Source organism: Bos javanicus, chromosome 28 (assembly GCF_032452875.1).
Source record: "Bos javanicus breed banteng chromosome 28, ARS-OSU_banteng_1.0, whole genome shotgun sequence".
Lineage (NCBI taxonomy): Eukaryota > Metazoa > Chordata > Mammalia > Artiodactyla > Bovidae > Bos > Bos javanicus.
This window is the reverse complement of record NC_083895.1, coordinates 25,663,964-25,731,662: the sequence shown is the minus strand read 5'-3', so window position 1 is coordinate 25,731,662 and position 67,699 is coordinate 25,663,964. Positions and strand designations below refer to the sequence as shown.

Genomic DNA, 67,699 nt, shown 5'->3' with positions numbered 1-67,699 from the left:
CTGTGATGCTATTTCTGTTGTGTAAAAAGTCCATTTGTATCATTTTCTTCTTGTGGTTTTCATTCTGTTGGCCCTCTGATGGATAAGGTTAAGAAGCTTATGGAAGCTTCCTGATGGGAGAGACTGACTGAGGGGGAAACTGGGTCTTGTTCTGATGGGCGGGGCCATGCTCAGTAAATCTTTAATCCAATTTTCTGTTGATGGGTGGGTCTGTGTTCCCTCCCTGTTGTTTGACCTGAGGCCAAACTATGGTGGAGGTAATGAAATAATGGCAATCTCCTTGAAAAGGTTCCATGTATACACTGCTGCACTGAGTGCCCCACCCTGCAGCAAGCCAGGACCCACACCTCTACCACAGACTCCTGGACACTCAGGGTCAAGTCCAGGTCAGCCTTTTTTGGGGTCACTGCTCCTTTCTCCTGGGTCCCAGTGACACAAAGTTTTGTTTGTGCCCTCCAAGAGTCTGCTTCCCCAGTCCTGTGTAAGTTCTGGCGGTTCTATGGTGGGGTTAATGGTGACCTCCTCCAAGAGGGCTCATGCCATACCCAGGTCTGCTGCACCCAGAGCCCTTGCCCCTGCAGCAGGCCACTGCTGACCCGTACCTCCACAGGAGACACTCAAACACAGTTCTGGCTCAGTCTCTGTGGGGTCGCTGGGTTCTGGTGTGCACAAGGTTTGTTTGGGCCCTCCGAGTGTCTCTGGTGGGTATGGGGTTTGATTCTAAATGTGCTTTTGCCCCTCCTACCATCTTTCTGGGGCTTCTCCTTTGCCCTTGGACGTGGGGTATCTTTTTTGTGGGATCCAACATTTTCCTGTCGATGGCTGTTCAGCAGTGAGCTGTAATTTTGGCGTTCTCTCAGGAGAAGATGAGCGCATGTCTTTCTACTCTGCCATCTTGCTCCGCCATACCTAGATATATTTGTTTTTATTTACTTGGCTGCACCAGGTCTCAGTGGCAGCATGCAGGATCTAGTTCCCAGATGAGGAATGGAACTAGGCCCCCAGCATTGGGAGTGTGGAGTCTTAGCCAGTGGACCACCAGGAAAGTCCCCACTGTACTTTTAACATACATGATTGTTTATCTGTGTTTACTTTCCTAAAATATGGGGATACCATTTACATTTTTTATATTTGTCTTTTTAAACTTAACCATATAGTTGTGCATTTCTTCCATCTGCACATGTGAATGTAATTGTTCTTAGGTGTGCAGTATTCTATTAATTGGCTAAGCCAGAATTTATTTAGCCAGTCTGCTGTTGAAGAACATTTGGGCCATTTCTAGTCTTCCTCTATGATGCCACCATGAAATTCTCTTTCTACAGCGATGCATCAGCCAGAGTCTGAATATATAGGATTAATTTTAAGAAGTAGAAGCACTGCCTAACAGAACATGTACCTTGTAGCATTGACAAGTCTTACCTAATTGCTCACTGAAGTGGCCTCCCGATTTCCTCCCAACCCATCTCAGGAGAGACCTCAGCTGCGTCCTGTCTCCTTCCCCCTCTAACCCCTCCCTCCATCCTTGCCTCTCACTGCCAGTCTTTTGCACATTATTATCACTGCTGCTGCCCTAGGAAACCAGATGCAGTGTGAAGTTATTTTCTCAGTTATGCTTCTTAAGAATGAAGGTGAGACAGAATTCATCCTTTTAATGTATACATATGAGTCAAGGGTTTTCTTTTCTACTATTAAAAAATGTGGGGGTTTGATGCTGAAGTGATCACCACAATCTATGTTAGAACACTGCAGTTGTCCCTAAAATTGAACAGGGCCCGTCAGTAGTCACTCCTTCTCCTCACCCAGCCTCCAGCTTCAGTTCAGTTCAGTCGCTCAGTTGTGTCCAACTCTTTGTGACCCCATGGACTGCAGCATGCCAGGCTTCCCTGTCCATCACTAACTCCCAGAGCTTGCTCAAACTCATGTCCATAGAGTCAGTGATGCCATCCAACCATCTCATCCTCTGTCACCCCCTTCTCCTCCTGCCCCCAATCCCTCCCAGCATCAGGGTTTTTCCAATGAGTCCGTTCTTTGCATCGGGTGGCCAAAGTATTGGAGCTTCTGCATCAGCATCACTCCTTCCAATGAATAATCAGGACTGATTTCCTTTAGGATGGACAGGTTGGATCTCCTTGCTGTCCAAAGGACTCTCAAGAGTCTTCTCCAACACCACAATTCCAAAGCCTCTTTCTTCAGTGCTCAGCTTTCTTTATACTCCAACTCTCACATCCATACATGACTACTTGAAAAACCATAGCTTTGACTAGATGGACCTTTGTTGGTAAAGTAATGTCTCTTCTTTTTAATATGCTGTCTAGATTGATCATAACTTTTCTTCCAAGGAGCAAGCGTCTTTTCTTTATTTGTACAGATTTGGCTGCTCTGGATATTCCATATAAATACAATCATTCAATATGTATTTTTTAGTGAATAGCTTCTTGTATTTAGCATAATGTTTTCAAGATAATATTTTATTGTATGGATGCACCACACTTTGTTGATCGCTTCACTAGTTGATGGACATTAGGGTTGTTTCCACATTTGGACAATTGGGAATAATGCTGGTATAAACATTCATGTACAGATTTATGTGTGAACCTATGTTTTTTAGTTCTGTTGCCCATATATGTTGGAGTGGAATTGCTGAACCTTGTGGTAGATCATGTTTCAATTACCTGATGAACGACTGCCAGGCTGTTTCCCACAGCAGCCTTACCATCATTACTTCCCATCGACACAGTATGAGTGTTCCAATGCCTGCATATCTTTGCCTCCACTTGTCTTCTTGTCACTATGGTCTGAGCCACCCTAGAAGGAATGAAGTGGTTTTGATTTGTGTTTCCCTAATGATTAATGATGTTGAACATTTTTTCAATGAACATCTTTTCATTGAACATCATTTATTTCCTTGTTGGTCTTTTTTTTTTTTTTTAATTCTTTATATCAAGTACTCATTATTTTCTGAGGTTTGGTTTTGTTTGGATAGTGGCCATTCTAACAGGTTTTTTTTTTTTTTTTTTAGAGCAAGAGAAATGCATTTATTGCTTTTTTTTTTATCCTGCAACTTTACTATAGTCATTTTTATGTCTTTGGAGAAATGTGTATTCAAACTGGTTGCCAGTGTTTTAGTTAGGTATTTGCCTACATACTATTTAGCCATAAGGGTTTACATATTCTAGATACAATTTTCTGAGTAGATACATGCTTTGCACTTTCTCCCATTCTGATCGGGGAGGGGTTGGGGGGAGGTGGCTTCAATTTTCTCAGTATTTACTTATTTTTAATTATATGTTTGGCTGCACTGGGTCTTAGTTGTGCCATGTGGGATCTAGTTCCCTGACCAGGGATCAAACCTTGGCCCCCACTGGAGCACGGAGTCTTAGCCACTGGACCGCCAGGGAAGTCCTGGGGGCTTCGATTTGAATGGAAAAACCAATTTACTTTCGTTTCTTATGCAAGTTTTGCATTAGAGTTGCCTTTCAAACTAACTTGATTTAGTATCCGTTTAAAGATAATCACTTTTTTTCAGTTTATCTACTGACTACAGACAATTAAGAGGTTTATTTTTATCCATAAAAATAGAGTGTAGCCATAACTCTGAAAAGAATGTTGTTGAAGCATTACTTACATGTAGACTTTTCTCATTAGTTGAATGGGAGACTTGCTTGTGATTCAAACTATTTTGTGAGGCAAATTGTTTTTCCTGACAATAAGCTCATCATCACAAGAAGAAATATTGCTTGTCAAAGCAAGCTCTTATTTTGTTAGATTACAAAGAATCGGGGCTGTGCAAAAAAAATAAAAGAAATTAAAAGATGCTTGCTCCTGTGAAGAAAAGCAATGACCAACCTAGACAGCATGTTAAAAAGCAGAGACATTATTTCACCAACAAAGGTCCATCTAGTCAAAGCTATGGTTTTTCCAGTAGTCATGTATGGATGTGACAGTTGGACTATAAAGAAAGCTGAGCACCAAAGAATTGATGCTTTTGAACTGTGGTGCTGGATAAGACTCTTGAGAGTCCCTTGGACAGCAAGGAGATCCAACCTGTCCATCCTAAAGGCAATCAGTCCTGAATATTCATTGGAAGGACTGATGCTGAAGCTGAAACGCCAATACTTTGGCCACCTGATGTGAAGAATGGACTCACTGGAAAAGACTCCGATGCTGGGAAAGATTAAAGGCGGGAGGAGAAGGGGACAACAGAAGATGAGATGGTTGGATGGCATCAGCGATGGGAAGGACATGAGTGAGTAGTCTCTGGGAGTGGGTGATGGACAGGGAAGCCTGGCATGCTGCAGTCCATGAGGTTGCAAAGAGTCGGACATGCCTGACCGACTGGTCTGAACTGAACTGACTAAACTGAAAAATAAAGTCTCTCACTGTTTCCATTGTTTCCCCATCTGCCATGGCAAATACCATGAAGTGATGGGACCGGATGCCACGATCTTAGTTTTCTGAATGTTGAGTTTTAAGCCAACTTTTTCACTTTCCTCTTTCACTTTCATCAAGAGGCTCTTTGCTGTAAGGGTGGTGTCATCTGCATATCTGAGGTTATTGATGTTTCTCCTGGCAATCTTGATTCCAGCTTGTGCTTTATCCAGCCTGACATTTTGCATGATATACTCTTCATGTAAGTTAAATAAGCAGGGTGACAGTATACAGCCTTGATGTACTCCTTTCCCAATTTGGAACCGGTCTGTTGTTCCATGTCCAGTTCTAACTGTTGCTTCTTGACCTGCATACAGATTTCTCAGGAGTCAGGTCAGGTAGTCTGGTATTCCCATCTCTTGAAGAATTTTCCACAGTTTTTGTGATCCACACAGTCAAAGGCTTTGGCATAGTCAATAAAGCTGAAGTAGATGTTTTTTCTGGAACTCTCTTGCTTTTTCAATGACAGAATATGGGCTTCTTTTTGAAGTGATGCAAATGTGCTAAAATTGACCTTGATGATGTTTGCACCTCTGTGCAACTGCATCGATACTTGTGAGTATAATAAAAAAATCCAACTGTACACTTTGAATGACTGAATTATATGGAATGTGAACTACATATCAATAAATCTATTTTAAAAATATGAAAAGATATTCAACTTCACTCATACGTAGAGAAATGAAAGTTAAAAACAACAGTAGCAACCATTTTTCATCCATCAGATTTGCAAATATTTTCAAGCCTATAATATTTAGGACTCGGTGAGGGTGTGGAGAAGCTGTGCTCTTGTACTGTGGTGGGAGTAGAAATTGAGGCAACCTTCTTGGAAGGAAATCTGGTAAGATCTTTCATGATTTAATATATATATAGATCTTTTGATTTAGTCATTCCAATCCCAGGAATCTATTCCTCTGTACAGTTATCAAGTATAAAAATGATTACTGAAACATCAATTACAATAATAAAATTAAGAAACAACCAAAAGTAAATTAATAAAGAACTGAGCAAAATAAATTATAGATCCATATAAATTATGAATACCATGAAGCATTAGAAGAATAAAAGTGTAGAACCTTATACATATATATTATGCTTCTGTTTTATACAAAAAAGGGAAGAAAATAAGAATAAAAAATACACATATGTGTGTTTGACATAAAGAAGGATACACAATAAACTAATATAAATGTTTACCTGGTTGACTGGGGACTAAGTACATGGTAGATAGAAGCGCATGTGATATTTTTCATTGACTACCTTTCTACATTGTTCTACTTTTGAGATTTTTGAATATGTAACTTAAAAGAAATTGAATTAAACATTAAGACTGTGACTGAAATAAAAGAATAAGGCTTATCTACAACAAGTAAATTACAACTTGTACAAGATATGTTAAGTGACAAAAAAGACGCAGAATAATATGTACAACACTCTTTTCATTTATTTATTTAATTAACAAATACTTTTGGGTCCCTAACTTATGTTCTAGATACTAGTGATATGGAAGTACATCAGGCAGCCAAAGTTCCTGTTATCATGGAGGTTACATTTTAGTAGTGCATAGACCCTCACAGATGGCTCAATTCTGAAGAATCCACCTGCCAATGCAGGAGACGGGTGTGACCCCTGGGTCTGGAAGATCCCCTGGAGAAGGAAATGGCAGTCCACTCCAGTATTCTTACCTGGGAAATCCTATGGACTGAGAAGCCTGGTGGGCTACAGTCCATGGGGTCACAAGAGTCTGACATGCCTGAGTAACTAAACAACAATACAGTAGGCAAACATTTAAATAAACAAGGTTAATTTCAAACAGTGATAGAAGCAGAAAGTAAAACTAATGTTGACAGAGAGTGACATGGGCTGGGGAATAGTTACTTGATGGGTATCACAAAGACTGAGAGTCATTTCCTAGGCAGGTTGATAAGGAGTCTAGGGGTCCCCAAGGAGAGAGGGGTCTGGAATTCTCAAGGAGGAAGAAAGGACAAACTTTTTTTCTTTCTCCACATTCCTTAGGATTATATAACAATAATGTATCCTGCTTAAGGACAGTCTTTGGATTCAACCTTCTGTTATCTTAAAATGTAAATTATGGGAGTAGACCTGGTCTTTACAAGGATGTATCCTGCCTGAAGACAGTGTGGTGGATTCATTTTGATATTTGGCAAAACTAATACAATTTGTAAAGTTTAAAAATAAAATTAAATTTAAAAAAATGTAAATTATGGGAGTAGGTCTGATGAGGTCTTTACAACCTCCAGACATTCTTTGGATTCATTGGAGAGTATATAACTTCATTGCTAACACTAGCAAGTGGGTACTCTTTCTGCCCCCTTCTGATGCCTATGTCAGAAGCTTTCTCTATCTCCTTTATACTTTAATAAAACTTTATTACACAAAAGCTCTGAGCGATCAAGCCTCGTCTCTGGCCCCGGATTGAATTCTTCTCCTCCGGGGGCCAAGAATCCCGGTGTCTTCGTGTGATTCAACAACAACCTTTCAAGACCTCTCTGAGGAAATGACATATGAAGTGAGTCCTGAGTGAGGATAACCTGGGAGAAGTAAGCGGTTCAAAATGATAATGTAGTGAGTGCAAAGGTCCTGGAGCAGATTGGCAAGTTTGAAGATCTAGAATATTGTCTGTACAGCAGGCAGAGCATGGTAGGGGGTGAAATCAAAGTGCTAGTCAGGGGACAAATCATGGGTTTAAATAAAAGAATAATACATATGTTTGTATACAAACTGAAAACATCTGGAAAGAGACACAAAATCTTATTAACATTATTAAGTGGCTATTTTGTGGGGATAATGGTTAGTAGGATTCTAATTTTCTATACCACAGCAGGATCTGGATTTTTTTAAGGGGGAGATGGTATTCTAGCTTTTTAATTTACCCCCTTTTACAGAGAACAAAGTAGAAGAGATAACACAGGAGAATCTGGATTTTTAAAAGTATTTTAAAGTGCAAAAAAAGAATATGTTTTAAGGGAAAAAATGTTAATAGAGTATTGAGTAAGAATCTAGGAAGGTGAAAATTGTACCCAGAAGCTTGATGATTCCTTTGGTTCTAGTCCCTCTAGTGGCAAGCATGGAGCAGTCCTGGTGACTGATACAAGCACAAACATTCCATTTCCAGCTAACGTATCTTTAACAGAACTCTGAAACACTCAGACGTTTGAATTCTTGAAAGCCTTGCCAAAGGATGAGTGGGAAAGATCCCAAAATCTCTACAGTGATTGTTACAGTCATCTACTGTATATCATAAAGCAATGGACAAGTAGTCTTTAGCGTTCAAAAGTAAACCATGAGGAAAACGCTCCAGTGCAGCAGTCTTACAATGGGTGTGGCTTAAATATTCAGGCCCTGATCACCATCTCTTCCGAGCCTCTGCTCAGGCCTATCTTGCTTTGTCTGTTCTCCATGTGAACAATCTATATCTTCCACCCATCTTGGTCAGCTCATCCTTCTACAAAGGTTCCCCGACAACTCACCTTGTGTGTGTGTTAGTTGCTTAGTCGTGTCTGAATTTGTGACCCCATGGACTATAGCCTGCCAAGCTTGTCTGTCCGTGGGATTTTCCAGGCAAGAGTAGTAAAGTGGGTTGCCATTTCCTTCTGTGCCCCATCCTTAACTCATCCCTTGGCATTTCCTAACATAAAAATAACTGATGTTTAGGGAGTTGTCACTGGGTACCAGATACCATGTTAATTAATGTTACCCTGTTCAACTCTCAAATCAACCCTGGGAGGTGGTGCTATGAGCGATTCCCTTGTACAGATGGAGAAGGTAGACCTGAGGCATTGGGCCATACGCCTACGTATGGCTGGTAAGTGGTAGCTTGGAACTGAATCCCTGTCTGACTCGAGACCACAAACATTTAGCTAGTACTTGAATATACCTGAATATAGTTATTTACTTGGATACCGAACATATAATCAGTGTAGATCATGAGGCATAAACTCAGATGTGTATAGGGACCAGGATGTGAAATACGGGGCCTTCTTGCTCTATTTTTTGTTGCTCTACATTTGAAAAATGGGGATCAAAAATATTTCACTTTCCTCTTAACTTTATGATAAAAATATGCGATAACGCCTGGCAACTGATTATTAACTTCAGTATCAGAAAGCAACAGAGAGTATGGAGACTGTGGCAAACTCAGCAGCATGGATCTCACATAAAGGAGGTATTTATTCCCAGCTCAGCTTCAGAAAAATGCTGCCATTGGGAGTGGCAAGTGAGGTGAAAGTCACTCAGTTGTGTCTGACTCTTTGTGACCCCATGGACTACATAGTCCATGGAATTCTCCAGCCTAGAGTGGGTAGCTTTTCCCTTCTCCAGGGAATCTTCTCAACCCAGAGATCAAACCCAGGTCTCCCGCATTGCAGGCAGATTCTTTACCATCTGAGCCATGAGGGAAGCCCAAGAATACTGGAGTGGGTAGCCTATCCCTTCTCCAGCAGATCTTCTGATCCAGGAATTGAACTGGGGTCTCCTGCTTTGCAGGTGGATTCTTAACTAGTTGAGCTACCAGGGACACAAGTGAATCCCAAGTCATCAGATCTTCTGATTTTTTAAGAGAAGATAGGACCCTGGAGTTTTATGCAAAATCTCCCAATTTTAAAATGTTGGCAATGAATTCACAACATTTTAAGAACATGGTTTGGCAGAACTGATTTGATCAGTGGGTGACAAGTTCATTCTTGTCTCTTTAATTGCAGTGCAAGTTCCTTGTGAGAAACTGCAAAAGCAGATTTCTTTTCTGTCTCTCACAGTGGTAGGCACCAGCCAAGTACTCAAAAGATTTTTGCTGAGCTTTGAAACTGTTCATGAGTATTATTCTATATTTAGATTTCAGTTCCTTTTGGCAAACATACACTGTACTGTGAATTTATCAGAGCCAATGGATTCTTTGAATTTACTAAAGAGGATGATGGGGCCTACGACACGAAGTATTCATTAGAAGTTTCTTGTTTTTATTCCATTTGTACTTGGAATAATCCTGGTATCAGATTGATATCCTTGGTCTAGGTCATACCTTGATGCACATTTTAATCTCTGGTGATAGCCTTAAAAAAAAATACCCATGCCTCAACCCCAGGAAGTCCATTTTAATTGCTCTAAAGAAGGGTCTTGGCACTGTTGTGTATGTAAATGTATATACACATATGTGTATAAATATGTGTGTGTGTGTATATATATATATATATATTCACCAAGTGATTATTTTTGGCCAGGTCACATGGCTTATGGGATTGAACCCGGGCCCCCTGCAGTGGAAGCCCAGAATCCTAACCACTGGATCACCAGGAACTTCCCCACCAAGTGATTTTAATGTGCAGCCAGACTAGAGAGGGTCACTGGTCTGGTATCTGGGAATCAGAACTCATAAGACCCGATAATCTTGATCTTACTGCCAGAAGTTATCTCATGAGTTATTTGTCCCAGTTTCATGCCCTTAAGTCACTATTTTCCTAAAATTGCCGTTATATCTTATTTGACTACTATACTGCTAATATGGCTTCCCTTGTGGCTCAGACAGTAAAGAATCTGCCTGCAATGCAGGAGACCTTGGTTCCATCCCTGGGTCAGGAAGATCCTCTGGAGAAGGGAATGGTTACCCACTCCAGTATTCTTACCTGGAGAATTCCATGTACATAGAGACTGGCAGGCTATAAGTCCATGGGGTTGCAAGAGTTGGACACAACTAAGAGACTAACACTTTCACTTTACCAATATATTTGTCTGTAGTTCTATTTGAGAAGAGGAGGAAAAAGCTGAAACCTCAGGGAGATATTTTAGTGCTTGTTTCCCAAACATAATTGAGTGATTGTTCATGGAATTTCTTTCTGTTTAAAAGAAATCTGTGATAATAACAGGAGGTCTAAACTAAAAACCTGGTGATTTCTGCCTCACTAACAAGTGACATATTAAGCCATTTTTCAATAATTAAAAATGAATTATTTTTTAAAAAGAGAAAGCACACACATAGTGAAATTACGAAAGTTATAGAAGTATAACGTTTACCTTCCATTCCTGTATTTGGATCATCAAGTCTGCTTCCCTGAAGGTAAGTACTCTTATGGGTTTCTTGTGTATCTTTCCAGAGACACTATAGTCTACAGTTATTTTTAATTTTCACATTTTGGCTTCAGATAGGAATCTGTACTTCAGTCATTCTCCTTTTAAACATATCTTTCCATATTTCCTTAAGAGCAAAGGTGCTAAGATTAGAGTGGGAAAGAATGATCCATGCTGAGTGTTAGAATTTAAAAGAATCTCAGAGGTCATCCTGTCCTTTGCTACTCCTGGATTAACAGGGACTTCAGCTGGGGGCGTGTCAGAAATGCAGAATCTCAGACCTCTCCCAGACATCCTGAAGCAGAAGTTGCATCTTCACCAAATCCACGTGATTCATGTGCACTTTTAAGTTTGAGAATCATTGCTCTGGTCTTGAATTCTCCCTCACAAATCGAGGTGGTGTGGCTCAACAAGGAGCCAGTGGAGAGCTGATACTAGAAATCAGGTTTCCTAACAGCCTTGTCAAGTGCATTTTCTGAAATGCTGAAATTCTGGCCAAATAATCTGATGCAGTACTTTTATGCATTATGTTCACTAAGAGCTTTAGAGTCGGACACAGCACAGTTCAATTGCTAGCTTTATTCATGGCATACAGTAGGAGCTCAATAATGGTGATTATTCTTCCTGTTGTTACTGTTATTTTATTTTTAAAATTAATAAGTAACTTTGAAGAGCAGTTTTAGGTTCACAGCCAAATTAAGCAGAGTTCCCTTTTATCCTCTGTCCCTCACTATCGATATCTGCACACATTAACAAGAGGATTACTAGCATTTGTCACTGCACTTTGCACTTGACTGAAGCTTCAAAGCAATGTTTCAACAGCCTTAAACGAATCATTTACAGATTCTATTTTATGTCTGATTTAACAGAAATACTTTTTCTTTTCTTTTTTTTTTAAAAAAACATATCCTGTTCCTGTCTCAGAATGTTCTTTTGCCCTGGCAACCAGGCCTGAAAGAGCGAGGTTAAGGTCTTGGCAGGTTCCGTTTTCTTTCCGCTGAATATTATTACGCTGGAACGGAGCAGCAGATTCTGAAGAAAAGACATTGAGAGGTAGGAGCTAGATAAAAAATGAGATTACGTTTTTAATCAGAGCGCTCAGCTGATGTCCAAACACCAGCTTGAGAAGGGAGCAGGGGCCCGTGTTGTGGGAAATCAGAACGAATGATTGCAGGCTCTTTCTGGAACTTGGGCTTTGGCGTCTTGGAAGTTCGGGGTGGGAAAGACCGCAAGGGCAAGGTGCCGATTTCATTCTGCATAGCAGAACTTGGCGCTAGACTGGAAGGAAAACGGAGTAGCTGCTAGGAAAGCTGCTAGTCTGAGAACGACTCTCAGAGTTGTCCGCGTGGAGCCCACCTAATTTCTATGGGCTCCCTAATTTCTGTTCTCGCTCGGAGCTCCTAGGGCTTGGAAACTTTTCTAGACTTTCCGTTTGAGCTCTTATATAGCTTTTTTTTTTCTCACTTAAAAGCCTCTGAAATCTGTTTTTTTTTTTTTAATGCACTTCCGGAGGGACATTTACGGGAGGCCGGACGTAACTGGGCTTTCCTTTGTCACTCCTTTTACACGCCAATTTCCGCGATGTCTTGTGGGAGCTGTAGTCCTGGGACGGCGATTGCCGCCTGGGTTGTAGGAGACTGGGCGGTTTTTCTGGTTCCGAGGCTGGGCCTCTGACGGGCCACATGCGAAGAGCTTTCGCTAAGTTAAAAATCTCTGTGTGATTTCTATATTTGGTATATGTATTTTTTTTAAGTTAATTTTTTTTTCTTTTTAATCAGCTTGTGTAAATTAAATTGTATTTGTTCTTTTAAAAAGCATCCCAAGGGAATTCCCTGAGGGTGCAGTTGGGTGGGGATCCCTGCTTCCACTGTAGGCGGCCTGGGTTCCATTCCTGGTGGGGGGACTAAGATCTCGAAAGCCGGGCCAGCAAGGAGATAGACACAAATTATTAAATAGAATAAAAAGCATACAGAAAACAAAAGTGGTAGGATGACTATATTGACTTCACACTAACAGTTCTGAGAGATGTAAACTGAAATTAAAGGCTTTCTGTACCTGCTCAGCACCCTCCCTTAAAAGGAATCCGTAGTTTGATTTTTAAAGAAAAAAATCAGGTGCAAATGTACATATAGTTGACCCTTGAACAAAATGGTCTTTGAAATGCAGGGATCCACTTATACAGGGAATTTTTTTTTTTTTTTGGTCAATAAATACATGAATTATGAAAAACTGTGCAAAAGAGGTAATGACATCATACTCTTCTTAAACTTTCTTTTTCATTTGATAATTCATCTTAGAGATCTTTCCATACTGCACAAAAAGAGCTATCTTACTCTTTTTTAAATGGTTGCATGGTATTTCATAACAAAAATACCATAATTTATTCATCCATTGGTCTCTTCTTCACCATCCCATTGAGGGACATTTTGATTATTTCCAACTTTTTTCTGTTGAAAACAATTTTGCAATGACTGCCTGGAACATATTTTGGTGTAAATTCACAGGATAAATTTGTAGAGAAAAATTATCGAGCCAAGGAGATATATGCTTTATAAAAGTTTACAAATATCACCAAATTGCTAAACTGTACCAGTTTACACTGGAATTTCCAGGTGGCTCAGTGGTAAAGAATTCACCTGCCTGTCCACCATGCAGTGGACACAAGTTCGATCTCTGGGTCAGGAAGATTCCCTGGAGGAGGGCATGATAAGCCACTACAGTATTCTTGCCTGGGAAATCCCAGGGACAGAGATGCCTGTTGGGCTACAGTTTGTAGGGTTGCAAAGTCAGACACAACTGAGCACACACACACACACCGATTTATAGTATCCAGCAATGTATGAAGGTGTTTGCTTCCTCCCTTCTATTCTAGCACTGGGTATTATCAACTTTAGAAATTTTGCCTCTCTGAGAAGTAAACAATGTATCTTCTTTGAATGATTAGCAGTTTCATAATTATGAATGAGGCTGCACTTTTCTTGATCCATTTAATGGCTATTTATATTTCTGAAAGTAATCATATCCTTAATCCAGTTTTCTCTTGGGTTGTTAATCTTTTTCTTACTGATTTTTTGGTACTTTTTGTAAAGTAGGGAACTCAGCCTTTTGTCTGTTATGGGAATTGTGAAATTTTTTTCCTTGTACATTATTTACCTACCTTCTGATTTTACATTTGTATTTTTTTTTTTTTGCCACTACACATCTGCATAAATTTTGTACAGTCATGTTTATTAATTTTATCCTATGGCTTCTGGGTTATTTGGTTATCTGTAACTTACTTTGGTGTAAGGAGGAATGGCTCTACCATCATCATTTTTTCAAAATACTAGCCAATGGCCCCAACATGATTTTTATTACCTTTATCATTAGAGAGAAAAACCCAGTGAACATGAAAAATATACCCTACCATAAGATGCTGCAGCAAGTTTAGAGGTTAGTTTTGGGGAAGAGTGGAAATAAATAAGTGGTACTCTACTTTTCTCCAAATACATACTTACCTTATATTATTGCTTTTTCAAACAATACCCCAAAAAGGTTGCTATTATGTTTATACTATATTTATATAAAGTATTATTTATTTAATATTTATTAAAGTAATGAAGATTTATAATCATTATACAACCTGAAAAATAAAAAATATGAAAATGATTTTTAAAATTATGAATGATTGAAGTAGAATTCCCCAATTGAGAGAGGGTTATGTATGTTCAAATATAAAGGAAACTTTTCCCCCAAATCATCCTTTAGAAGAAGATGTAGATACCTTATACTTGTAACCTTACAGAGTTTCTCATACAGGGAGAACAGCACTATTCTTAATACAGTTTTTCATAATATAGTATTTTAAATATATAGGTTTAAGCAAATTTAAAAAGCTGAATATTATAGGTCATTGGATCATTTTACATATAGCTAAATAATGAAAATTAAGTATTACATGTAAGCATTTGACTATTTTATATAAATGTAGACACTATATTGGAGAAGGAAATGGCAACCTTCTATAGTACTCTTGCCTGGGAAATCCCATGGATGGAGGAGCCTGGGGGGCTACAGTTCATGGGGTCTAAAGAGCCGTCACAACTGAGCAACTAAGCTACCACCACTACCATATATACTACATTCACATGTAATATATACAAATATGACCCCAAAGTCAACCTTTTGGGGGGGGGGCAGATTGTCTCACTGGTGAAACTTAGGCTTTTATTCAGGCCTGGATAATGTATTCTTGTCATTTTGCTATTGTTTGATCAAGACTTTAGTGTGGATACAGTGGTGCAATATGTTGAACTTAAATTCTGAAGTATAAACATCATTTAAAAACATGGTGAAAAATACAAGAAGAAATAGCTAAATGTTTTACCATATTTGCCTCTAGGCAGAGGGAGATACGAGGCAAGTCTTCTGTTTTCTGTTAAAACCTTAGAATATTATGTCCTGAGGCATGTGGGCTCAATAGTTGGATTCTCAGGCTCTAGAGCACAGGCTCAATTGTTGTGGCGCATGGGTTTAGTGCTCTGCGGCACGTGGGAACTTCCCAGACCACAGGTCAGACCCGTGTCTCCTGCACTGGCAGGCAGGTAGTTTACCAATGAGCCACCAGGGAAGCCCGTTTTTATAATAAGAAAAACATGAGGATGTATGGTTGGGCACTTCCTTTTAAGATTTTCTTTTTCTCTGATTATAAAATCACATTGTATTCATTTTCATCAAGACTTATCAAACTCAACATTTTATGTAAAAATAGGAGAAGGAGTACATCAAGGCTGTATATTGTCACCCTGCTTATTTAACTTATATGCAGAGTACATCATGAGAAATGCTGGGCTGGAAGAAGCACAAGCTGGAATCAAGATTGCTGGGAGAAATATCAATACCTCAGATATGCAGATGACACCACCCTTATGGCAGAAAGTGATGAGGAACTAAAAAGCCTCTTGATGAAGTTAGTGAAAGAGGAGAGTGAAAAAGTTGGCTTAAAACTCAACATTCAGAAAACGAAGATCATGGCATCTGGTCCCACCACTTCATGGGAAATAGATGGGGAAACAGTGGAAAGAGTGTCAGACTTTTATTTTTGGGGCTCCAAAATCACTGCAGATGGTGATTGCAGCCATGAAATTAAAAGACGCCTACTCCTTGGAAGAAAAGTTATGACCAACCTAGATAGCATACTGAAAAGCAAAGACATTACTTTACCAACAAAGGTCCGTCTAGTCAAGGCTATGGTTTTTCCAGTGGTCGTGTATGGATGTGAGAGTTGGACTGTGAAGAAAGCTGAGCGCCGGAGAATTGATGCTTTTGAACTGTGGTGTTGAAGAAGACTCTTGAGAGTCCCTTGGACTGCAAGGAGATCCAACCAGTCCATTCTGAAGGAGATCAGCCCTGGGATTTCTTTGGAAGGAATGATGCTAAAGCTGAAACTCCACTACTTTGGCCACCTTATGCGAAGAGTTGACTCATTGGAAAAGACTCTGATGCTGGGAGGGATTGGGGGCAGGAGGAGAAGGGGACGCCAGAGGATGAGATGGCTGGATGGCATCACTGACTCGATGGACGTGAGTCTGGGTGAACTCCGGGAGATGGTGATGGACAGGGAGGCCTGGCGTGCTGCGACTCATGGGGTCGCAAAGAGTTGGACACGACTGAGGGACTGAACTGAACTGAATATAGGTGGCGCTAGTGGTAAAGAAACTCTCTGCCAATGCAGGAGACATAAGAGACCAGGGTTTGATCCCTGGGTCAGGAAGATTCCCTGGAGGAGTGTATGGCAACCGACTCCAGTATTCTTGCCTGCGGAATCCCATGGACAAAGGAGCCTGGTGGGCTACAGTCCACGGGTCACCAACAGTTGGACACGACTGAAGCAACTAAGAACACATATAAATATACTAATATATATTTAAATATATACAACTAAGTTATTTTACTAATATATATTTAAATATACAGTAAATTATTTGTGACATGCAGTGATATTTAGTTTCAAGTGTACAACATAGTGATTTGACTTTTTTTTTTTTTTACCATACTGTGTGGTTTGTGGCATCTCAGTTCCCCAATCAGGACTAAACCTGGGCCAAGGCAGGGAAAGCACCGAATTCTAACCGCTAGACCACCTGGGAACTCCCATGATTTAATATTTTTATATAATCACCACAGTAAGTCTGCTGCTGCTGCTGCTGCTAAGTCGTTTCAGTCGTGTCCGACTCTGTGCGACCCCAGAGACGGCAGCCCACCAGGCTCTGCCGTCCCTGGGATTCTCCAGGCAAGAACACTGGAGTGGGTTGCCATTTCCTTCTCCACAGTAAGTCTAGTTACCATCTATTGCCATGCAAAGTTGTTACAATCAATATTTTTATTTTTGGGATATGATCTTGTAACCAAGTCATTCAGTACTATTATTAATAAAAATAACAAAACCTCAGAGGCTTAAGACAAGATGGGAAGGAGCTTTTCACTGAATTCTGACAGTGAAAATAAATGTGGAAATATAAAAATGAGGAAAATAACCAGTACAGCCATGTAAAACTGTAACCTCACAACATAAAGGACACCTTCAGCTGGGTACTTATTGAATTATGAGCTCTTTTTAATCCTTACCTTTATCCTAAGGGGTGCTGTGAGTTGAGGGCACTAAGGAGGGAACCATTCAGAGCCAAGGTGGCAAACATGTAGGCCACAGTTTAGTAAATAATATGATAAATAACACAATATGATGCAGATGTATTCTATTTGTGCTGCTGCTACTGCTAAGTCGCTTCAGTCGTGTCCGTCTCTGTGAGACCCCATAGATGGCAGCTCACCAGGCTCCCCCATTCCTGGGATTCTCCAGGCAAGAACACTGGAGTGGGTTGCCATTTCCTTCTCCAATGCATGAAGGTGAAAAATGAAAGTGAAGTCGCTCAGTCGTGTCCGACTCTTCGTGACCCCATGGGACTGCAGCCTACCAGGCTCCTCCATCCATGGGATTTTCCAGGCAAGAGTACTGGAGTGGGGTGCCATTGCCTTCTCCGGTGTTCTATTTGTAGAACTGCTTAATTTTAGGTGATTAAAGAAAGGAATGAAAACCTTTAGTTGATTTTATTCTGCCACATACATTATGCTTACATGAAATAAAAATATTGATAAAACTCAGCTATAGGATGTAGGGAGAATAAAAGAAATTATCAGAGTTCTTTGGAAAAAAAAAAAGCGCAAAACTACAGGTACTGTATAAGTGTATAGACAATAGGCTCTCAGTAAATCCCTACTGACTTACATATATGTCAGCTTTCTTTTCTAAAAGATGTGCAAACAAGAGTGAAAGAATCTAAGAACAAGAGTATTCAGTGCAGTATTTTTTATTAGAGCTGAAGATTTGAAGTGTCTGACACTAAGGAATTGAGATTAAAAAAATACATATATACATACACACACACACACACATATATTTACCAAAATGCATATAATGAATGCAAAAACGAGACATTGTTGGCAGTGGTTATCTTGGTTACCTCCAGGGAATAAAACTGGTGGCTGGAAGACCCAAGGAGGGAGGGACACTTACCTTTCATGTCTACCCTTTTATAGCTTTAAAACTTTGTTGTATGTGCATGTAGTGCCCATTAAGATCTTCCCAAGTGCCTCAGTGGTAAAGAATCTGCCTGCCAAGCAAAAGACGTGGGTTCAATCCCTGGGTCAAAAAGATCCCCTGGAGAAAGGAAATAGCAACCTGCTCCAGTATTCTTGCCTGGGAGGTCCCATGGACAGAGGAGCCTGGTGGGCTACAGTCCATAGGGTCTCAAAAGAGCTGGACACAGTTTAGAGACTAAATATCAAACAGCAGTGCCCATTAAAAATATAAAATTTAATTAAAATTAAATTTAAATTCAAAGTGATGGTTAAGTCATATTTGTCAATGTTTTCCGGTTTTCCTTCCTCCAAATGCACACAGCCACCAGATTAATCTTAAACCTTCATTTTTAACATGTCACATGCTTAAGAAGCTACAGCAGTTCCCTGTTGCCTCCATACTTGTTCAGTGTCCTCTGCCTGATCCTCAAGGCTCTCCATGTTCTGGCCCTCATCTTCAGTACTGGTCTCAAGTGTTATTTTCTTCAACACACTCTGCTATAAAGTTGTTTTCTTCACTTTTCCCTGAATATTTTTCCTACAACAGCTTATGCATTTTGTTCCTTCCTCCTTCTCTCCATTTATTCTGTAAATGCTTCTGTGGATTTCTTTTAAAATTTCCCTCTAAACCGTACAGTTTAATATTTGATTAGGTAATATGCTGGGCTTCCTTGTGGCTCAACTGATAAAGAATCTGCCTGCAATGTAGGAGACTTGGGTTCAATCCCTGGGTTGGGAAGATCCCCTGGAGAAGGGAAAGGCTACCCACTCCAGTATTCTGGTCTGGAGAATTCCATGGGCTGTATAGTCCATGGGGTCGCAAAGAGTCGGACACGACTGAGTGACTTTTACCTCACAGGTAACATGCTAAAGCTTAGTTTGAGTTAATCTTGCATTCTCAGCTAAATTAATTTTCTGATATGTCAGGTGTAATTAGAGCATAGTTCTATTCAAGGAGTAAGGAGCAGGGTTCAGCAATGTCTTCATTGCCCTGTGACTCCTACAAGATCATAGGAAAGGATCACTCAAGACAACAGTTGACCTACAGTGAGCAAGACACACATGAGGGGGGAGTTCTCTGATGGTCGGATTAATTTCCTTCTTTGTCCAACTGCAGCACCGTGTAGGGTGCTTCAAGGGTGAATTGTTCTTGTTGTTTTAGTTTCTGGTTGTGTCTGACTCTTTTGCGACTCCATGGACTGTAGCCCACCAGGCTCCTCTGTCCATGGGGTTTCCAGACAAGAATACTAGAGTGAGTTGCCATTTCTTTCTCCAGGGAAACTTCCCGATCCAGGGATCAAACCTGGGTCTCCTGCATTGGCAGGTAGATTCATTACCATTGAGCCACCAGGGAAGCCCTCTTGAAGAGTGAATAAATTGGCTTACAGCATGCAGTAGAGCATGCAACAAACCGAACCAACTGAAAAACAAATTCTTGAATAGGGCCCTCTGAATTGTCACCCTTTCTAAATCAGTAAATAATGGCTATGTGATATTTGGCATTTTGCAGTTTTTATTGACTTGTTTTTTTGTTGCTTTCTTCTTATTACTAGAATAATATATGTTTGTCTTAGAAACTGTAGATGAGGAAAAAGAATAAAAAATCATCTGTGACTCCAAAACCTGGTGTATATGGTTTTGCATGTTTCATAAATATACATACCATATACAGATGGTCCCTAACATACAATAGTTCAATTTAGGATTTTTCAGTTTTATGATAGTGCAAAAGAAATATAGTACAGTAAAAATGGTACTCTGAATTCTCAATTTGGATCTTTTCCTGGGCCAGGGACATGTGGTATGATACTCAGGTATTTAATAAGTTATATGAAATATTCAACACTTCATTATTAAATAGGCTTGTGTTAGATGCTGTTTCCCACTTGTAGGCTAATGTAAGTGTTTTGAGCACATTTAAGGTAGGCTAGGCTAAGTTATGATATTCAGTAGGATAGTTAGGTTAAATGCATTTTTGATTTAGGATTAGTTTATGGTGTCAAAACCCCATGCTAAATTGAGGAAAAGCTGTATATTTATAAAACAGGAATCATACCATACTTCTAAAACTTAAAATTTGTATTTTTTCCTTTTTAAATTGAGATATAACTTATGCCCAGTAATGTGCATATGTCTCAATGCTCAGTGAATCTTTACATAATTGCTTGTTACCTTTTTTTCACCCAACAGTGTGTGAACATTTCCCAGGTATTAAATATGTTTCTACATTTGAAAAGACGCTGATGCTGGGAAAGATTGAAGGCAGGAGGAGAAGGGGACGACAGAGGATGAGATGTTTGGATGGCATCACTGACTCAATGGACATGGGTTTGGGTAGACTCCGAGAGTTGGTGATGGACAGGGAGGCCTGGTGTGCTGTGGTTGATGGGGTTGCAAAGAGTCGGACACGACTGCGTGACTGAACTCAACTGAACTGACATCTTTTAAAATGACTGCATGATATACTGCTGTATGTGGATCATTATTTAAATGATTGTTGGACAGTTAATTTTTCTTTTTTTTTTAATTTTATTTTATTTTTAAACTTTACATAATTGTATTAGTTTTGCCAAATATCAAAATGAATCCACCACAGGTATACATGTGTTCCCCATCCTGAACCCTCCTCCCTCCCCCTCCCCATACCATCCCTCTGGGTCATCCCAGTGCACTAGCCCCAAGCATCCAGTATCGTGCATCGAACCTGGATTGGCAACTCGTTTCTTACATGATATTTTACATGTTTCAATGCCATTCTCCCAAATCTTTCCACCCTCTCCCTCTCCCACAGAGTCCATAAGACTGTTCTATACATCAGTGTCTCTTTTGCTGTCTCGTACACTGGGTTATTGTTACCATCTTTCTAAATTCCATATATATGCGTTAGTATACTGTATTGGTGTTTTTCCTTCTGGCTTACTTCACTCTGTATAATAGGCTCCAGTTTCATCCACCTCATTAGAACTGATTCAAATGTATTCTTTTTAATGGCTGAGTAATACTCCATTGTGTATATGTACCATAGCTTTCTTATCCATTCATCTGCTGATGGACATCTAGGTTGCTTCCATGTCCTGGCTATTCTAAACAGTGCTGCGATGAACATTGGGGTACACGTGTCTCTTTCCCTTCTGGTTTCCTCAGTGTGTATGCCCAGCAGTGGGATTGGTGGATCATAAGGCAGTTCTATTTCCAGTTTTTTAAGGAATCTCCACACTGTTCTCCATAGTGGCTGAACTAGTTTGCATTCCCACCAACAGTGTAAGAGGGTTCCCTTTTCTCCACACCCTCTCCAGCATTTATTGCTTGTAGACTTTTGGATCGCAGCCATTCTGACTGGTGTGAAATGGTACCTCATAGTGGTTTTGATTTGCATTTCTCTGATAATGAGTGATGTTGAGCATCTTTTCATGTGTTTGTTAGCCATCTGTATGTCTTCTTTGGAGAAATGTCTATTTAGTTCTTTGGCCCATTTTTTGATTGGGTCATTTATTTTTCTGGAGTTGAGCTGACAGTTAATTTTTCTACAAGACTTTCATTATTGTTAATTGGTAATGATAACTATCATTATTGCTGTATCTTTGTACACACTCTTTTTTTCTTTTTTGGCTCCACCATGCAGTATGTGAGATCTTAGTTTCTTAGTTTCTGGAGCAGGGATCAAACTCTCTTCCCCTGCATTGGAAGTGCAGTCTTAACCACTGGACTGCCAGGGAAGTCCCACAAGTCACTGTTTTAAATAATCCTGTTTGTGTCTTGTCTGCCTCCCTCCATTGCACTGTAAGCTCCCTAAGAACTGTTTGCCACATCTTTTTCTACAATCATGCTGAGCACAAAATAGGTCTTCAATAAATATTTGTTGAATGAATAGATTATCAAATGAATTATCAAATGATCTCTTAGTCTATTTCTTTCTACTCTTGTGTGTGTTAGTTGCTTAATCATGTCTGATTCTTTGTGACTCCATGGACTGTAGCTCTCTAGGCTCCTCTGTCCATGGGATTTTCCAGGCAAGAATACTGGAATGGATTGCCATTTCCTTCTCCAGGGGATCTTCCCGACCCAAGGATTGAACCCCATCTCCTGCATTGCAGGCAGATTCTTTACTGTCTGAGCCACCATGGAAGTCTGTCTACTCGTAAGCTGTTTTAAAAATTATGAAATATTCTTAACACTCAGGAAAGTGCTCACTACTCATATTTAACAAATGCTAAGATTTTACCATAATGCTTCAAATTTTTTTCTATTCCTTAAAAAAAAAAAAGAGGTGAAAATATATCAGAGGTGAAAAAATGGCCAATTTGAGGAGTATGTAAAAATGGATATTGTTTATCAACTTCTAAAAGGAATGGTTCATTTACATCACTTACATAAACTCAAACTACAGATCCCAGCCAGCACTGCAACAGTTCCGCACGTGGGCTATTCTTTTCTCTTGTATAAACAGCCAATGAAAACTAGAGTTTACAAAGGTCTAGGATGACAGCTGGTGTGTTGACTGTGGCCAGCCTTAAATCTAGTTAACTGCCGTTTGGAACGCGCTGCTGTAAACCAGATCTCAAAAGGCGTTTCCTGTTAATTCTCAGTTCATTGTGCCTCTTGTTTCAAAGGGAAGAAAAACTGGTTTAGTCATCTCAATGGATGCGATACTGAATTACAAGTCGGAAGATACTGAAGATTACTACACATTACTGGGATGTGATGAACTGTCTTCGGTAAGCAATGAATAGTGCTCTTCTTTTTCACAACAGTATTTCAAGTTTTATTTAAGGTTTTAAAATTTTGAACTTTAAGTCACATTGCCTGAAAACCTAATCATGTATTATTTTAAAGCTCTTTTGGCTCAGAGAAAGTTAAGGACTTAAAATAGAGTGTTGGGTCTTTACTTGAATAGTGTCCGCTTTCAATTTTCTGGACACTTCTGATTGAATATGTGTATTCTGACACATGGTCATAGACTGTTTTTCAAATATACTAAAAATGTATATTTGAAATTTTATTGTAATTGCTATTGGCAGTGTTTCATAGTATATACATAAGCTATATCTTTATTATGGTAATGTACACTGTAATTGAGATGAAATTTAATTTTCTAGTAATGATTTAAAAATGTTTCATTAAAATATGTAGTCTTACATGAACACTTAAATTATTTAAACCAAGAAACATCCTTTTGGGTTAATAATTCAAATTGTGTAACAGGAATTACTTCTTTAAACTGTGGCTTCTGAAACAAAATATGTGACAACTCTGTAATTGTTCATTTGATCTACAATGGAACAATGTTTTAAAGGTCCCTATGGATAATTATAAGGTCATAAAAATTTTTCACATTATGAAAAGTTCATTTATAATTTTACCTCCCAAAGGTAACATTCTTAATGTTTGGTAAATTAGTCTCCAGACTCTTTCCTATGTATGTATTTTTGAAGAACATGTTTACTTTTTACCAATTAATATTATAATAAGGATTTCTCCATGCTACTAAAGGTTCTTCATACATGGGTTAATGATTGCATAATATTTTATTTTACTATTGTACCAAAACTGATTAGTCTCTTATTGTTAAACATTTCATTTACAGTTTTTAGTATTTTAAATATTGTTTAGATGAGTATGAAATATATTTTATTACATTATTAAATATATTCACATTGTTTTATATTTATGTATTAAAATATTTATTTTATTACTAAAATATAGCTATTAATATTAAATGCTTTAAAGCAAATTAGTTTTCTATTTATCTTTGTTTTATAAGGCTGGAGTTAAGTAATAAAATGTACTTAGTTTTGTTTGGCAAATAGAATGCAGTATTGGACACAAAGATTAAAATCTCTATCTTCATCAACCTGAGGAAGTTAGCTTAGGTACCTTGTAGTTAAACACCCACACACAAAAGAGGTTATAATATTCTCTTAATTGCATATTTCTTCTTTAGGGTAATATGTTACTTTTGTTTTCTTTAGGGGTGGTTTACTTATATTAATTGAGAAAGCTTGTCATGTGTTATTCATACTTTGAATTATACTCTTGCCAAATAATTTTTTGAAGGAACTATTTAAATCAAAGGAACATAATTTAATTTGAAAAGTTTCACAATTCGGATTTTTAAAAAATATTGTTATGCTAGGTTATAATGTAAAGGTTGTAATATCCCCTAAATAAATCTCTTTAGTCAGGCTTTTGTAGTTACGTTATTGTCTTTTCAGTTTACAAAAAATGATTAGTTTTGAATAGACTAAAAAAATGATCCCATTGTTTATTTATAATGTTTATAACAATTTCATTTTGTCGTGACCAGTTATAATCATACTTCTCTGTGTATACTGTGGCATATATTAAAAGAAGAATATGTCAAAAAAAAAAAAGGTGAATGAGAGCTCTTGACATTCCTTCTTCTGGATATATTTTACTAATTCTGTCGTTGCATAGCATTTGTAGATAACAGTCACTTATCTAAAATGAAATGACCTGTTGCAATTTTATCAATTCCTTTTATACATTATCTTTCTCCTCTTTTTATATGTATCCTTCTCATTTACAAACATCTTAATGCTTTCGGAGAAGGCAATGGCAACCCACCCCAGTACTCTTGCCTGGAAAATCCCGTGGACGGAGGAGCCTGGTAGGCTGGAGTCCATGGGATCGCTAGGAGTCGGACACGACTGAGCGACTTCACTTTCACTTTTCACTTTCATGCATTGGAGAAGGAAATGGCGACCCACTCCAGTGTTCTTGCCTGGAGAATCACAGGGATGGGGGCGCCTGGTGGGCTGCCGTCTATGGGGTTGCACAGAGTCGGACACAACTGAAGTGACTTATGAGTAATGGTTTTTTAAACTATTATTGTGACATTTCCTTTACTTGATTTGTGTTGTCTGGATTTTCTTTACTTCAAATATTCCTTGATTTGATACTCTAAAAAATTAACCAGAACTGTTTCTATCCAAAAGCAATTTAGCAGTTATAATTTCAAAGCAACTTGATATTTTGATACTACTTAAAACAATTGAGACACACACATAATTCTTTTGCTTAGTATACAAAGTTCTTACACTTTAAAGCTTGTGTTGGAAATTAATAAATGACACAAGTAAGGCCATGGAAGAATTTCCATGCTGTTGAGTAGAAAACAAATACTCCCTGTTCAGAAACATTTACCAAAATTTAAGGAAAGAATATCTGAAAAGACTTTGGAGAAGAGATGGGGTGTGCAGTCAGAATGGCTGCAATCCAAAAGTCTACAAATAATAAATGCTGGAGAGGGTGTGGAGAAAAGGGAACCCTCTTACACTGTTGGTGGGAATGCAAACTAGTACAGCCACTATGGAGAACAGTGTGGAGATTCCTTAAAAAACTGGAAATAGAAATGCCTTATGATCCAGCAATCCCACTGCTAGGCATACACACTGAGGAAACCAGAAGGGAAAGAGACACGTGTACCCCAATGTTCATCGCAGCACTGTTTATAATAGCCAGGACATGGAAGCAACCTAGATGCCCATCAGCAGATGAATAGATAAGAAAGCTATGGTACATATACACAATGGAGTATTACTCAGCCATTAAAAAGAATACATTTGAATCAGTTCTAATGAGGTGGATGAAACTGGAGCCTATTATACAGAGTGAAGTAAACCAGAAGGAAAAACACCAATACAGTATACTAATGCATATATATGGAATTTAGAAAGATGGTAACAATAACCCTGTGAACGAGACAGCAAAAGAGACACTGATGTATAGAACAGTCTTATGGACTCTGTGGGAGAGGGAGAGGGTGGGAAGATTTGGGAGAATGGCATTGAAACATGTAAAATATCATGTATGAAACGAGATGCCAGTCCAGGTTTGATGCACGATACTGGACGCTTGGGGCTAGTGCACTGGGATGACCCAGAGGGATGGTATGGGGAGGGGGAGGGAGGAGGGTTCAGGATGGGGAACACATGTATACCTGTGGTGGATTCATTTTGATATTTGGCAAAACTAATACAATTATGTAAAGTTTAAAAATTAAATAAAATTTAAAAAAATAAAAAAATTAAAAAAAATAAAATAAAATAGCTCAGAAATAAAGAGAAAAATGGCCTTATAAAAAATAAATAAAACTATTTTTAATTAAAAAAAAAAAAGAGATGGGGTGTGAAACGATTCTGCATCAAAATTTAGATGCATGGAGGGAGACACAGAGGGCATTTGAGTGGCCAGGGGAAAGCTGGAGAAGATCCTTTCAAGTGGGAATCAAATTAGTCCCTATTGCACATGAGTATTTCCTGGCGCAGAGCAAAATACTATGCTATTAGGATATGCAAAAGATAAGCTTTTAAGTTTTAAAATTTAATTTCTAAAATTATATATGTTCAATAAGGAAATGAGGAGTATAAAGAGAGCATAGGGAAAAATGCCAACCCAAACGCTTAATGTTTGAGACTATGATATATGCATGCCATTTTATGCATGCATATATATATATAATTTTGTATAAATAAGTACATGTACATATGTATACATATTTATATGTTTATCTTTATATGTGGGTTCCCCATGGCTCAGGTGGTAAGAATTTGCCCGCAATGTGGGAGACCTAGGTTCGATCCCTGGGTCGGGAAGATCCCCTGGAGAAGGGAAAGGCTACCCACTCCAGTATTCTGGCCTGGAGAATTCCATGGACTCGAGTATAGTCCATGGGGTCCTGTGTCTGGAGTCAGACAGCCTGAGTTGAAATCCTGGCTCTACAACTTACTAGCTCTGTGACTGGGAAAATTACTTTCCTATGTTTCGTTTCCCTAATCTGCAAAATGGGAATGATGGTAGTACCCACCTCATAGAGTTGCTGTGGGAATTGAAAGACATGCTATATTTAAAGTACTTAGAACAGTACCTGGCACACAATAGGTCTCAATAAATCTTAGCCATTAGTTATAATTATTGTATTTTATTTATTTGGTGTAGCTCACAGAATCCTAGTTCCCCAACCAGCAACTGAACCCAGGCCCATGGCAGTGAAAGCATGGAGTCCTAATTACGGGACTGCCAGAGAATTTCCTCATTGTTTTACATATACACACATATACACATATGTTACATAATTCCTTTTGAGTAAAACATTAAGATTTTATACCTCACACAATGCTGTGTAGCTTAGCTTTTTCTCATAGGATGTTTTATATAAAATTTCTCAGATTATTAAAAATCTACTACAAGAAGATTTTTTTAATGACTGCAAAATATGCCATCCTATAGCCCTATTACAATTAACTTTAACAATATCCTATTACTAGGCACCCAGGTTTTTGTTTAAAATGTATAACTTTTTATTCATTGAACCTTCTTATAACTAAATCCATTCCCTACCTTCAATTATCCTCTTAGCCAAATTCCTATAATTGAAATGGTTGGATTGAAAAGTATGAAAAAAATTAAAGGATTTATATATTTTGTTGTTGTTGTTCAGTCGCTAAGTCGTGTCTGACTCTCTGTGACCCCGTGGGGTATAGCACGCTAAGCTCCTCTGTCCTTTACTATCTCCTGGAGTTTGCTCAAACTCATGTCTATTGAGTAAATGATGCTAACTAACCATCTCATCCTTTGCCACCTCCTTCTCCTTTTGCCTTCAATCTTTCCCAGCATCAGGGTCTTTTCCAATGAGTTGACTCTTTGCATCAAGAGGCCAAAGTATTGGAGCTTTAGCATCAGTCTTCCAATGGATATTTAGGGTTGATTTCCTTTTGGATTGACTGGTTTGATCTCCTTGCTGTCAAAGGGACTCTCAAGAATCTTCTCTAGAACCATAATTTGAAAGCATCCATTCTTTGGTGTTCAGCTTGCTTTATGGTCCAACTGTCACATCTGTACATGACTACTGGAAAAATCATAGCTTTGAGTATATGGACCTTTGTCAGCAAAGTGATGTCTCTGCTTTTTAATATTCTGTCTACATTTATCATAGCTTTATATATGTATATCTCAATTGATTTATAGAAAATTTGCTAAAATTTGCTAAAAATGTTAAAAGAACATTTAAATTCTTCACAGGAAAGCACAGGTGAGTTCATTTCCTTGTACCCTCAGTGACACTGGTTATAATAATTCACGGATGTTTTGACTTTTTGATTATGAGTAAAGTTGATATTTATTGTATATTTATTGGCCAGTAGAATAGACAGTTTTCCAGATCATTGGACATTGTGTCAGAAATGCAAAATTCAGTGGACTTTGACATGAAGGGCCTCAGTTGTCCATGAGCTGCACTTGGCACCAGGAACATGGGGTGGTGATGCCAGGAGATAAATAGAATGTGCCCAAGACAAACTAAGCCACTTTATTGGTTAGTTTTCCCAGAACCAGCCCTACACAGAAGATCTGTAATTAATTCTGTGGTAGTAAAATATGAAAAGTAATGATAGACTGATATGCACTTTTCTTAACTTTTAAAAATTGGATAGGAATGAAATAAACAACAACAAACCCCCCAAACTCTCTACTTTTGATATATAGGTACAGTTTTTATCCATTTGTGCTATTAATTTCCCCAAGATAGATACATAAATATGTAATGTGTATAAAAATGTGTCTTGAAGGATTCTATCATCTTAGGGGAAAAGGAGAAAAAGTGTTTTTAAAATTTTATTATGTTATGTTTGGCTGCACTGGATCTTCGTTGCTTTTGGGGGTCTTTTTCCAGTTGCGGTGAGCAGAGTCTACTCTGTTGTGGTTCAAGGACTTCTCATTACTGTGGCTGCTCTTGTTGAGAAGCGCAGGCTCTAGGCATGTGGGCTTCAGTATTTGTGGCACACAGGCTCAGAAGCTGTGGTACACCGGCTTAGTTGGTCTGAGGTATGTGGAATCTTCTCCAATCAGATATCGAATTGGCAGGCAGATTCTTATCCATTGCAGCACCAGGAAAGTCCAGGAATAAAGGTTTCTTAAAAAATATTCTGTATTGATGGAAATCTTTTCAAAGAGAGTTTGTGAGTACTTATAAATTACTTGTTAATTAAAAAATGCTATTAGATTCTTTAAAATATTTAATATTTAAAAAATTTAAAATCTCAATTTTCTTTGTTTTATTAGCAGGTTATGGTGACAGGTAAAGGGAGCACCCAGGAAGAGGAAACATAACTCTAGTTCTTACTAGGAAATCTATCTCTTCCTGTTATTCCAAGGGTCTCCCAGAACATACTTAACAAGGAAGAGAACAGAGATATCAATCTGGGCTTTAAACATACTCATATCTAATACTGTCTTTGATTGTAAAAGTGAAGATTTTTTTTATGAGTTAATTAAGGATGACAATAGAGCTGATAAAAATATTTCTCCCATGATTCTTATGACAATATTGAACTGAACTGCTTGAAAATTTACTTCTCAAACGAGGTAATTTGCTATCATGAATTTGTGCATAGTAAATGTGGAACTTGTTAATAGGTCCTAAACCTGAAGAACTGGCCCATGTAAAACAGTGGTTAAGATGATGGGATTTGGGGATTTCCCTGGCAGTTCAGTGGTTAGGACTCCTCAATTTCGTTTCATGGTTTGACCCTTGGTTGAGGAACTAAGATCCCACAAGCTGTACAGCCAGCCAAAAACCGAAAAGAATTATTGGATTTGAATTTCAACTGCTTAGTTAACAAAAAACTCAGCTTTTTTTCCAGTAACAAGTTAAATGAGTTCAAGGAACTTAACCACTGATGCTTAATTAATAGCTATTAAGTTCTTACTGTGATCAGGTTTTGTGTTAAGTGCTGGAGTTACATTATTCATGAAATGTAAAGATGAGGAAATCTAAGCACATGGAAATTATATAACTTGCCTACACTGACAGGGCAGAACTGGGATTTAAAACAAAGCAATCAGATAGTCGGACATGACTTAGCGACTAAACAACAACAAAAAGTCAGATACTAAGAGCCACGTAACCACTTTTGCATTCTGCTGTTGACATTACAATTATAATTAATAAAGCCAAGTCTTGATAATTCATGATAATAAGGATTAGATGGGTGAGTGAAACCCAATAAAATCATAGATGGCCCTCAAACCTCATTTTAGTTTGGGCGGAAATCTCTGTTTTTTCAGTCAAAATGTCTAACCAAACTGTTTACTGGTAACATAATGATCAAGTTTATCCTTTTTTTTTCTAAATTGTGAAAATTTTTTTTCTTTCCAACTTTATGGAGATATAATTGACATACAGTACTGTAAGTTTGAAGTGCAGATTACCACAAGTTTACTGAACATCCATCATTGATATAAATAACAAATAAAATAGAAAATTTTTCCTTGTGATGAGAACTCTTAGGATTTACTCTTTTAACACCCTTCATATACTACACATAGTAGTGTTAATTATATGTATCATTTTTTACATCACTAATACTTATTTAACTGGAAATTTGTATCTTTTGACTACCTTTATTTAACCCCTCCATCCCCAATTGTGAAATTCTTTGTGTGTGTGTGAAATTCTTAATAAAAAAGAAAAGGACAAAAAAAGAAGAAAGAACTTTATAATGGGTAATTTATAAACTGGACAATCATCTTGAATAACAGAGGTGGCTAAACATCCTTTGAAGAACTCAGGTGTGTAAACACACCTTTTATATATTGTTAGGATAAACCTATATGACCACTTTTAATGTTTAAATATACTGAACTCATAGGTGTCTTGGGCCATCATCTGAATACAGTAGCAAGTTCAATTGTCATTACATACTACTATGTGAATAGGAATGTTTATTGGATACTTTCTGAATTTTGTGATTGAGAAAATAATTTCTTAGACTAAAAAGTCAAAATACAAATAGGAATCAAAATAAAAAGGTAAGTGTTCATGGTGGCTTTTTTTGGGAAGGACTGACACCCTACTTTTCCCTTTATGTCATTCAAGTTGGATGCTTCATTTTAAACATTAATTTCTGTTTTAGGTTGAACAAATCCTTGCAGAATTTAAGGTCAGGGCCCTGGAATGTCACCCTGACAAGCATCCTGAGAATTCCAAAGCTGGTAAGTATTGAATAATGGTTGCTTTTCATGAAAAAGTATAGCATATAGACCTAAAAAGCCAGTGAATAGTAGCTTCATTTTCTTTTATCTATTTATGTTCAAAATTATTCTTTCATTTAATGCCAAAGAGTGTTTTTGCACTATTGAATGGAGGCTGAAGAGGAAACTGGGTAGGGTCTTTTTTCTAATAGCAGTCATTTAACATTCATCTATCTTTCTGCTATAATGTGCTGCTTCACGGTTTACAATTTGTCCAGTTGGGACTTCCCTAGTGGTCCAGTGGTTAAGACTCCATGCTTCCAATGCAGAGGGTGTGGGTTTGATCCCTGGTTGGGGAACTAAGATCCCACATGCCAAAATAAATAAATAAATAAATAAAATAACAATAAGAATAAAAAAAGTGTGTCCAGTTTTATGCTTCCTTTCACCAATTTTTAAATGTTAACAGTGACTTCCATTTGTAACTAGGTGGTTATCTTAATGAGAACCTTGCTGTGTTTTCTTCTGAATAGGTCTGTATATATTATATAATAATATATTCATACATTTGTTTTTTCTTTATCATATTTTAAATGTCATGACCATAAATTTATACGTAAATGCTTTTGTGTATCTCAGCTTGAAAAAATACAGACAAAACAATAATCCTTTCTTAACCTGTCTCCCTCCTGCTTCTTCTCTATCACTGTACTTCCCTTTAGAGCCAGTTTTCCTGAAAAAGAAGGTCATAGTTGGTATCGCTACTTCCCTTTCAGCCAGTTTTCAGTTTATCCCATTTTGACTTCCTCCTCACCTTTCTAGGAAATGGCTCTTGTAATAGTCACCAAGAACTTCTTGGCTGCCAACTCCTTTTAGTCCTTATCTTCCCTGAGCTCGCATCAGAATTTGAAACTGTTGATCATGCTCATCTTCTTGACACTCCTTTTTCTTAGCTACCAGGATATGCCCTTATGCTTTTCCTCCTACTTCTTGGGCTGCTCTTTCTGTCTCTTTTGTGACGTCTTCCCTTCTGTCCTAAGGTTCCCTTCTAAAATCCCTTCTGAGGACTTCCCTGGTGGTCCTGTGGTTAAGACTTGGCTTTCCAATGCATGGGGTATAGATTTGAGGCCTGACTGGGGAACTAAGATCCCATATCCCTTGCAGCCAAAAAAAGCAAAACATAAAACAGAAACAATATTGTAACACATTTAGTACAGACTTTAAAAATGGAACACATAAAAAATCTTTAAAAAAGTTTTAAACTCTCTTCTGGGCTTACTCCCCACTTTTTCTCTAGAATTTTGTTGAAGTCTGTGGTTTTCAATCATCAGTTATTTGTTGATGGCTTCCCATTTTATCCTTAACTCAGTTCTCATTCCTCAGTTTCAGACTGTGGCTTTGCTGCTTTTTGAAAATATCCTTTTGAGCACATTTCAATGTCACTCTGTCAAAAACTGGCCTCATTATTCATCCTTCTCTCACCTCTTATGTGCATGCTCAGTCGCTCAGTCATGTCCATGTATGTACCACCCAGCTTAAAACTTCACCAATGCAGTTCAAGTCTTTTGTATATTCCTACCCTGATTTTATTCTCAGAGTAGGTAATACTATCTAAAACTTGATGACTATGGTTACTATAATATATGTGTATACTATTGGTATATGTCTAGTATGTGTATACCTATGTTTTTTTTTTTTTTTTTTTTTGCCGTGTCTTGGAACATATGGGATCTTCCCTGGGCAGGGATTGAACCCTCACTCCTCTGTAGTGGAAGAGTGGAGTCTTAACCACTGGACCATCAGGGAAGTACTATATGTGATTTTTCTGTAAGGAAAATATGATTAAGACATGTCTGCTGCTGTTTAGTCACTAAGTTGTGTCCAACTCTTTGCAACCCCATGGAGTGTAGCCTGCCAGGCTCCTCTGCCCATGGGATGTCCCAGGCAAGAATACTGGAGCGGATTGCCATTTCCTTCTCCAGGAGATCTTCCTGACCCAGGGATTGAACCTGCATCTCCTGCATTAGCAGGCGGATTCTTTACTCTTGGAGCCACCAAGAAAGCCCATTAAGACTTATCTTTAACTCCACATTTCACAAATGGTAAAACTCAACTCCTTTTCATTAAAAAAATTTCCCTTATCTTAAAGCTCTTAATTAATTTTCTCTAGAAATCACTGATCCCTTTGATTGTATAAATGGGTTATTTTCCAATGTTTAGAGTCATCTTTTGTTAGATACTTAACTATTACCATTGCACATTTGATTTTTCCCCTTTTTATTAAGACATAACTTACTTAAAGCAAATGTGAAAAAACCATAAGTATAAACTTGATAAATTTTTGTCTACATATAACCAGTTTAACCACTGCCCAGATGAAGACGTAGAACATTTCTACCACTCCAGGAAAAGTCCCTTTTCATGTCCCCTTCAGTGTCAGCACCCTTTCCCATTGTTGGATCTTTATCATCATGGATTAGTTTTGCCTAGTTTAAATTTTATATACGTGGAATCATATGGTATGTACTCTTTTGTGAAGCTTCTTTTGCTTTACCTTATGTCTGTAATATTTACACCTTGATTGTACATGTAACAGTGGTTCATTCTTTGTCATTGCTGGGCCTTGAAGCATAAGCCCCTTCATGTTGTGCCCCTCCCCACATCTCCAGTCTCATTTTCTCTTCACCACCATGCTTACAACCCTATGTTTCAGCCACTCAGCACTACTTTGGCTCCTAGGCACACTCCTGGTGGTCCAGTGGTTAAGAATCTGATTTCCAGTCTTATGGACTCTGTGGGAGAGGGAGAGGGTGAGGGTGGGAAGATTTGGGAGAATGACATTGAAACATGTATAATATCATATATGAAACGAGTCGCCAGTCCAGGTTCGATATACGATACTGGATGCTTGGGGCTGGTGCACTGGGATGACCCAGAGGGATGGTATGGGGAGGGAGGAGGGAGGAGGGTTCAGGATGGGGAACACATGTATACCTGTGGCGGATTCATTTCAATATTTGGCCAAACCAATACAATATTGTAAAGTTTAAAAAAAAAATTCCTGAAAAATTAAAAAAAAAAAAAAAGAATCTGATTTCCAATGCAGGGGACATGGGCTCAATCCCTGGTCGGGGAACTAAGATCCCACATGCCACAGAACAACTAAGCCCGAGTGCCTCAACTAGAGAGTCTGTGTGCTGCAAACCAAAGAGCCCACATGCTCTGGAGCCTGCGTACCACAAATAAAGGGAAGCCCATGTGTCACAGTGAAGAGCCTGGATACTGTAACTAAGACTCAACTCAGCCAAAAATAAATATTTTAAAATATCCCAGGATTTAAAGAATTATTTAAAAGAAAAAAAAAAAAAAAAAAGAACTACCTTGGCTCTTTAATGTATCCTGCTGTCTACTCTCTAAACCTTTATACTTATTGCTTTTTCTGCCTGGAACATTCCTGAGGCCTGCTTACCTCCCTGCCCTGCTTTTGATTGGCTGGGTCGTGCTCCCAAGTCAGGTCTCAGCTTGGCCATCACTTCCTCTGGGATTCATGTGTGCTCCAGCTACCCAGAGCCCCCTATACATATGTCAGGTGGCCGACTGTATATTATATTGTTAGCTTGTTAACTGTTTGCGTATTAGTTATACTGGAGGCTCTGTGAAGCTGGTCTTGCTTATCTCATTCAAAATGGTATGCCTTGCACCCAAAATAGTATGAACAGCACCTGCCATGGAGGACAGCTACTTTGTGCACAAACTTTCTTGAATGAGTGGAAGAATGAATTCATGAACATTTCTGTAGGAGACATATATTAGTTACCCTTCTAGAATTAATATTAAGATAGATATCCTAGCATAAAACTGTAAAAATTTGATAAACACTTAAAAAAATCACCACTACAGATTATTCTTTAACTGGGTTCTCTCCCAGTGAAGCATGGCGTTGAGTTGTTTTTCTGTCACGGCAAATGATTTCCATTAAGGATACATGATGAATCATTGTGCAGTCATTGCCATTCTAGTTGCCATAGTGATGGGAGTTTTCATGTACGGGTGTCTGAAGGTTTCTTGTTCAGAGAAACACTGGACTGTGTAAATACTGTTTAAAATGAAAAGATACACAGACATTAATATCTTCCTTTGTCAGGCTTGCAATAGATAGATGATTCAACCTTTGGATAGAAATTGTTTTCAAACATGTTCAAGCATCTGTTTACTTAATTTGGATGAACATGACTTCCTGAAAATTTAAGTCGTTCTTTACATACTTGCAGAAGGGTTAAGGTTACTGATAAAAATACTTTAAAATGTGAAACAAAAATTCACCCTGATGCTGGTTTTAGCTTGACTGAAATCCAGAATATATTGGACAGATTTTGAAACACATTTCATTAAGGTAAAAAGCTAAGCCTGTAGAGCAACTGCAGGTAGAAGAAATTAAACTTGTGTAATATGCCTTTTTGGCTTGCTAAATGTAGTCTCAACCATTGCCATTGAAATGACTGATTTGGTAGTATGATGGAGTAGTAGATAAGAACACAGGTCTGTCTGTCTGCATTGCTTCTAGCTCCTATTTATGAACTAGTTGATTTTTGGCAACCTCTTTGAGCCTCAGCATTCTCCTAGGCAGAATGGGAGACGAATAGCATATTATCACCTCTTCTGTCTCTTTGTGCTCAGTTGCTCAGTCATGTCCAACTCTTTGTGACCCCATTGCCTGTAGCCCGCCAGGCTCCTCTGTCCATGGGATTCTTCAGGCAAGAATACTGGAGTGGGTTGCCATGCCCTCCTCCAAGGGATCTTCCTGACCCAGGGATCAAACCTGAGTCTCCTGCATCTCCTGCCTTGACAGGCAGATTCTTTACCATTGCGCCACCTGGGAAGCCCATGTATCTGCTGTGAGGATTAGAGGTATTTTGCATGTGGGAAGAACTCAATGGATGTTGGCAATTATGATTCAGTGTACTTTTCTTTTCTATGAAGCACTGCAAGATAAAAATCTAACAAAATGGGACATTTTTTTGTAAATAAACATTAGTTATTTCTCTCATTAAAAAAAAATCTAAACCTAAGGCTTTTTGAGATCCTCCTTTTGCAGTAGGTGATGCACGCAGGACTGGTCGTGCTATAGAAATTGAGTCACTGAGATCAAAAGCCGCTGGTTGGTGCTCATGCCAGTCCTGTGTGTGTGTGTGTGTGTGTGTGTGTGTATGTATGACAGCAGTGGTTTCAAGTCAACCCTTTATTAACTTCCCTTTGACCCTGAAGAGATTTCAGACTAACTTAAGGACCTGTGAAATGGTATTTTTGTTATTGATTTACAGGCTTCAGAGACATCTGAATATTTGAAGAAGGGAAACTCTTTGTCTTTTACTAATTGACATCTTTCAATGTCTCAATGTTTTCCTACTTTAAAAACTCTTTATTGCTTTTTTTTCCCCTTAGAATAAAAATAACATACAGTATTAAATAATGTTGAAAGTGAAAGTCTGCTCTTATCTCTCTTTGCCAGAGAAACACTGTTAACAGTGGATATATTTTCCTCCAGATTGTTTTCAAAGCATGTCCTGACTTCTTCTCATTATTATTTCTCAAGTAATTTTAAGTGGCCTACAGTTAAAATGTGGCTATTATAATAATATAATTTTTATTGTGAAATATGAATTAAGAGGACCTCTGTATTTTCAAAGCAGACCTGGAGTTAAATTGGAATGTTTCTTAAGTATTCCATCATCATTTTCTCGTATAAGCTTATAAAATGAAATCTCTCTTCCCAGAACTGGTACATGTTTATCTTGTATGATTCATTTGATTAGCTGGTATATTAAAGGACAAATATAAATCCAAGCACATTTTTTATTAAATGTGGTGAAGGTGTGGAACAAAGAAAAGGCCACCTAATAGGAAAGGTAAGGTCTCTTTTGCTTTCTGCTTATCATCTGCTGTTGAGGGATTGACATAAGAATAATTTCTTTCATTCCGGAAACTCTGAAAAATGAGGCCAACAATAATGTGCAAAGAGAAGGTGAACTGTAGATAAAAATGTAAATTTTTACAACCTCTGCTCTAGTAGTCATGGTGTGTGCATCCATGGTAATAATTTAACGAGCTTTTTATTTCTGTTGGAAAAAGTGACATCTCATTTATACACTGGTACATTTACATTGTCGTCAGCAACAGGAAGGATTACTCACTTGAGCTGGCAGCTATTGCAAGATGTTTTTTATGTATTTGTTTTCCTTCGCTTTCAATAGCCCCACCTTTAGGATTTTCCTTTTAATCCATCGATTGCTACTACCTCCAGCGGTGATATCAAATATTTAATGATATATTAAGCACCTGTGCTGCCCAGCTTTGGACAGGGCCCAGGAGGAACCCTGCCATGCTGGGCAGTATCTCTGGTTGCTGAAGGAATAGTTGAAGTAGTGGTTTTGGGGGATGAGAGCTCAGGAACAGTAGCCCTTTACCAACTGGGGAACAGAAGTATTTCAGTAGTTTCACGATTGGGATGGTGGTACCATCAGTATTGACTGTACATTGTCCTAATGTCTTTTGTTTCAGAGGATATTGACTACTTCTCATGAGCTATTTTTAAGCACTGTCAGGATAATTTTAATTATTTTTCCCACTAACACTATTAAAAGGTGCCTAATTCACAAACTGTTTTAAGGGTATGTCACTTTTTTGGTGCTTGGAGCTCAGGTAACAGCATTCCATGAACATCTTTATATTCACATTCAGATTGGAAGCATTCGCTCATTCATTCATTGAACAAATACTTTTTGAGCACCTGCTACACTGCTTTAGTACAAGGGATGCAGCAGAAAACAAAAGTCTCTGCCCTCATGGAGTTTGTATGCTCATGGAGGATTATAAACAAATAACTGTACATAATGTCAGGGGGTAGGTGCCAGGGGGCTTCCCAGGTGGCATTAGAGGTAAAGGAGCCCCCCTGCCATTGCAGGTTAGACATAAAAGATGCCGGTTCAATTCCTGGGTTGGGAAGATCCCCTGGAGGAGGAAATGGCAACCCACTCCAGTATTCCTGCCTGGAGAATCCCATGGACAAAGGAGCCTGGCAGGCTATAGTCCATAATGTTGCACAAAGTCAGACATGAGTGAAGTGACTTAGCACACACTCAGGTACCATGAAGAAAAGTAAAGCAGAGTGAGGGAGATAAAGGAATGGGGCTGATGGGGTGGGCAGCTATTTTATGTAGAAGGTTGGAGAAAACTCCATCAACAAGACAATACCCAAGCTGACATCCGGAAGAAGTAAGCTGTGTGAGTGCTTAGGGTAAAGTATTCTTGGCAGAAATGACAGCAAGTTCCAAGTCCTGGGGCTGCAGTGTGCTTGGTGTACTCAAGGAACATCAGGGCGGCTACTATGGCTGTAGCGAAGGAGATGGGAAAAGTAGGAGGAAATGAAGTTGGAGAAGGAAGAGAAGGATAGAGAGCAGGCAGAGCATGCCAGACCTAATAGCCATGATGCGAATTTTCAGTTTAATTCCAACAAAAATGAAAAGTAAAAATGGAAGTGATTTTGAGTAGAAGAGTGATATTATGTGACTTCTTTTACTTTCTTTTTTCTTTAAGATCAGTTAAAAAAATATTTAATTTTATTTATTTATTTGGCTGTGCTGGGTGTTAGACGAGGCACACAGGATCTTTAGTTGCAGCATGTGAACTCTTGGTTGTGGCATGTGGGATCTAGTTCCCTGGTCAGGGAATGATCCCAGCCTCCTCCATTGGGAATGTGGAGTTTTAGCCACAGACCACCAGTGAAGTCCTTCTTCCTTTTTTTTTCTCTCTTTTTTGGCCATGCTGTGTGGCTTGCAGAGTCTTAGTTGAACCCAGGCCCTCAGCTATAAAAGCGTAGAGTCCCAATAATCAGACTGCCAGTGAATCCCTATGTAAATTATTTTTGAAAAGACCACTCTGACTGCTGTGTAGAAGAAAAAGCAAGGCAAAGGCAGGGAGTTGAGCAGCTAATATAATCATCCAGCCAAGAGAGGATGGTGGCTTGGACTAGAGTGACGGCCGTGGAGGTAGGGGCAAGAGGTCAAAGCTTGGGGATAGTTTAAAGATATACTGACTCCACAGATAGAGTCAACAGGACTTGATGAATTAGAAATGAGATGTGAAAGAAAGAGAAGAATCAAGGATGACCCCAAGTATAGAGGAAACTAGTGAAGTATTTCCTGAGTCCTCAAGCACAATCAATCTTACTTCTGTATTTCTCTTTAGCACACTGTATTGAAATGATTTGTGTATATGTCTGCTTCCTTACTAGACTCTAAGTTTCTCAAGGGCACAACCTGCATCTTAGTGATGAATGTTGACATTTTCATTATCCTCAGAGATGAAGGAGAAAGTGGGGATTAGAGGGTAACATGTACTGTAGGAAAATGGAAGGGGCAGGAGGCAGGCAAGTGTAGCCTGGTGAGCACCAGCTGGGGAGCCTGGCAGGCTTGGGTTTGAATCGTGGCTCCATCACTTGTAGCTTAGGACAAGTCACATTAACCTCCTTTAGCTTTAGACCATGTAAAATGTGAATAATACTAATATTAATAATATCCACTTGATAAGGTTGTTGTGAACAAGAAACTATACTCATCCTGCCCCTCTACGTAGTCATAGAGTAGTCACCAGAGTCCTGGTTTGAGTTCCAAGTCACACAGCAAATTCACACTGGCTATTTATTTTACATATGGGAGTGTGTATGTTTCCACGCTACTCACTCCATTCATCCCACCGTCTCCTTCCCCTGTCCCCTGAGGGTGTCCATAAGTCTGTTCTCTATGTTTTCACCTCCATTGCTGCTCTGCAAATAGGTTCCTCAGTACCATCTTTCTAGATTCCATGCTGCTGCTACTTAGTCGTGTCCGACTCTGTGCGACCCTATGGACTACAGCCTGCCAGGTTCCTCTGTCCATGGGATTCTCTAGGCAAGCGTACTGGAGTGGGTTGCCATGCCCTCCTCCAGGGAATTGTTCCAGACCCAGGGGTTGAACCTGGATCTCCTGCATTGCAGGCAGATTCTTTACTGCTTTCCAGTATCCTTGCCTGGAAAATTCCATGGACAGAGGAGCCTGGCGGGCTACAGTCTAGGGGGTCACAAAGATTCAGAGATGACTGAGTGGCTGAACACACACACACACACACACACAGAAAAGACTGTAACTTATCCAATGTTTGTAAATGTCTATCCCATGAGATAAATTATGTCTGTTGCTCATATCTGCATCATCAGCACCTGGGATAGCACCTGTCACATCACTGGAGCTCAGTAAAGGGAGTGGATAAACTGTGAGCCAGGTACTTTGCATACATTATCTCACTTGTCCTTACAGTACACTTTATAAATGAGGAAAAGAAAGCTTGATGAAGTGAATTGGCCCAAGGTTACATAGCTGGTAAATAACAGACACCTATTTCAGTGAGATCAGTTTGACTGGGCGTTTAAAATAACTCCTCCAGGGCATGCTCATTTTTTGATTTGTTTTTCAGTGGAGACTTTTCAGAAACTGCAGAAGGCAAAGGACATTTTGACTAATGAAGCAAGTCGAGCCCGCTATGACCACTGGCGAAGGAGCCAGATGTCAATGTCATTCCAGCAGTGGGAAGCTTTGAGTGACTCGGTGAAAATGGTAGGTTTCTCTCTGGGATGAAGGGAATTTATGAAGCTCAGGCTGCCCTGGATTAGACTCACATAGTAGCTTAAAGGGGCTTCCCTGGTGGCTCAGATGGTAAAGAATCCGCCTGCAATGTGGGACACCTGGTTTCGATCCCTGGGTTGGGAAGATCCCCTGGAGGAGGGCATGGCAACCCACTCCAATATTCTTGCCTGGAGAATTCCCATAGACAGAGGAGCCTGGCAGGCTACAGTCCATGGGGTCGCAAAGAGTTGGACATGGCTGAGCAACTAAGCACAGCACACAGCACAGCAGCTTAAAGTATCAACAGACAAGAGGAGAGAGAAGACCAAGAAGCTGGTAGAATCTGGATACAATGCAGTATCCACAAAATCTTGTGAAAGGAAATTCAATACATCAGGGTCAGAAGAATCTCCGACTGTGCTTTTCAGTCTCTGGCTGTTTGTATATGTATATGTAGATATGTATACATGTATATGTATATACATATGCTTCCTGTTAGCATCTACTGTTTGATACATTCTGATAACTGTGCTTCTCAAGTTGCTCATATAACACTGCTGAATTTTGAACCAATGCATATTCATATGCTCCATCTTTTTAGTTCATATGAGCCTGTTCTCTTCTCAAAGCTTAATAAAGTCAATAAAAACAGGACCTGATTAATCAAAGAAATCTGTACATTATTCCTGTTATTAATTTTGGTAAAAGAATTATTGGATAGATGCAGAGAGACTTTTAAAACCATCCTGTTATTTTCTTCCATGCCATTAAAAAACCAAATATAAAATAATCTCTATAATTTTTATGTTATATATTTATTTTGTTCTTCCATGGACCATTGTAGATTGCAGAGAGAATGTAATTTTAAAGGTTTCTACATTCTTAGGCATAATTTACAGGATTTTTAAAATCTGCTTTATTTTTTTCCCTACAGGGATACTTTTCTATAACATGAAACTTAAAAATGGAGAAGTGACCTTATAAGGAAGTGTTCAGGGACATGTTAGAATAAGTGTATAAAGTGATTCACATCTCTTAAATTCTGGTTCTTCAGGTTTCTTCTTAATAGTTTTTATTTAAACAATACTTGATCAAATTATTTTTTCACTGATATATGACCTGTACCAGTGAGGGAGGATCTTTGAAGTAATGGGGAAGAACAATGCAAAACTCTCAAAGTATATAGTTAAAGCCACTCTACATAACATATAAATGCTTTTCTTCATTTCATTTTAGAATGCAGTATATATTCATATGATTTGTTTACGGTTGGTTAATTATTTATGAAGGACTAACCATAAGACTGTTGAATATACATACAGAATAACTAGAGAGAATCTTTAAAAAAATAGTGACTTAGCTTCATATACTCAAAAATAGGATTTTTCTTCTACATTGTGTATACCCAAAATTCCTTAACTCTGACTAAACATTGTTCTGCCACCTCTATATAACCATATTTCTATTCTCTTGAGTATTACACACTGTAACTGCTACTGAATTAGTGACCCTTGCTATTTTAATGCCTTTCGATTTATAGTTCATTTTTCTTGATGATCCACTGAACTGTATTACTTAATTTTAACTGCTAATATCAAGTTAGTTGTGGATTTTTCAAAAAGTCTTCTCCAAGTCCCTGTTCTAATTTATATTGCAGATGTCTTTCCATTAAATACTAATGTCCTATCTCCAAACACATCATTTCTGCTTAGAATTTAGTTTAATTATGAACTGTTTGAGGGCTTACAATAATAACATTTCAGATCTTCAGTTCAGTTCAGTTCAGTCGCTCAGTCGTGTCCGACTCTTTGTGACCCCATGAATCACAGCATGCCAGGCCTCCCTGTCCATCACCAACTCCTGGAGTTCACTCAAACTCATGTCTATCGAGTCAGTGATGCCATCCAGCCATCTCATCCTCTGTCGTCCCCTTCTCCTCCTGCCCCCAATCCCTCCCAGCATCAGAGTCTTTTCCAATGAGTCAACTTACTGGCTGCATTATTGGTCTTGTCAGCAATGTTGAAATACTATGCTGGGCTAGCGTTTGGTCTGGGATTTATTTTTATTAGTAGTACAAAAATGGTGAAATGCATATCTTTCCACTTTAAATCAGCAGTGATATTTTTCCTTGCACAGTCTTCTTTGTTTGGGCTCAACCATGCTGTTTCTGTGTTTCTTCCTCAGTGAACTTTGAAATCCCTACACCAAGTTTCATGTGTTTTGTACCTCACTGGATAGACTTTCTTCTTTAAAAAATTATTTATTTATTTATTTATTTTTGGCTGCACTGGTCTTTGTTGCTGTGTGTGGACTTTCTCTAGTTGTGGAGCACGGGCTTTGGGGCACACGGGCTTCAGTAGTTGAGGCACATGGGCTCAGTGACTGCGGCACACAAGTTTAGTTGCCATGTAGCACCTGCGATCTTTCTGGACCAGAAATTGAACTCGTGTCCTCTGCTTTGGCAGGCAGATTCTTGACCACTGCACCACTAGGGAAGTCCCAGGTAGACTTTCTGTAACTTCCTTTCATTCCTTTCTGTTCTAATTCTCATAGTGATTTCTGCATGTGAAAACATCACAGCAGAAGTAAGGTTCTCTATAACATTTTAGTTGTCATTTTTTGTGTGTGTGTGCATTTTTTCATCCATCCTTTCACACTCACTACTCTAGAGAAATTAAAACAATTGTCATACCTAGTTTTGTTCACCACCTATTAGATCACTACCATTGTGTACATAAATATCATCATTAGGGTATTTGGACTAGATATACTACATATGCCATTCTGACAATAAAATGGTTATAATTCAGGACTTGAAATTTTAGGTGACATTTATCTGAAACACATCTGCATGTTTCCTTGCCCTAAGGACAAATCACAATGCACTTTTGCAGCATCACACAGGTTCCTAACATGAGAATCTCCTAGAGCAAATTCCTCACACAGCTTCAGGGATGATACATTTCTATCATTCAACGGTGATGAAACTCTAATTTGTATTTTTTTCCCCCACTGCAAGTCCTTGTCACTTAACCAGCTATTGATTTTACTTTTTCCTTTTTAGAAGCTCCTCCTGATAGTTTAATTTGTAAAACTTTTGATAAATCAATCACCAAGAGGGAGGGGATGTATAGGTATGAATGGCTCTTTCATTTTTCTGTATAGTAGAAACGAACACAACATTGTAAAGCAACTATACAACTAAAAAAGTGTTCGATCAGGTCAATGAGTATGTTGGAAATTTAAGTCTAGATATGTAATATAGGTTTAAAAAAGGGAAATTTAAATCTAGATATGTAATGTTGGTTTAAAAAAGGGAATATGAAGTGGGGACTTCAGTAACTGTGGCCTTCAGATCTTGGAATAACTTGAAAACAGATACCTTTCCAGCTTAAAGAATCTTAGGGAAATCATTGCTATCTTGTTAAATGGTTTTACCCCAAGGAATCCACGGTGTGAATGGTTCTTCCTCCAAAATGGCTTGAGGATGGTTCTGGGGAAAGGGTTACAGCGAAGCCACAGTGAAAATAAAATTCTGAGAAAAACATTCTCATAAGCTGTTAAAAATGTCCCATGCTGTATCAGTTACTACAAATGCTTTCAGAGTATTTACTATAGGTCAGTCATTAATCCTCACCCTGTCATCTAAGGCAGACTGTAGGCGCTTTTATTCTGAGAGAGAAGTACTGAGACAGAGAGTCAAGATATTGTATACAGGCCACCTAGCTGACCTGTGACACATACAGCTCACGTTTTCAGTTCTCTGAGCCCCGAAAGCTTGCATTTCTTACTCTCAGTCTTTCACTAAGTTTCTCAGTATCCTTTGCCCTCCACAGACAAAGCCACTGGCCAGCCTCCTCTATTCCTTGCACATGCAAAAAACCCAAGAAACTAAGCAAATAAAACAATAACAACAGACTCAACCCAACCAAACTAAAACTAGATTATATTTTACACCAGCTGAAGCCATTGCCTCTTTTTAAAATTAACACTTTTATTTTGAAATAAAACCTACAGAAAAATGCTCAACACCTGCATTTATAATTTAGCAAACAGTTGTGAAGTGTATACTTGTAACCTCTCCTCTCCCCAACACACATATTACTGGTACCCAGAAACTCCCTCCTTAATATATTTTGGCAATCATAACTCCATCTAATTTTTATTTTGTTAATTTTTTATTTTTGGCCACACCCTTTGGCATGCCATATCTTAATTCCCCAACCTGGGATCAAATTTGTGTCTCCTGCAATGGAAGTGCGAAGTCTTAACCACTGCACCACTGGGGAAGTCCTTAATTAAAATTTTAAAACCTAGTTGTACATATATATAGACTTGTCAGAGAAAATTTAGAAGACACCAAAATATAAAAAGAAAAAAAAAAAGACTTTATAATGCTGCCATGCCAAGATAACCCCATTAGTATTTTGATGCATTTCCTTCCAGTGTTTTCTGCCCATCATTTGTTAGTGTGAGAGCCAGTTACATTGAATGATGACTTTGCTTTATTGGTTCTTTCTTTGGGGAAGAGGAATTAGGATGATGCTCCTTTGCAGTTGAGGAGAGACAGGTTGAATGTGGAAAGAAGTGAGTTCTCCGGTTGGATCAAGGCAGAAGGCTTGAATATCGTTATGGTTTTAGGGTGTGCACAAGGCTATATTGCCCTCTAGTATGTATATTTTATGTATGTGTATCTACATATATATTTATTTATCTATATTTGAATGTATCTTTGTACCTTTTAATTTAGTTGAGATCATCCATTTGTCATCATGTGTGTGCTCAGTCACTTCAGTCATGTCTGACTCTTTGTGGCCCCATGGATTGTAGCCCACCAGGCTCCTCTGTCCATGAGATTCCCCAGCAAGAGTCCTGGAGTGTGTTGTCATGCCCTCTTCCCAGCATCTTCCTGACCCGAGGATTGAACCTGCACCTCCTAAGTCTCCTGCATTGGCAGGCAGGCTCTTTACCACTAGCGTCATCTGGGAAGCCCATTTGTGATCATGTTGGCTGCTATTCATAAACACCATATTATTAGCATTTCTAAATTCTCTTAAAAAATGATGATGAACAGATTTATTTAAGATTCCAAGGAAGCATTTTACCAGTTTGTACTTTCCCTTTCTTCTGATGAGGTGCTTCTCCTGGTTCCTGTCTATGTGGTCAGTGTTAGTGCTCCTGAGACAAGTGGTAAGAAATTATGGTATCACTCTAAGTTCTGTAAGATGCTGATGATCCCTGCTGCTTCCCCGCCCCATCCCCCTCACGTTGCTTGGGTAAGCAAACATGGCCAAGTCCACATGTAATGGGCCACTGCCTCCCCATGTTGCTTTGTTCAAACTGGCAAATAAAGTGGTGCTCTGGGAAGGAGTTGGCAGCTGCAGTATTTTGAGAGAGTTCAGACTTCAGTGCATTGCAGATGAAAAGCCTGAAGTCCCTTGCATCATGGGATGTGTGTGTAGCAGAGGCAGTGGCCCCTTCTGTGAGTTTTGGCACAATTTTTAAATGTCACAACTTCTGAATTTATTCACTAAGCCTTGGACTTCAGAAAATCAATGTTTCTGTTTTGTGCTCTTGCTCTGCTTTTATTCTTTTTTTTTTTTTTTTTTTAGCACAGGAAAACAATATCCTCATTATTAGGAAAATAATTTATTCTGTGGTTTTAATTTGCCCCAATACATGGCTTTTGGGTTTTTCTTGGGTTTCTGAGTAACAGAGGTTACTGTTCAGTAGTGCTTTAGGAACAGCATCCCACAGTATCAGATGAGATTTCAAGAAACAGTTATGTTTATTGTTTTGCTTATGCCACAGCTAATTATTCTACTTGAATATTCTTGATACAGCAAACTCTCTCTCTTTCTTACTCTGTATTCATCTATTCTGCCTTTAATTTATGTACTCATCCATCCAGTTTTAAGCATCTTAATAGGAAATACAGAGAGTTCCCTGAAAGTCCCAAGGTTAGGACTGGACACTTTCACTGCCATGGTCCAGCTTCAATCCCTGGCCAAGGAAATAAGATCTCAAAAGCCATGTAGCTCGGCCAAAAAAAAAAAAAGAAGGAAATACATATGTGGGGCATATGTGAAAAGGGTCCAAAAGTATGCATGGGTAAAAGTAATGGTTTCTTACCTTTGCTCCATTTGGAAGATCCATTTTTCATTTTTTCTTCACTCCTGACATCACCATCAGTAGCCAGAGCTAGGTTGGAAAAATTACACAGTTAAATTATTTGGCAAAGGACCACTATCAAGTATATTGGACACCATTCTAGGATATCAGGTATCTGGGGAGAGTTTTCAAGTGTTTTGAATCTTGTGTTTGTCTAAAAATATAAAAGTTTTAATATAGACGTCAATGAGGAAATGCCCAACATTTGATTTATGGTCCCTGATTTTTCTGAAACTGTAACTTAAAAAATAATAAAACACTTTTGTTTTTTAAAAAACAAACTAGTACAATAGGATATGTAATAAAAAGTGAGTCCATCTTTATTTCATACCTCAGTGCTACTTCCCTCTCCCAGAAAGCCACCATTGTAGTTTCTTGTGTTTTCTTTCAGAAACCTTCCATAATGTATACAGACACATTCCATAAAAAGTCTCCAGAATAATTCTATTAATGAATGGGAGGAAAGTGCAGTCACTCAGTCGTGTCTGACTCTTTGCGGCCCCATGGACTGTAGCCCTACCAGGCTCCTCCATCCATGGGACTTTCCAGGCAAGAATACTGGAGTGGTTGCCATTTTCTTCCTCCAGGAGATCTTCCCGACCCAGGGATTGAACCTGGGTCTCCTGCATTGTAGGCAGATACTTTACCATCTGAGCCACCAGGGAAGTCCATGTTGCTGCTGCTGCTGCTAAGTCACTTTAGTCGTGTCCGACTCTCTGTGACCCCATGGACGGCAGCCCACCAGGCTCCCCTATCCCTGGAATTCTCCAGGCAAAAACACTGGAGTGGGTTGCCATTTCCTTCTCCAATGCATGAAAGTGAAAAGTGAAAGTGAAGTAACTCAGTCGTGTCCAACTCTTTGCGACCCCATGGACTGCAGCCTACCAGGCTTCTCCATCCATGGGATTTTCCAGGCAAGAGTACTGGAGTGGGGTGCCATCGCCTTCTCTGAGGGAAGTCCACAGTATCATTAGAAAAATCAAATGGAAAGATATTTTAAAAGTTCTAGTTATTTGATGGTAACTGGACTTGAAGTGAATTCTCTTAAAATTAGGACAGATATTTCACAATAAATATTGACTAATTTCCTGCTTTGTGCCATGAGTTTTCTTAAAGAAAACTCCTCCAAAACATGTATGCAGGTCAAGAAGCAACAGTTAGAACCAGACCTGGAACAACAGAATGGTTCAAAATTGGGAAAGGAGTACGTCAAAGCTATATTTGTCACCTGGCTTATTTAACTTATATGCAGAGTACATATTGTGAAATACCTGGCTGGATGAAGCACAAACTGGAATCAAGATTGCAGGGAGAAATATCAATAACCTCAGATATGTAGATGATACCACCCTTGTGGCAGAAAGTGAAGAGGAACTCAAGAGCCTCTTGAAGGTGAAAGAGGAGAGTCAAAAAGCTGACTTAAAACTCAACATTCAAAAAACTAAGATCATGGATTCAGTCCCATCACCTTATGACAAATAGATGGTGAAACAATGAAAACAGTGACAGAATTTATTTTCTTGGGCTCCAAAATCACTGCAGATGGTAACTGCAGCCATGAAATTAAAAGATGCTTGCTTCTTGGAAGAAAAGCTATGACAAACCTAGACAGCATATTAAAAAGCAGAGACATTACTTTGCCAACAAATGTCCATAGGGTCAAACCAATGGTTTTTTCCAGTAGTCATGTATGGATGTGAGAGTTAGACTATAAAGAAAGCTGAGCACTGAAGAATTGATGCTTTTGAACTGTGGTGTTGGAGAGGACTCTTGAGAGTCCCATGGACTGCAAGGAGATCAAACCAGTCGATCCTAAAGGAAATCAACCCTGAATATTCATTGGAAGAACTGATACTGAAGATCCAATACTTTGGTCACTGATGTGAAGACCTGACTCATTAGAAAAGATCCTGATGCTGGGAAAGATTGAAGGCAGGAGGAGGAGGGGACGACAGAGGATGAGGTGGTTGGATGGCATCACTGACTCGATGGACATGAGTTCGAGTGAGCTCCAGGAGATGGAGAAGGACAGAGAAACCTGGCGTGCTGCAGTCCATGGGGTCGCAAAAAGTTGGACACGACTGAGTGACTGAACAACAACTGCTTGTGCCATGAGTTTTCTTAAAGAGAAGATGTATAACCCAGAATTCTAATATTTGCCAGCTCTGCATTGATCATGGCTGGAAGGAAGGTCACAACAGTAGTAGGTTTAATCTCTGGCACGGCTCAAGGTACACAGTCCAGTTGTTTGTTTTTTGATAGTAAAATACACATAAAACCTACCATTTAACCATTTTAAAGTGTACAGTTCAGTGGCACTAAGTACATTCCCAATGATGTTCACCCACCATCACTATCTAGTTTGATATCTTTTTCATCACCCCAAAAGGAAACCCCTGTCCTTGTTAGCAATCATTTCCTATTCCCCTCACACCCAGCCTCTGGTAACCACTAATCTGCTTTCTATCTGTATGAATTTGTCTATTCTGGAATTATATAAAATGTGGCTTTTTATGTTTGACTTCTTTTACTAAGCATAATATTTATAAGGTTTATCCATATTGTAGTATTTTCTTCCTTTCTTATGATCAAATAGTATTTCATTGCATGGATGTGCCACATTTTTGTTTATCCAATGAATTGATGGACATTTGGATTATTTCCATGACTGCTATGAACATTTGTGTCTAAGTTTTTCTTTGAACACCTGTTTTCAATTCTTTATATCTAGGAACTGAATTTCTTGGACATATGGTAATTTTATGGCTAATTTTCTGGGTAAACATCATTATTTTAATTTATCTGATGCTGGTCCCTTTCCTTTATACTAGGATACAAATTTCTTCTCATAGTCTTAGTTTTCCAAATCAGTGAGGATTAATTGATTAATATCTGAATTAGTTGATTACTATCTGGCTAATAGTCAAGTCTAACATTTTGTTAATCGGCACTATAATAGTAGGTTAATTGTTACTACATATTGAACTTTAAATATAGAAACTATATAATATGGATGTTATATTATACATCTGCTTTCAATTAATGTAGTCAATGCACTGGGCTGTCAGAGGAAAAAAGGATCTGATGTTGGAAGAATCTGACCAGACTCCTACTGACAAAATTGAAAATGAGGAACAGGATGAGCAAAAAGAGATAAAGAAAGAGGAGTTTGGTTCAACCACAGAGAAAATGGAGCAGAAAGAATCCAAATCTGTGGAGAAGTCATTCTCCCCACAAAATCCAGATTCTCCAGGTAAGTCATGTCATGTAGTTTGTAGAACAGCTGCTGCTACTGCTGCTAAGTCGCTTCAGTCATGTCTGACTCTGTGTGACCCCATAGACAGCAGCCCACGAGGCTCCTCTGTCCCTGGGATTCTCCAGGCAAGAACACTGGAGTGGGTTGCCATTTTCTTCTCCAATGCATGAAAGTGAAAAGTGAAAGTGAAGTCGCTCAGTCGTGTCCGACTCTTAGCGACCCCATGGACTACAGCCCACCAGGCTCCTCCATCCATGGGATTCTCCAGGCAAGAGTACTAGAGTAGGGTGCCATTGCCTTCTCCATTGTAGAACAGAGAAGATCTGAAATTAAAAGGCCCATTTTATATCGTATGTATTCTCAACCTTTCCAATTACTTAGTAGTACCAACTATAAATGTTGTTTCGGCACCTTGAAAGATACTTAGCATCGACACAGAAACTAGATATATTCCTTAACACATTCCTTGCAAGCGAAAACTTGAGACATTTCTGGGATCATCTTCTGGTTTACTGAAATAACACTAGCTAGCTTGTGTTGGGTATATATGTATATATTTATTTATTTTAAAACTTTTAAAAAATTTTTTGATGTGGGACCATTTTTAAAGTCTTTGTTGAATTTGTTACAATATTGCTTCTGTTTTATGTTTTGATTTTGTGGCCTTGAGGCATGTTGGATATTAGCTCCTCAACCAGGAACTGAACCCACACCCCCTACATTGGAAGGCAAAGTCTTAACCACTGGACCACCAGGGAAATCCCTGTGTTGGGTATTTACTGTGTGCAGTTCTTTATGTATATTACTTAAAATCTATCATCTTACTTAATATTAATTTTACATGAGTTAATTTATTTAATCCTCATTACAAGTATTATTCTCATTTTACAGATGAGAAAACTGAAGCCTTGGGAGGCTGAATAATTTTCTCAAGGTTATCCAGCTTGTATGTGGCAGGGAAGGGGTCTGAGATGAGACAGTTTGACTGCAGAGTCTGCATTCTAAGGCACTGCACTATCCTCAGAAGATACATTATCTGTAGGTAGCTCTGTAGACATCTGACCCACGTATAGGTCCACTGAAGCAGGGTATTATAGAGGTTAAACTCTTGGCTCCTAAGCTAACCCACCTGGGTTCACATTCTGTGCTAAGTTGCTTCAGTTGTTGTCCACCTTTTTTGATCCGACGGACTGTAGCCCTGTAGGCTCCTCTGTCCAGGGGATTCTCCAGGCAAGAATACTGGAGCGGGTTGCCATTTCCTCCTCCTCCAGGGGATCTTCCCAACCCAGGGATCAAACCCAGGTCTCCTGTGTTGCAGGCAGATTCTATACTGTCTGAGCCATGAGAGAAGCCCCTAAAAATCCAGATGCACATGAAAGAGCTCAAGCAGCAAGGACCAAGTTGGGTGCCAGGTGGTGGTCCAAAGGCCCAGAGCCATGCATGCATCCAGAGGCCCAAAGTCCTTGGCTAGAGACACCGAAGGAGACCATGTCAGCTCACATTCTAGCTCTACCATTTACTATTTATATTACTTGGAATCAAGATTGCTGGGAGAACTATCGATAACCTCAGATATGCAGATGACACCACCCTATGGCAGAAAGTGAAGAACTAAAGAGCCTCTTGATGAAAGTGAAAGAGGAGAGTGAAAAAGTTGGCTTAAACTCAACATTCAGAAAACCAAGATCATGGCATCTGGTCCCATCACTTCATGGTAAATAGATGAGGAAACAGTGGAAACAGTGTCAGACTTTATTTTTCTGGGCTCCAAAATCACTGCAGATGGTGATTGCAGCCATGAAATTAAAAGATGCTTACTCCTTGGAAGTAAAGTTATAACCAACCTAAACAGCATATTAAAAAGTAGAGACACCACTTTGTCAACAAAGATCTGTCTAGTCAAGGCTATGGTTTTTCCAGTGGTCCTGTATGGATGTGAGAGTTGGACTGTGAAGAAGGCTGAGCACCGAAGAATTGATGCTTTTGAACTGTGGTGTTGGAGAAGACTCTTGAGAGTCCCTTGGACTGTAAGGAGATCTAACCAGTCCATCCTAAAGGAGATCAGTCCTGGGTGTTCATTGGAAGGACTGATGTTGAAGCTGAAACTCCAACACTTTGGCCACCTGATGCGAAGAGCTGACTCATTGGAAAAGACCCTGATGCTGGGAAGGATTAAGGGCAGGAGGAGAGGGGGATGACAGAGGAAGAGATGGTTGGATGGCATCACTGACTCAATGGACATGGGTTTGGGTGAACTCCGGGAGTTGGTGATGGACAGGGAGGCCTAGCGTGCTGCGGTTCATGGGGTCTCAAAGAGTCGGACATGACTGAGTGACTGAAGTGAAGGGAAGTGAAAGTTATTTAACTCCTTCACACTTTAGTTTCCTCATCTACAAAACAGAGATCTAAGTGGTACCTTCTTATAGAGTTACCAAGAGGATTAAATGAGGTGATCCATGCAAAATGCTTATGACAGTGATTTGCCTATACCAAGCCCTGGGCAATTGTTAGCTATGGTTATCATTTCTTTGTCTATCTGGCCATCCCACTGTGTTTATCTTGTATAGGTGTGTTATGTATCCACACTCTAACTACCTTCAACACCCCAGTAGAATTTAGCCTTTAAGTACAATATTGCTTCTGTTTTATGCTTTGGATTTTTGGCCATGTGGGATCTTAGCTCCCCCACCAAGGATCGAACCCACACCCCTGCATCGGAAGGCAAAGTCTTAGTCACTGGACTGCCAGGGAAGTCCCTAGCCTTTAAGTAGAAGTTTCCTGAATGTCCTCAAACACTTCTTATAAAAAAGAAGGTAATTAGATAGGTTATGGTAAACTATAGTCTTTCTAGAAATAGTCACTTCTAAACTCTCTTTGGTGAGAATTTTTACATGCTAATTTCTTGTTGGGAATAAAGATTCTTGGTGCTTCATTCAGGTGCCTCTGCTGGTTTTCCAAGAGATCCTTTCGTAGAGCCTGCAGTTGATTGCATCAGCCTCATAACTGGCAACGGTTATAATATAACAAACGGATCAAAGCAGAAGGCCAGATGTCCCAAGAAGTGTTTCAGGGAAACATACACATATAAACAACCCCCCCCTGCCCCCCAGTAGTTTGCATATACAGGCAAACACGTGACTGCTTCCCCATTTATCCTTGGAATATTCAGATTTGTGCTTCCTGAACCTCTAGGCCCTCCCTGTGACTTTTTATTTCAGATTCAGGCCTATTCTGAGTTCACCAGACTTGAGGGGGTTGATCATGTCAGAGCCTCACACTAAGGCCACACTTAAATCCCTTTCATAAGATTCTATAAAATTTTCTCTTTTTTTAAAAAAAAGTTATTTAGATATTTAAAAGCCTCAAAGTAATATGAGCTTACCATTGAAAATTCAAAGAATCAGGACATCCCTGGTGGTCCAGTGGTTAAGACTCCCCACTTCCAGGGGGCAGGGAGCTCAGGTCTGATCCCTGGTCTGGGAATTAAGGTCCCACATCTCGAGCAGTGCAGCCAAAAAATAAAAAATTTTTTAAAATTCAAAGAATCATACATAGACAATAACTTAGTGTCTACCCTAGTGTCTCATCCTTCTCTGCTTCTACTTCTTGAAAAAACAGTGCAAATGCCCAGGTGTGTCTCCTTCTACACTGGTTCTCTATGTTAACAAAGGCATGCATAAGCATATGTTCGTTTGTGAGGGTTATACTGTGCACATTCCTCTCTGTTATACAGTAACTAAGAGTACAGACTCTGTAACCAGAGCCTGGCTTTTTCCACTGCTGAGTTGTGTGACCTTGGGCAAGCAAATTAACCTCTCTGTATTTATATCTTCTTATCTCTCTATAATGGTTAAAATATTAGTGTCTACCTTATAAGGTCTTTTTGAGAAGTAAATAATGTATGTAAACTCTTTGGATCTGGTACATGGCCAGTGCTTCTTTAGTGTTAGCTTTTATTACTATGGGGTTTCTCCTTAGACCCTTATATTTAGAATGAACTCACTGGTTTTAACAACTGATAAATATTCCATAGTGTAGATATATTGTAATTGACTCTAAACAAGTTGTGATGCCAGTTTTGATACCCTCACATCATGAAGTATATTATACTATGGTTGAGGAAGGAAGTGAAGGGGGTGAGAGGGGGAGAGGATCACTGTTCTGAAAGCTACTACTGAAGAATAAGAATTAGGAAATTTTGCTGAAGGCTGCATATACCAGTATTTTCTTAATGTTATTTAAGAGATTATTGGCTGTTCTGAGTAGTGCCTTAAAGTTGGGTTTTCATATGCCAAAGTACAGTTGCATGCTTATTTATAATTTCATTTGATGGCAATGAAAATTTTTATAATGTCAGCATTTAAGAAATATTATTCATGTCAGCTTTACCAAGTCCCAAGTGGCTTCCCACATAACTTTTCAGCATTTTTGTTGATTTCCTTAAGCAGTGCTTGGTATTTACTTTGAAGTTTGCCTTATGATGCCTCTTCTGTCATAAACATCCATCAAATAGCCCCCATCATTTCCGACTCTTCACTGCAACCAGGAAAAAAAGAAGCACAGCATCTGAAAACCCACATGCGAGACAATCTAATGTTTACTTTATTTTCATTTAAATATGCAATAAATGTGCCTTCTGATAAATACAGTTCTAGAATCAAATAGTATTGCATAACATCCTGGAGTTAAAAAAAAAATCAAACATAGCAGATGCTGTTGATGTGCCAACATATCCTCTGGGCATCTGCCTTCCCAGGCATTGCCAACCATACGGCTCCCACCAGAGGGCTTTCGCTGGCAGTGAATCTGGTTTGGCAGCAAGTGAGCGGGCAGTTAAGTGCCAGGGAGTAAACACCCTGTGGATGTAGCCATCAGATAATGAATGTGAGTGGGAGGATAAGTTCTCCAATACCTTCACCCCTCAAGTGGAACAACTCTGGAGTTTTTTGTTTTTTTTTTTTTAATATTGTCTCCCAGGGCTCCCCAGGGGATCAAACCCTAGTTGTCCAGAGTAGTAACTTCCTGAAAATGTACCTTTTATAGACGTGGCTCCTTTCCCTACTTCCCTACCAGAGTCTCTTGGGATCACCTCCCAGATTAGCCACTTGCATTCCAATTCTTGTCTGGGGTCTATTTCTAGGGTAACCCAAATGTGAAAACATCTTTTTTAAACTCCAAAAATAACACATATTGAATGTAGAAACATGAGGAAAATACAGTCAAGCAAATAACTTGCAGTCTTACCACTTAGGGAAATATTTCTTACTGCTATTTTGGTATATTTTTAAGATATGTTAGTATACCTAACTGAGGAGGCAATGGCACCCCACTCCAGTACTCTTGCCTGGAAAATCTCATGGATGGAGGAGCCTGGTGGGCTGCAGTCCATGGGGTCACTAAGAGTCGGGCATGACTGAGTGACTTCACTTTCACTTTTCACTTTCATGCATTGGAGAAGGAAATGGCAACCCACTCCAGTGTTCTTGCCTGGAGAATCCCAGGGACAGAGGAGCCTGATGGGCTGCCGTCTGTGGGGTCGCACAGAGTCGGACATGACTGAATCGACTTAGCAGCAGCAGCAGCAGCAGCAGCAGCAGCAGCAACAGTATACCTAAAATGAAAAGAATATCACTGTACATATTTTTTGTGTGTCTTCCAATTACAGGTTGTCAGAAACAATTTTCTTTTTGCCTTTTCCCCCAAATGGAAATTCTTCAGATTTTTTTATCTGATAATTCTGAAGAAAGTGCAGATCCTATTTTCCTGGGATAATCACTGTCAACTATTCTGTGTATATTTTTCCTGCTAGATATTTAGATAATATTTTAAATATCAGTGAAGTATGTATTATTTATTATTCTGTATTTTATGTATTATTCTGTAACCTGTTTTATTGGAAATATTTTAAACATAAAAAATAATATAAAGCATACTTGTTCACTGTAGAAAAATAAGAAAATACAGATGAACAGAAAAAGAGTATAAAGAATGAAAATCATATGTATTGCAACTCTTCAGGAATAGCTACTATCAACATTTAGGGGTAATTCCTTGTAGACTTAAAAAAGCTTTTATATAAATACCCATGTAAATAATGAATTTATGAATGAGATCATGCTGTCTAAATTATTTCCTGCTGCTGCTGCTGCTAAGTCAATTCAGTCGTGTCCGACTCTGTGCGACCCCATAGACGGCAGCTCACCAGGCTCCCCCATCCCTGGGATTCTCCAGGCAAGAACACTGGAGTGGGTTGCCATTTCCTTCTCCAATGCATGAAAGTGAAAAGTGAAAGTGAAGTCGCTCAGTCATGCCCGACTCTTATCGACCCCATGGACTGCAGCCTACCAGGCTCCTCCGTCCATGGGATTTTCCAGGCAAGAGTACTGGAGTGGGGTGCCATTGGCTTCTCCAAAATTATTTCCTAACTACTAGTTACTTAGCAATATATTATGAACATTTTTCTATAATGATAAATATTAAAAAATTGTTAATGACTATATCAAAGCCTTTTAATCAATTTTCTGTTACTAAAGATTTAGATTGTTTCTTTGAAACATTTATAAATGGTATCACAATAAAATCCTTATAGTTAAACTCTTGGGCACATCATGATTATTTCATTAAGATAAATTTCTACAAGTAGAATTATGGTTTAAAGGTTTATACATTTTAATGAGTCTGATAAATATTGCCAAATTACCTGCTAGAAGAATTTTGCCAATTTACCCTTCCTATAGTAGAGAATGAACATAACTTGTTTCTAGTTTTCAACACAGTTGTTTATTAGAATAAAAAAACTTACTGTTGTAGAATAAATTATTTGTATTTCCAGGGATTCTTTCCATTGACCTTTTACTTTTGGCAGCTGTTTGAAAGTAGTTTCCAATTTCTTTGCAGATGAATTGTCAAAATTCCTACCACTGGAAGCATCTATAAATATCCTTTTATTCTTAAGCATTTAAACATGTGAACTCCTCTCATCCATATAAACCAATTCCTGTTCATAAGGATTCAAAAGTCTGCTTATCCATTTATGTAAGATATTAAAAACTGATACCAAAGACTTACCCTTACATTCATTTATTGTTAGGAAATCTTTACTATGATAAGCTTGACTTTTCCTACCTTTGATTTTAAAATATCCCCTTCTCTCTTCTACAGGTTTTGCAGATGTGAACTGTTGGCACCTTCGTTTCCGCTGGTCTGGGGATGCTCCTTCAGAACTCCTGAGGAAATTCAGAAACTATGAAATATGAAATATCCGTGTTCCATAGAGGAGAGAGAGAGAGAGAAAGAGAGATCATTTCTTGTGCTGCCAACTTGCAGTCTCTTCAGATCTTAAAAATGTCATATTTGTGAATTGCTGAGTACCAAATCATTCCTCCATCCTTGAACCCATTGTCTCAATGTGTTTTTTAAATGAGAAAATTTTCAGACTAGTTTCTTTCAATATTGAAGTAAATTAAGGCCCTTAGATCCAGAGTAGATTGTATTATGTGTATTTTCCTGTTAATGTTATTTATAGAGATCTATTAAAAATCAATCCCTGTTGTTAAATATTTCATTGATATACCATGATCTTTATTAGTGCTGGATATACAAGAAATGTTTTGTGACTCTGAACTTGAAATGTGAAATTACTTGTGTAAATTGAATGAAATAAATAATCTTTCCAAAGTTCATAATGAATTTTTTATTTAAAAATTTATTTATTTGGCTGGATCAGGCCTTATCCCTTGGAGAAGGGAATGGCAACTCACTCCAGTATTCTTGGTTGGAGAATTCCATGAGCAGAGGAACCTGGCAGGCTACAGTCCATGGGGTTGCAGAGTTGGACATGATTGAAGTGACTGATCATGCACACACATTGGGCCTTAGTTGCATCATGAGAGATCTTTGTTGCAGCACTCAGATTCTCTAGTTGCGGCAGACGGGCTCTCTAGTTGTGGTGCTTGGGCTTAGTGCTCTGAGGCATGTGCGATCTTAGTTCCCTGACCAGGAATCGAACTCGCCTCCCCTGCATTGTAAAGTGAAAGTGAAAGTGAAGTCGCTCAGTCGTGTCGGACTCTTTGCGACCCCATGGACTGTAGCCTATCAGGATCCTCCGTCCATGGGATTTTCCAGGCAAGAGTGCTGGAGTGGATTGCCATTTCCTTCTCCAGGGGATCTTCCCAACCCAGGAATCAGAACCCGGGTCTCCCGCATTGCGGGCAGACGCTTTACCGCCTGAGCTACCAGGGATAAGGCTGATTGTTAATCACTGAACCACCAGGCAAGTCCCCATAATGAATTTATAATTCAGTATTTCTACTACAAGTTTAATAATTATAAATTTAAAACATTATTCATTTGAGAAAATGTTTTTACAAGATTTCTTTTATTATATAGCAGGTGATACATTTATAAACTATATTCTAACTATGAAAATGGACCTATGAGGTAATATGTCCTTTTCAGGTTGGAATTACTAGGTTTATCATGAGTGTAGTTGATGGTTACTTTTTATTGTGGAAAAAAGTGAATGAAAAATTAAGAAGAAAAATGATTTTAGAGCAGGAGTTCTTTGTTCAAAACAGAATTTTCACTGTTCTATAGCAAAGTGAAAAAAAAAATTTAGGAAGATTTTTTTTAAAGCAAAATAATTTAGAAATTATGTCCTTCCTACCTTTGTGATTTAAAATGTGCTTTCCTTTTATGAAATAATGTCATAGTAGATTGTATTGGTTTGTTGGGATGCCATAACAAAATGTGACAGACTGGGTGGCTTAAACAATAATTCTCAGGGTTCTGGAGGTTAGAAGTCCAAGGTCAAGGTGTATGCATATTTGGTTTCTTTTGAGGCTTCTCCCTTGCCTAGCAGATGGCTGCTTTATCCTCACAAAGGCCTTTCTTCTTATGAGCATTAGTCATATTCGATTAGGACCCCATATTCGAAAGGAGGCCTAAAAGCATCCTTTAAATTCATCCCTTTAAAGAGCTCATCTCCAAATAAGGTTACACTCTGAGCTACTGGGAGTTGGGACTTCAATAAATGAATTTTAAGGGAACATAATTCAGTACCTAACACAGATGAAAACTTTTTTTTTTTAAACAAATACAAACCTGTATCGGTTCCCTTAATATTATTTGAAGTTTTGTTGTTTTGTCAAATCCAAAAATCAGGGCCATCCATTTAAATAATTATCTCTATCAACATTTTACCACTTCAGTAAAATGTATTTTGGCATTGTTAACATATCTACAAAGTTTATTTCAAAAACAGAAAGTAAATTCAAAAGAGGATGCATGTTAAATTAATAAAATGAGTTTTTGGAGTATAGTTGCCTGTCATAATGCCTGCCTGGCCCAAATAGGCACTCGAATAAATACCAGATTGAATAACTGAATTTTTGAATCTAAAGAATCAGGGTTTTAATTTTTTCCTCTTTTTCTCGCCTAGACTGTCTGATTTACAGCACTGATAGCTTTTAATGACTTGTGGAGGGGAAAAACATTCTCACTCACCCGGTCTGCTCTGCTTTTGTCACAGACATATTTCCTAACTGTTGATAAGACTGAGCATTAGCTCTTGTTTACTTTCCTCTCCCATGATGTTTGAAGCCTCTAAATAAGAAATAGCCTCTAAAGAAAGAGTGCCACTTGAATAGGGATTTCGGATAGGTCAGCCTTGTGCTAAGCACTTTATTTACTTGATTCCATCTAACTTAGTAGGAGATCTTTCACATTAAAACAGTTAAGAATTCTCCTGAACTCAAGACTTAAAAAGGGAGGTGACTATACTTTGATAATACAATCAAAAGAAAGAGTGTTTCTCTTTGAATAAAAAGTAAGAAGAAAACTGGACAACTTTCCTCAGTAATTTGTTTGAATTCCCCAGTGTGTCCAGCACAATCACAATTGTATGTATGTGTAACAGCACATTTTCAAAGCCACTTATTACTGGATTATGGCTTGAATTCATGGCATAGCAAAATGATTATGAAAAGATAATTTTACATAAAAGTGATTAAGCTCTTAAGTCATCTCTAAATGGTAAAGATAATTAGTTTCTCTTATATTTGATATTGAATGAGTGAATGAATGAGGCACATATTTCTTGAGAAAATTATTATGTTATGTACTAGCAATTGGGGCTTCCCTGATAGCTCAGTTGGTAAAGAATCCACCCGCAATGCAGGAGACCTTGGTTTGATCCCTGGGTTGGGAAGATCTGCTGGAGAAGGGATAGGCTACTCATTCCAGTATTCTGGCCTGGAGAGGAGTCACAAAGAGTCAGATACAACTGAGCAACTTTCACTTTGTGTAGGATATAAAAATATTTAAGGTGGTGCTAGTGATAAAGAACCCGCCTGCCAACAGGAGATGTAAGAGACATGGGTTTGATCCTTGGGTTGGGAAAATCCCCTGGAAAAGGAAATGGCAACGGACTCCAGTATTCTTGCCTAGAGAATCCCATAGACAGAGGAACCTAGAAGGCTATCGTCCATGAGTTTGCAGTCAGACATGACTGAAACAACTTAGCACACTGAGCACAGTTGATAATTTAGTGAAGTAAGACAGATACTGGACTATCTCGTAGTTTAAAAGGGGCATGCTGTATTAGTTTAGGTATGTCATGTGACTAGTACATGCCTGGCACATAGTAAGCACCAAGTGTACTATTACTATTCTTACATATTAAACCTTTTGATAATCAGTTAACAGAATTGTGGCCTCTTTCTCTCCTCGTTACCTTTCCTCCAATTCTCCATCTCAGAAGCACTGTTTCTTGTATATCCTTCCAGATATCCTGTGCATTACACACGTACATGTGTTTCTGTTCTTTTCTTTACTCAAATGGGAACACTATCCTGTGGCATGCTGCTGCTGCTGCTGCTGCTAAGTCGCTTCAGTCGTGTCCCACTCTGTGCGACCCCATAGACGGCAGCCCACTAGGCTTCCCTGTTCCTGGGATTCTCCAGGCAAGAACACTGGAGTGGGTTGCCATTTCCTTCTCCAATGCATGAAAGTGAAAAGTGAAAAAAAGTGAAGTCGCTCAGTTGTGTCCAACTCCTAGTGACCCCATGGACTGCAGCCTACCAGGCTCCTCCGTCCATGGGATTTTCCAGGCAAGAGTACTGGAGTGGGGTGCCATTGCCTTCTCCATCCTGTGTCATACCTTTCATTTATTCAGTTTCTATGTCTTGGAGATTTTTCCATGTTTAGTATGTAAATTCTACCCTTTTTTTTTTTCTTAATCTGCTACATGGTTTTCATTTTGTGAACCATAATTTAATTTGCTCTACTTGAGCCTTTCCAGGTTATTTCAGTTTTCCCTTGAAACACAAAGAGCAATATAGTGAATAGCTTTACATACAGTTTCTTGTATGTGAAATATACTGTAAGATAAATACTTCTTATTGGAATGGATCAAAGACTGTATATGTACATTTAGAATTAGATTGGGTTTCCCTGGTGGCTCAGATGGTAAAAAATCCACCAGCAATTTGGGAGACCCTGGTCTGGGAAGGTCCCCTGGAGAACAGAAGGAACAGCTACCCACTCCAGTATTCTGGCCTGGAGAATTCCATGGACAGAGAAGCCTGGTAGGCTACAATCTATGGGGTTGCAAAGACATGATTTAGTGATTTTCACACACACATAATTAGATTACCATATAGTTCAGCAAACAACAGATGCAATTTGGTAAGTTGCAGATCTTAGGGCCGTTGAATTGTAAAACCCAGAAAATAGTTCATGTTCATTGGGATTCTTGTGTTTAGTCTTTTCCACTCTAGGATAGACTTTGTTGAGTACCTCAGTTTGAAGCCTATAGAACAATTTACCAGCTGTCTCTGACCCCCTACCGTACCAGGGATTGCCCAAGATATAAAGCAAAAATAAAATCAGAGTGTACTTTTCTTCTAGTATCTTCCACAGAGACAGGATGAGCTCAGGATATTCTTTTCAGTGTTATGGCTTCTGGGTGTCCTGAAATGTTGAAATACAATTCTAAAACATTTTTGCTCTTTTAAGTAAAGGGCAACTCAACAGAGCAAATCTCGAAAACTTGGGCAGAATTCACAGTTTCCTATGATCCCCAATAGTTCCTAGTCGCCCATGGACATATACCAGCCTGTCAAAAACAAGCCCTTTGATGAGCAAATTAGAAACCCGAAAAAAAACTTTGCAGATATTTCTCGTAAAGAGAGAGCCAGATCAGGGGAAGATAAGGTTGCTTTCCCGCTTATGAATTTTCATATCCTTTCCGTGTCCAGATCTGATTGTGGTTACAAGATCAATCATAGCAGCAAGTGTGGATGACTAATGCAGCTATTGAGAGGGGTCTTTAATTTCCTGAAGGCAAACACCATTACCTACCACCTCCATATCACAGACGAGGAGATGCCAGGGCTACTGGGGACTCAGTGATGGAAGAAATTATAAAACTGATGCAATTACTGAGAAAATGATGAAATGTCTCACAAGAAAGGCTTCAATTCCCTTCAATTTGAGGTTTTGTGATACGAATCAGTGTGGCTGTGTGTTTAGTATTATTCTCAGCTCCCTCTGTCGTCTTACCCTCATGGTGGAGAACATTTTGTATCAGGCAGGTCATTCTCACCCTTTCTCCTCCCACCTCGGCTCTCATGTCTTCCAATGTTTCTGCTTTGATGACTTTTGTATTAATTAGCAGCCAAGAGTAAATGTTTTCACAGTGGAATCTAGGTTAGGTTGAAGGAGAATTAGATCTTTCTCTGGTTCTAACCTATCGTGAGATTTAGGGCAAATGACTTGAATTCTCTGATCCAGTTTTTTCTCCCTGAGGCTGGAATTAAGAATCTCCCCTTTATAGAACATAAACTCTTGGCTCAGGACCAGGTTCAGAGTTGGCCTGTCCAGGGCTCTGGTGGGGGCCAGGAGAGTGTGGAAACATATGGAATGTGTAGTCCAGAAGAGGAAGTCAAAGATTAGTGAGGACAGGAAAGGCAGAGGAGAATGTTCCTTCTCCGTCATTTTTTCTAATAACTCTTCCTTTCTGACTGTTCATTTAAGTAAAAGGGCAGAGATAGAAAAGGAGAGATTACAATTAAGTATGTATTAATATATCTATCTATATGCACAGCCTCGAACACCTCAATTATTTTTTTACATTCATTTGAGTTCAGTGCCATTCTTGATAGCATCCCATCTCTGAAGACAATGGTGACTTGTTTTCAGAGTATATTAAAGTATTTAAATACTTTCCAGCCACTAGACTATCAGGGGAGGTTCTAATAACAACAATAATAATAACTCTTATGTTTACCAGTTTCCAAGGCATTTTCTCATGTATCGTGTTTAAATCTCACAATGAATTCCATTTTCTGGAGGAATTTGTAACTTTTTTTATATCCTAAAAACTACAATAGAATGGAAAGCAGATTCTTAAATTTAATTATTTTTTTTTGTGTGTGTGTGAAATCATTTTTGTCAGTCTTGCAATCTGCCTTGGGAATATGCACCCCTCGATGTCTGGGTCTCAAACCCAGAGGCTCTGACTTAACTGGCCTCTATGTCTATCCCAAGGGCGCTGGGTTTTCACAGCTCCAGGTAATACTAAAGTGCCACATGTTGAGGGCCACATAGCTTAAATAGGTTACAGATGAAATGATTAACATCTTGATGGCTCTACCTGCATACAGGAGATTAGAGTCCTCCCTTCCGTGTCACTGGTCATTTTTTGGGGTTCCCCTGGCCCCAGAAGCACTTCATTTGGGCTCCCAACAGGTCTGTGAGAGGCAGTCACCGTCGAAGGCAGTTGCCTTCGCCAGGGTTCTCTCTGGTTTTCACCTCCAGCCGAGGAGGCTGCTTGGAGCGCCCCCTGCTGCCGCTGCCGCGCGTTGAGTACCTGCTGGCGGGAAGAAGGGCCTCCTGGGGGCCTGTTCCGGAGGCTTGTTCTCTCTAGGCTTGTTTTAAACAATTCCTCAGCTGCTGAGACTTGCCCTCGCCTGACTGCGAGCACAGAACTGGCTCTCCCAAGACCGTCCTTCTCCTCTTTCACCTTGGCCTCACCCCCAATGCCTTTCCTCTGCCAGCTGGAGAGGAGTGGGTGAGGGACCGGCAGGGGGAGCCGTGGGTTCAGAGGTCTATGGCTCTTGCTTCAACAGTGTTTGGACAGAACAGATCAGGGGACACCCCTTCAAGCCTCGACCCCCTCCAACCTATTTTCCAGTCGCAAGCTTTGGAATCAGTTATTTGGCTATCCTCAGCCGCCAGGACATGCTAACACCATTTTTTTTTTTAGCTTAACTCTTTATTACCGATCAACCATGAGCTCCCAGATACCTCAGAATTATCCCACTGAGACGGAGTTGTCTTCAGCCGCCTGGTCAACAGGGATCTGCGGGCCTCCTACACCTATCTCTCTCTGGGCTTGTATTTCCACCAATAAGGATATGGCTCTGGAGAACTTGGAACACTATTTTATGGAAATTGGCTGAGGAGAAGCACGAACGTGAACCTCTCTTGAAAATGCAAAACCAGCGGCAGTAGCCACTTGCAGGAGTTAGGTAAAACCCAGGACTGTGTGGAAGCCGCCATTCTGATTGTCCGCGCAGACTCCCACCTCTGTGACTTCCTGGCGACCGGCTTCCTAGACAAGAAGGTGAAACTCATCAAGAAAATGGGCAGCTACCTGACCAACCTTCACAGGCTGGCTGGTTCCCAGGCGGGGCAGGGCGAGTATCTCTTCCAAAGGCTCACCTCCATCATGACTAGTAGCCTCCGAAGCCCAGCAGCCTTTGAGGAGCCCCTCTGGTGACAGCACTTCTGCCTGAAGCCCCTCTCTGCAGCCACTAAGTAGCTTTTTAAGCACTCTGGAGCTCTCTCCCAAGCCTTGGACCATATGGAAACTGTAAAGCTTTTTGCAGAAAAAACAGAAGGAAAGGAAAGAAAAAAAGCCTGCATGAAGGTTATTTATCAGATCATACTTAAAGGGAAGTGGTTAGCTGTGTGGCCTCAGGCAAGTCCTTTGCTTCTCTGAACCCATTTCCTTTCTTAAAATGAGATGGGTAGGAAAGCAGGAAAATTGGGAATCCAAAGTAGACTGTTCTGCTTTTGATGCTTATCTTCTAGTTTAAATTCAAGGAATTATGAAGTCTTTACATCAAGGCAGGGACAGTACACGGGGCAACATCCATGGTGAGAAATGTGTGGTTAAGAAGGTCGTTCTGGAGAGAGCAGTTACCTTCACAGTAAGCTTAGGTAAGTTCATTATCCTCCCTGTGCCTCAGTTTCCTCATCAGTAAAATGGGATAATAAATATCAAACACAGATATTAACTATTAATAGTAATGACTGGGGAAGAAAATCAGAAAGTGACTAAAAAGATATTTTGCCAACACCATCCCATTCCTTTGGTAGTCCAGCATCACCCAGTTGCTTGTTACAAATGCAAACTATTGGACCTCATCCCAAACCTACTCAGTCAGAAGCTATGAGGGGCAGGGCCTAGGAATATGTTTTGGAATCTTTCTGGAATCTCCAGGTGCATGCTAAAGTTTGAGGAGCACCGTTCTAAAATCTTCCTTCCCAAAGTGTGGACCAAACCCCAGAATTATTAGCATCATCTATGAACTTATTAGATAGATAGTCAGAATCTTGGGCTTCACTCTGGAGCTGCTAAATTATAATCTGTGTTTTAACAAGATCTCCAGGTTTGTTTGTTTGTTTTTTGGCCACACCAAGCAACTTGTGGGATCTTCTTTCCCTGACCAGAAACTGAACCCATGCCCTCAGCAGTGGGAGCTCAGAGTCCTAACCACTGGACCGCCAGAGGTTTCTTGCTCCCAGATGCCCCCTCCCTCCCCAGGGTATTTCTATGCAAGTTAAATCTCAAGAAGCTCTGCCCTAGAACCGCATCTCTAATACAGTAGTCACTGGCCATTAAAATGAAATTAATTAAAATGAAATAACATTAGAAATGCAATTCTTCAGTCACACTAGCCATATTTCAAGTGTATAAGAGCCACATGTGGCCAGTGGTTACAGTATTACAGTATTGGACACTGCAGATTATAGAACATTTCCATCATCTCAGAATGTTCTATTGGACAGTGATGCTCTAGAATAATTATTGTTATGTAATTATTATTATTTTTTGTAGCCACAGAGCATCTAGATGAAGCAGATTACCTGGGACAAGGGTGACAGACTCTAAAAGTCAAGCAAGTGACATAAATGAATGAAGCAGGCCAATTATAAGAGAATCAACAGCACAAGTGCACTGGTAAGTGGCCAGTGATACTCCAGGTCCATGGTAGGACTCCAATCGGGAGTGCTGGGGACTGTGGTAACTTGAGAAAAGCATATTCAGATTCAGCCAATGTTGCCGTGGAAGAGGCTAAGCCTAGGCTAGGATAATTGTTTCATTTTTGTTTAAAAATCTAGACATCTGGATTTTATGTGATTCATAAATTTTGATTACTAGCCACGCATGGCTCTTACGCACTTGAAATATAGCTAGTGTGACTGATGAACTGTGTTTCAATGAAATATTATTTCATTTTAATTAACTTTAAGTCAAAATTTAAAAAATGTTTTGCTTCCCTGGTGGTTTAGTGGCTTCCGTGGTGGTCCTCTGGCTAAGACTCTGCACTCCCTATGCTGAAGGCCTGGGTTCAATCCCTAGTCAGAGAACTAGATCCTATATGCTGCAGCTAAAAGGTCCCACATGCCACAGCAAAGATCGAAGGTCCTGTGTGTACCTCGACTAAGACCTGGTGCAGCCAAATAAATAAATAAAAATTAATATTAAAAAAAGATGAATTCAGTTCTGAGGATCCAAGTATAGTATGGTGATTATAGTTAATAATACTGTATTATATACTTGAAAGTATATGAGAGTAGATCCTACATTGGATCTACTCTCTAATGTAGAATTGGAGTAGAACTGGCAGTTGTGTGAGTTGGTGGAGGTATCAGTTCAGTTCAGTTCAGTTCAGTCGCTCAGTTGTGTCCAACTCTTTGCGACCCCATGAATTGCAGCATGCCAGGCCTCCCTGTCCATCACCAACTCCCGGAGTTCACCCAGACTCACGTCCATAGAGTCAGTGATGCCATCCAGCCATCTCATCCTCTGTTGTCCCCTTCTCCTCCTGCCCCCAGTCCCTCCCAGCATCAAAGTCTTTTCCAATGAGTCTACTCTTCGAATGAGGTACTAGAGTTTCAGCTTTAGCATCATTCCTTCCAAAGAAATCCCAGGGCTGATCTCCTTCAGAATGGACTGGTTGGATCTCCTTGCAGTCCAAGGGACTCTCAAGAGTCTTCTCCAACACCACAGTTCAAAACCATCAATTCTTCAGCGCTCAGCCTTCTTCACAGTCCAACTCTCACATCCATACATGACCACAGGAAAAACCATAGCCTTGACTAGATGAACCTTTGTTGGCAAAGTAATGTCTCTGCTTTTGAATATGCTATCTAGGTTGGTCATAACTTTCCTTCCAAGCAGTAAGCGTTTTTTAATTTCATGGCTGCA

The 67,699-nt window shown here is 39.2% G+C and overlaps 1 protein-coding gene across 2 annotated transcripts; it reads left to right on the top strand.

Moving 5' to 3' along the window:
* The first annotated feature begins 11,281 nt into the window (after positions 1-11,281).
* On the top strand, positions 11,282-57,888 carry DNAJC12 (DnaJ heat shock protein family (Hsp40) member C12). Of its 2 annotated transcripts, XM_061405118.1 has the most exons (6): positions 11,282-11,562; positions 22,737-22,841; positions 31,059-31,137; positions 40,624-40,763; positions 49,992-50,196; positions 57,361-57,888. In XM_061405118.1, the coding sequence occupies exons 2-6, from the start codon at positions 22,764-22,766 to the stop codon at positions 57,453-57,455; spliced, it is 597 nt and encodes a 198-aa protein (XP_061261102.1). In that variant the 5' UTR covers positions 11,282-11,562; positions 22,737-22,763; the 3' UTR covers positions 57,456-57,888. The 2 variants fall into 2 exon arrangements, with proteins under 2 accessions (XP_061261102.1, XP_061261101.1); XM_061405117.1 differs by lacking the exon at positions 11,282-11,562 and having other exon boundaries at positions 22,517-22,841.
* The last annotated feature ends 9,811 nt before the right edge of the window (positions 57,889-67,699 follow it).

Coding starts and splice junctions, on each gene's coding strand:
- DNAJC12 (XM_061405118.1), top strand. CDS start 22,764: ATGGATGCGATACTGAATTACAAGTCGGAAGATACTGAAGATTACTAC. Junction 22,842..31,058: donor GATGTGATGAACTGTCTTCG/GTAAGCAATGAA, acceptor TTTCTGTTTTAG/GTTGAACAAATCCTTGCAGA. Junction 50,197..57,360: donor ACAAAATCCAGATTCTCCAG/GTAAGTCATGTC, acceptor TCTCTTCTACAG/GTTTTGCAGATGTGAACTGT.